This window comes from Hevea brasiliensis, chromosome 9 (genome assembly GCF_030052815.1).
Source record: "Hevea brasiliensis isolate MT/VB/25A 57/8 chromosome 9, ASM3005281v1, whole genome shotgun sequence".
Lineage (NCBI taxonomy): Eukaryota > Viridiplantae > Streptophyta > Magnoliopsida > Malpighiales > Euphorbiaceae > Hevea > Hevea brasiliensis.
The window spans coordinates 20079474-20150314 of record NC_079501.1 but is presented as its reverse complement, the minus strand read 5'-3'; the positions used below and the strand labels follow the sequence as shown (position 1 = coordinate 20150314).

Below are 70841 nucleotides of genomic sequence, written 5' to 3'. Positions count from 1 at the left end.
TGAGAAAATAAATTTCACTTTTTTATTTTTTCAATAAACATTACTTTAAAAAATATTTTAAAATAATATAAATTATTTTATAAACCAAATATATTAGTATAAAAATTAGGCTTTTTTAAAAAAATTAATAATTTACATTTTTAATCAATATTACCATTATTTTTATCAGTAACTAGGCTCTTCGTGTCTATTTGACATTGCATTTAAAAGACTGAAACTATTTTTCTAAATAAAAGTATCATTTTAAATACAGTTGAAAAAACAGTTTAGAAAAAATTATTTTATTATTTTTGTGTTGTTATGATTGAAACTTATCAAATTTAATTTTAAATTATTTTTTAATAATATCTAATTATTATATTTAAAAAAGTAATTTTCTCAACATCACTTCCAACAGTAATATCAAACAGACATTTCAATTGATTATTTTTTATTATCAAATTATGTTTTATCTAACATATTATAATAATAATAATAATAAATAATAAGCATTATATTATTAATATTAGTTGATCTTAAACTAAATAATATACACATAACTAATATGAAATATAATAAATAATTAAAATTTTATTTCAATTGAACAGACTAAATAAATTTAATAATTATTAATAAATAATAATTTTATTTTTATGACAATAATTTATATTGTTACACAATAAAATGTAATAAATTTTTTAGTACAAATAATTTTTATTTATTAATTATAAAAAAATAATATCTACAGCATCACGTGAATGAGTTCTAAGGGCTTGTGAATATCTATTATGTAGTTAAATAATTCAAATTTAGAGAATTTCAGTATCGATTATAAAATTAATTATACTCTAATTTCGAGTTCAGCATGAGCTTTGATTGGATCAAAGCAAAATATCCATTAAATTCATATTAAATCCATTTGGTCGGTGAATCTCTCTCTAGATTTTTAGAAAGAGATTTTTTATATTTTTTTACTTCTCTTCAGGCCTTTAGCTAGAGCATCTCTATCTACTTGAGACTTCCGCTGCTCGTACTCCTACTGGACATGTCTCTCTTCCCAGCCTAGTTTAGTGGGTATCACGCCATCACTATCACCCACCCAATTGTTGGGTCAATGTATATAATTTTTTATTTGGATTTTCCTGCAGATCTGACCTATTGGAGAAGAGTTTCTTGATGTGCTTAGATTTTGTCAAGGTGTCTGTGAGTTTTGTGTTGTTGGCTTTGACTTGCGTGACTCTATTACTACTAAGGAGACAGGGCTTCTTGAGGCCTTGATACCGATAAAATGGTAATTGTTGACCCCCTTCACCAACGAATACACAAAACTGAAACGCGGACTCTCTACCCTTTTTCTCCTATAGAGTTTCTATTGTTGAACCCATTTTTTATCATCGGGAGGTATTGTGTTGTTTTGGTGGTATGCCTCCTCCTCTGTTCTGAGCCTTGCATGGTTGTTGGTTAAGGCTTCTCGTGTTTTTACAATTCTGATGATCGCTTGTGCCGTTGGAGCTGAACGTCCAGTGGACGTAGCATTGCAGATCTGGCTACGTGCACGCAAGCAACGCTTAACTCCCCAGCGCTTAGCTTAGGGTTAGGACTTGCAGGCTTAGGCTTGAACTTCTTTTGTTTATTAAGCCTGTTACTCGGGCTTTGTATTGAGCCGCTTATGAACTTATTTTCTCATCAATGAATGATCTGGCTAAAAAAAAGCAAAGTACATCACTAGACAAGCTGACACCAGTAGCTCAATAACACTCGTATTATCAATTCTCAAGATAATATTATGCTTTCCGCATCGCGGAGATCATTTTTGACGCAACAGATCCAGCATCCATAAAAATATAACTCTATAATGCTGTTTGATCCTTGTGAGCAAAACTCTCTCTTACGAGAATTAGCTTAAGCTTTCTAAATAGATGGTTTTAGCCTGCACTAAAAGAAATTAAGAAATCAAGATACCAAGATAATGAATTTGAAATGTATCTTTTCATATGATCACACAATCCAATTAGAACGTAATGTGATAGAGCTTAAAAGAGAAAGTAAAAGTAGCACGTTAGAGCCCAGGCTATCCACCACCACCACCACCACTTCCTCCAAACATTTTGTAAAGTTGAATAAGTAGCTCCCCAGATGCCATTTATCAAAATATCTGGCAAAGGCATCACTTGTGTTGATTTAACAAGATATGAACTTGAAAGGGAAACTTGCTAGGCCATCAGTTGGTGAAATGGTCATTAGATTTATCATCCCTCTTTATCTGAAGATTGATCAGGAGAAGGTAGCAACTGTTCTTCATTTCCATCAGTTTCTGCAGGTTGATCATGTGCAGGAAGTTCCTCAGCAGCTTCAGTGTTCTCAGGATAAAAATTGATGGGGAACTTTGTGACCCTGGGTTTGTCAGACAAAATGTTTCTTTGAACCTTATCAATTAACACTTTTGATGGAGGTTCCTCTCTCAGTTGCTCATCTTCATAGTCATTGTTAACATAGTAACCAACTCTAACAAATTCCTGACCCAGATAGGAGCAGGTCAACAAAAGCACTGTCACGCCAATGATATCTTCTTCGCGAATCTTCAAAGGATCAGGTGGGTCTGCCTGGAAGGCATTCAACCAGAAGAATAAATCAGCATTCTTTGAAAACACAACATAAACAAGAGTCCAACAAAAGAATTAACACAAGGATTTAGCAAACAGTTGCCTGCAAAACAAATCGATAGTTTCCAACATTGATGGGCCCAACAAGAACACTCTCCAAAAGTTGATCATATGTCTCATCCTCAGCTGACCCCACATAGATTAGTTTCCATTCCAAATCTGCATTTGGAAGACATAATGAATATAGTTAATATATGCAATAGATTCAAACCCATAACACATGCTTGAGATATCAGACTGGTAAGTATGCTAATCCACACAATCTTATTGGTTTTAGATGCTCTTTATCTATCTTTTCTTAAGATTGAGTACACCAAAGTTTGCTCAAATGTGAGTCGTAACTCATAATATCCTACAGAAATTCAAGTCAACATCTTTCAAAACCTAAATTTGAGGTTCCCTAACCCGATTGCTTCCATTGCATGAGCAAGTATACACTTTGATTCTTCATTATCACGCTTGCTGCAGTTCAAGCTCTGTTTGTGGTGGAATTGACTTGGTGTCAGATTTAGCAAAGCTAGTCCGATGCCTAGATAAACGGAAGAAGGTTTATAGAAGGTTGATGACTGTAAAATTAGTTATATCTCCATAACAGGATCCTAAAGGCTATTAGTTTGGGATCAAAGTTAAATTGAGTCATGCATATTTGCTGTTGTTTGTTTAACTGACTATCACTTGATGGCAAGCCTCAAACTGAAATTTTTGATCCAAGAATGCACAGTAGAATGCAACGAGACTGTAATACAAAGTCAAAAAATTTCTGAAGTTGAAGATTAAGTCCGCCTAAAGTTAGCATATCGCAGCCCTACTAAGCCTCAACGCCAATCTAGTTGGGGTTTGATAAAATGATCGCAGAATATCTAAGAAAGAAATAAGCAATAATCACTCACAATCAAAAGCTTATTTTGACGAAAATATGATAATTTGCCGATGGAACTTGGCATCTAAAGCAAAGGAACAAGTGAACTACTGTTCTAATACTAACTTGAAAGTCAAATTGCCTTAAGTTCTGGTTGGCATGTCTGCTTATTTGGCCACAAGCTGCTAAGCGATAATACCTATAGTCAGGGAACTAACTTACACCTGCCAGGTCTCAGTGGCACTGAGGCGTTGGGTCTAGAACTGTTAGAAGGTCAGAACAGCAGCTAATTTCCTGTGGCAACTTAAACACAAGACAGAACACAAGAACAGGCTTCCTAACCAGACAACAAATCTATTACCGTTCAGAGATAGATTATAAGTAAGATGATGAACAAGGACCAGAAGGCAAACTCTACATCTTTTTTTTTAACTGAATTTTTAATCTCCATTAGAATAACATACAAAACTATAATTACTATTTTTTTTTTAAACAAAATCTTAATGGAATAAGACCAAAATCATTTACATGGCACAATTCAAAAACTATTCTCAAAACACAAGAAAAACAATTTGCTCGCTTGATTAATTGTAATGATTCATTGCCCTTGATCGGACCGGGCCTGAATTCAGACCAGACCAGACTCTTCTTTGTTTGAGCTGCTCCCACGCGCGCAGACCAGAAGATCTCATTTGTCCTGGGCTGAACAGACAAGTATGTAGAGATCTTCCCATCATAAAATTTAGTAGATTTTTTAACTAGTTTCTCTTCAAGATATTTTCAATTTTTCTCATCGAGTTATCCGCAAATGTAAATGAACCAATACCCGCTTTCCCATACACCAATGTTTCTCACCAACCAAACAGACCCAATAACCGCCAGCTTTGATTGAAAGAAAACAAACCCTAGTGAAATCCATTACAAATCGAATAACCTTTCTTTAAAAAAAACAAACTATAAATTCAAATAAATGGCAATATAGAGGGCCAAAGTACCATCTTTGAGAGGAGTCAAGCACTCGTAAGAGATCTCGAACTGAAAAGGGGACAAAAACGGCGCCGGATTATCCAGTACAGTAACGTTAGTGATATTGACAGCACTCATTGTGAAGAGAAATCAAATTGAAACCCTAGATTCGAGAAGCTTCATCTAAAGGCGAAACAGAATCCAGGAAAGAAAATAAACAAACAATTAAAAGGTATTCGAGGTAATTAAAAGTCCTAGATTGGCAAGGAATTTGGAGAAGAGCAAGGAAAAAACAGAGAAGGAATTGGGTTTTAAGGTAAATGGAAATGGAAATTGGAGGAGGAGACGGTTGAAGGGCTTGGAGAATTGCAAATGGCGGGAGATTGGTTTTGGGTATGAATAGAGTAGGGAGCGGGAATGGAATTTCAGAATTCAGACTAGGGCTGAGGTGGAAAATTTTTTGTGTTAGAACAAGGAAAATGGCTGCCAGTGCCAACACAAGTAGATACTCTACCCGCATTTGAGAATGGACACCACGGATTGAACTTGGAAGCTTCTTCTTTTTTCTTTTTTCTCTTTTTTACTAATAATTTTTAATTAACATTATTTAAAAAAAAATTATTGATAAGTGGATTCGAAGGTTTAAAGACCCAATCCAATACAGCAAGTCCAACATCACATAGATTGAAAAGGAATTACTGAGGCTTAAATTTAGCCCCAAAATACACAAAGGCATAAGCCCACAAACTCAAAATCCTATGCTCGTAGAAATAAACGCAAAGATTGACGACTGGCAGTCATGGGTAAAATAATTCTTAATAGATTATAATCATTATAAATATAATATGAATGATAAATATAAGATTTAATCATCATCTTAATAATAGATATTAAATAAATAAATTTTCACAAATCTAGAAAGCGTATCTGATGTGGAGTTTAATTGAGTCATGCTAATAATTAAAAGAGACCATTTAATTTAATAAACTAATTTCTTCCTCTTGACCCTTCTTGATTTACACAAAAGAATTTAGCGATGGAAAACTTTCTTAAGATGATCCTAATATCTCTAACTTTATGAAAGAGAATATGTGTAACCTTATGGTTGGAGAGAGGACAAGCTCATATATATATATATATATATATATATATATATATATATATATATATATATATATATATATATATATATCCAAGACTTAATATGGTACGTCCATCAAGTATTCTTATGCAATTAGAATTATGATTTACTTCAATTAAAATAATTCTTGTATAACGAGAATTTGTATTAATTAAAGTATTGGGTCACATTAAATGAATTGATTTTGGCCCATATAGTAATATTAATTACCGGACAAAATCTTACATTCTCCCACTTGGCACAATAATTAAGTGATATAAATTTTAATACATTAATATTAGGCGCGCATAAAATAAACAAATCATTTCTATAATGTACTTCATAATTACCTTCGTATAATAAATTACTAAATATGGGTTATAGTAGTTGTACATTGTTTAATCATATATTTCCTTCCATATACCACAATACTAGCAGCTTACCATCATAAGTACATAATGGATATATGTTTATCATATCATGGTCCACAATAATGTCTCAAAAGACTTTTTCTATTATCATTCACTCAAAATATTATGTGTACACAATCATGAGAAATAGAAAATACTTTAATATATATCAGAAACACATTAATGAGCTCAGAGTATCAAAACCAATGCATTATTAATTAATACAACCAAGACCCATTATAAGCACATGTTCTTTAAATGTCTTAGGTAGTAAGCCTTTAGTCAATGGATCTGCAATCATGAGATCAAAATTAATGTGCTCAATAGACACTCTTCGTTTCTGAACTTCATTCTTAACGGCAAAATACTTTAATTCCATATGTTTGAGACCCTTTGAATATTTGTCGTTCTTGGAGGAAAATACTGTTGCAGAATTATCACAATAAATTCTCAGTGGCTTGCTAATGGTGTCGATTACCCCAAGTCATGAGATAAAGTTCTACATCCATAATGCATAAATTATAACTTGAAAACATGTCATAAATTTTGCTTTCATAATGGATGAAATAATGACAAACTTCTTTTTTTTTTTTTTTTTTTTTGCATTTTTCTATAATACTGTTCCTTCAGCTAATAGGAGCAAATAGCCAAAATAGACTTTCATTGTCAACACATCTAGCAAAATCTGAATCTAAATATCCAACTACTTCTAAATGAGCATGAAAACTTTAGTTCATTGCAGGTACCATAAAACTTTCTTTGCAGCTTTCTAGTGATCAATTCCAGGATAAAGAATTGTATAGGTTTAAGCATACTTCAAATTGCCCACAACCGAAGCATAAGAAGTTGATTCAATTTCTTTACATTCCACATCATTCTTTGGACATTGATTGAGACTGAATTTGTCCCCTTTTTGTATAGAAATAATTTCTATTGAACATTTATGCATATTAAATCTCTCTAGAATTCTATCAATATAGGCTTTCTGAGACAATCCTAACAGTCCTTGTGATCTATTACGGAATATTTCTATTCTAATCACAAATGATGCCTCTCCCATATCTTTCATTTCAAAATTCATTGAGAGAAAATCTTTAGTCTCACGTAATATGCCCAAATCATTTGTAGCAAACAAGATATCATCTGTAACACCCCGTTTGCATAGCCTGGTAGATTTCACTGTTCCGGTGACCGGTGTCGGTCCGGATAATTAAGGGGATTAGAACCACACTTAAGACAATTAGAGAAGCCATAAACACAAATAATTAGTAATGTTCAATTAGTTAAGTATAAACAAGAAAAACAGAACATAAGAAGTTAAACAAGCCGAGAGTCACAACGATGGGTAACATTCTCGGGAACGACTGCGAAGTCATTTTAAACTCAAATTTCGAACCGTAAAAAGTGACGCTGCGGTCCTTAGGACCCTTATGAACACAGTGGAAAAGAGAAAATCACGAAAAAGAACTGTTAAGCCAGTCAAATAATTAGGTCAGGGAGCTAGAAGAAATATGAAATTATTTGCAAATCGGGATGAACCGGCGAGGGGCAATTTGGTCAATTGACCCCGAGAGCTGACTCCTGACCTAACGGTCAAATAAAATCGAAGAAAAGAAAATTTCGGAATCGAGAATTAAATTAAAGAACTAATAGAAAAATAAATAGAAAAAAAAAAAGAAAATGAAAAAGTTAAAAAGGTAATGACATCATGTGGTGACACATGCATGATGCCATAAGTATTTTAATTAAAAATTTATTTAATTAGAATTATGGTCTTCCTAAGACATAAAATAACAAAAAGAAAAGAACAAACAAATTGGTTTCTTCTCCATTCCCGTCACTTCTCACCCCTCTCTCAAAATCCACCATTGAAGCTTGATTTCAAGCTCCATAAACCCTAAAAATCTCCCATAAATTCCCCAATTTTGTTGATTAAACCTTGTTTGGGCAATTAGAAAAGAAGTTTGAGCAAGGAAATAAAAGAGAAAAAGGAAGGAATTGAGGAAGAGGAAACTCCAAGTTGAGGTAAACACATCAATTTGAAAGTTTGAGATTATTTGTTGTGTTTTTAGCTTGAATTACTTGTAAATAAACTTAAAAAAAAAAAATATGTGTGAGGGACTAAACTGAAATTCGGCCAGCATGTGTATAGGGGTATATTTGCATGGTTTGATAGATTTAAATACATATGTGAGCTTGTTTGAGATGAAGAAATATGTATGTATGCATGGAATCAATCAAATGCAACATTTTAGTGTGATTCGGGTTTTGAGGCCTAGGGTTTTGAGGCAAAATTTTGAAAAATGAGTAAACGGCATGTTTGACCTATTGTGAAGTGAAAAATGGTCAATAATAACCAAAGGAGATGTGTGGGAATTATTAGAATGGAAGTCAAATTCGTAGGTTGAATGGTCATGCTACTGGCAGCATGACCAAGCCAATTTTGAAAGACCAAAACGAAAATTTTACAAGTCCAATTGATATGCCACCAATTGGGGATGAAAATAGACATAAAATGACACAATTTTCATTCAGGAACTATGCCCAAAAACTGACCAAAACTTGGTGAACCAATTGACCAAAGTGAAATGAGAGTAGGCTGCCACTGCACAAACTGACCAAATGAACAGTAATTGTTCATTTGGTCATAACTCGAGCTAGGAAGGTCAAAATGACCTGAAATTTTACCAGTAATTAGATAAGATATAGATCTAAAACTTTCATGAAGAGCACCAACCCAAATTATGCCATTAACCTGATCAAATGATTGAGCAAAGTTGAGTTACTGAACCTGAAAAACTGCAGATTTCCAATTGAACAGTAAAGTTCCAATGGCTATAACTCTCTCTAGAAAACTCTGATTTAGGCGATTCTTGAACCGATGGAAACCTAAGACATAGTAGAACATTTAGTATGAAGGAAATTAGACCAAATTATAGACGTAACTTGATCAAATTATTGAATGAAATTGGATCAAAAATCTGCCAGAACCTAAATTGCAGCATGAACAGTGCACGTGAACAGTAATTGTATTTTGGCTATAACTTGAGCTACAAAACTCCAATTGGGGTGATCCAAAAATGAGAATACACTTAAGACAATAAGGAACATTTTCTATGAAGGAAGTTTTGCCAAATTCCAACAGTAAAAGGGCCAATGAAATAGTGCAACTTAGGACTCCAAAATCGAAAATTGGCAATTTTGCCTAAAAGACCTAAGTTTTGAGAAAATGACCAAAACCAATAAGTTTAGTGACCAAAATGTGGTATGTGGGTGAATTTGGAATTCCCATACCTATTAAGCCTTAGAAAGTCAACAATTTGACTTGAATAGTGCAGTAAGTAGTAACCCGAAACACAAAAATTTCGAGAACGTCGAATTTAACACGTTAGAACTAGGTGAATGTGAAGCTAAATTTATTTTAGATTTATGTTAAGCTCTAGTACTGAAACATTGTAAAATTGTGTGTTTCAGTTGAAAAGAATATCGGGAAGGAACCCGAGGAACCGAGTCGAGGCTAAGGGACGACTCGTTTGAGGTTTGTGCACAACGTGTAATTTTTGTAAATTATTTGCTGCATATTGTCTTGAATGATTTGAAAAAGTGAATTGAGATATTATTTATGATGCTTTAATCGAAATTGTTGAAAGTTATTGTGTATATTTGAAATGACAATGTTTAGCAAATTGTTAAGATAAGTTTTGAAACCACAGTGTCATGACCATATATTTGAACACCTCACTAGCACGACTAGTGGGGGTAATTAGTTTCGAAGATTCCTTCTCTGGAGAAGTGTTGAGGTGTGCCAGTAGAAGAGGATGTGAATGGATATCCATATATTTGAGCTAGCTAGCCTTGTGATATGATTTCTCTTTAGCCTCTGGCTATTGAGATTCTATTTGTTTCGAATGGCATGATTTAACTGTGGGTTTTATGAAATGTGTTTTGATACTTCGAAATGAACGTGGTTTGCATTAAAATCTCATAATTCATGTTTTGTGTTTAATGCTCATGTTTAGTCAAATTTTTGAATAAATGTGATTTTATGTTTGCATAAAGATTATTTTAGTATGTTGTGCACCACTGAGTCCTAGTACTCAGCGATAGCTTTTATTGCTGTCGCAGATATAGAGACTAGAGGAGCAGCAGATTGAGCTGCTAAAGATTGAGGATCATTCAGCCTAAAGTCTTCGGGTATAATTTATACCCTAATTATAAATATTTCTTTTGATGTATATATTGCACATAAATGTATGGACATGTAAAAATGGGTCTTGAGCAATTGTATAAAATTTGTATAAAGTTGTAATATATATTGTAGTTTGAAATTCTCTTAATGTAAATTTTGTAATGATCTATTTAAATTGTTTTGTTTCTAACGAAATATGAATGGAACTATTTTATTTAATTTGAATGAAATGGATTGTTAGTATTTTGATGATCATTGGATAGTAGATTTGAAATTGAAAGTTGATAAATGTGTTGAGAACTTGATTGAGATTGCATATGAAATTGAAGCAGTTATTGAGAAAATTTTTAGAAGTGCTTTTTACAGGTATTTGAAGAACTGTTTTCTCAAAATACAGAGGGAACTCTGTCAAAATTTTTATAAAATTTGCGAAAAAATAAAATGGGCTAAAATTTCTAACTAGCTTTCAACTTAATTACATGTTTTAAATACTTATTAGAAATGCTCACCACTTATCAAAAATAAGAAAATTGTTTTAAAATCCCTTATAGGGTACTTAATGAGTTATCGGTAGGTGAAGTTCGATAGTTCATTAGGTATTCTACGGGATCATGTTATGCCTTACAGAGGGGTAAGGTGTGACATCATCAACATACAGAATTAAGAAAATAATCATAGTCCCACTGATCTTAAGATATATATACATCGATTAATGACATTTTCTTTAAATCAAAAGACTTTATGGTATCATTAAACTTAATATACCACTAGTGGGAAGCTTACTTAAGTATGTCTATTGATTTCTTAAATTTACACACCATATGGCATTTTCCTTTAACTGAGAAACCTTTAGGTTGGTCCATATAAACTTCCTCTTCAAGTTCTTCATTTAGAAATGTTGTTTTCACATCTATTTGGTGCAACTCTAAGTCATAATAAGCCACTAATGCTATGATAATTCTTAATGAGTCTTTCTTTGAGACTAGTAAAAATGTTTCTTTATAGTCAATACCATCCTTCTGAGTATAAACCTTGGTAATAAGTCTTGCTTTATATCATTTGATTTTGTCATTCGAATCGCGCTTGGTCTTAAAGACCCATTTACACCCAACTCGTTTAGATCCTTTATGCAATTCGATAAAATCTCATACTTTGTTTTGTTCCATAAATTTTAACTCATCTTTCATGGCATCTAATTACTTATCAGACTCATTACTTTCTATAGCTTGTGATAAGGAAACTGGAACTTTATTAATTCCTATGTCAAAATCTGACTTTTGCAAGTAAACTATGTAATCATCAGCAATTGTTGATCTCTTTTCTCTTTGAGATATTCTTAATGGCATTTCTTGTGGTTCACCTTCATTAGCTCTTTGTGGGTTAGCTTCTTCAGGATGTGTTTCATCATTATGTTGTGTAGCATTGTTAGGTCCTTCAACAACTGCTGGAACAACATGTGGAGCAGGAGTGGATATTGGAACTTTAATAGGCACATGAAAATCAACTTTATTTTCTTGTATATCCACATCTTGTCTCTCAACACTCCCACTAACTTCAACATTCTCAAGGAATCTTGAATTACCAGTTTCCACAATTCTTGGACTGTGGTTTGGAACATAAAAACTTATATCCTTTAGATTTCTCTGGATAACTAATAATGTATCCACTTATCATTCGAGAATCTAATTTCTTTTCATGTGGATTATAAATTCTTGCTTCCACTCGATAACCCCAAACATGCAGGTGCCTTAAACTATGTTTCCTTTCAGTCCATAATTCACAAGGTGTTTTTGAGACTGCCTTACTAGGAATCCTATTTAACAAGTATACAGTGCATATATCCACAAAGATATAGGTAAAGAAAAGTTACTCATCAAACTCCTAACTATATTCATTAAAGTCTGATTTTACCTTTCTGTCACCTCATTTTATTAATGAGCACTTGGCATGGTATATTGTACACATATGACATAACTTTCTAAGAACTTTACAAATAGACTAGCACATTATCCCATTCCAATGTGTTTCCCATAGTATTCATTACCTCTATCTGACCTTACTATTTATACTTTTCTAACTAATTGTCTCTCAACCTCATTTATGTATACTTCAAGTGCATTTATTGATTGAGATTTTTCATTAAGCAAATAAAAATGTTCATAACATGAAAAATCATCAATAAAGGTAATAAAGTATTTTTCTCCACTAAAAGATGGAGTATCAAAAGGCCTACATATATCAGTGTGTATAATTTCAAGAAGCTTACTGCTTCTTGTGGCTTCTTTCTTATTGTGTTTGATTTGCTTTCGTTTAATGTAATCTACACACATTAAGATCAATAATATCTGAACTCGGTAGAATTTTATTCTTTACTGACCTTTCTAATCTTTCTTTGGATATGTGACCCAAATGCTTATGCTACAAGAAAACAAAATTCTCATTCAATCTACTATGATTAATTCCAATATTGCTATAAGTGACAAGCAAGGATTCTACAAAATTATCATCAAGTTTTAGTATATATAGATCATCAGTAAGAATTCCAAAAACAATAATGAAATTATCATTATTATTAAATAAATTGAAACATCCATACCCAAACTTAACATTGAGTTTTGTGATGGATTTAGTTTTGAAACAAAAATGACATTCCTAGAAATTGAAAGCACATAGAAAGTTTTTAATAGGTCTAATTGATAGCTATTATCTTAGACCAAACAGAAAGTCTCTATGCCTTCAATTGGAGACTTCATATGGTTCCCCATAAATAGAAAGTCTTAATTGGGTTTCGGTTTGGACCATAAGAAATTCTTTCATCACATTGGAGATATAAATAGTAGCATCAAAATCAAGCTACCAAGTATTATTAGGAACTTCAAATAAGTTTGATTTGAAACATACATAAGCATAAAGATTACCTTTTTTTTCAAATCAAGCTTTATCTTTCATGCAATCTTTCTGATAGTGCCATATTACCATTTATTCCTTTCCTTAGCTTAAGTAACATTTAAAGATCCTTTTTTTTTCTTCTTAAACTTGTAGGCTTTAACTTTAAGTCCTTTGTTACCTTCTTGACCCATAATGTTGACAGAATGAGTCCCTTGATTTTTCAGTCTTATTTCCTCCTAAACTAGCTTACTGGCCAATTCATTACAATTCCACTTATCCTTAATAGTGTTGTAATTAATTTGAAATAACCCATATTCAGGAGGTAATGAGTTCAAAATGAACTACACCAATAAGGAATCATCAACTGTCATTCTTAAAGTTTCTAATTTTGCTGCAATATCACTTATTCCAATAATGTGCTCTTGCATACTCTTCTACCCATCATACTTTATGGTTGTGAGTTATGCCATTAGAGCACCAGTGAGTGACTTAACTTCAGAATAGAATATATATTTCATGAGTTTAAGGTATTCTTTTATATTTTCACCCCGTGTAATTGTAGTCCTAATGTTGTTAGCAATAGTTATTCACAAAAAATATAAGGCTTACTTTGCTTCATGATTCTCATTGCTTATGGTATAACTTCTCTTTCTCACTACTTATATCCATAATAGCAGCGAATTAGCCAAGTTAAGGTTCAAGACACCAATTGGAACTTGACTTGCTCACACCATTCAATGAAGTTCAATTCAGTAAAACAATAAGAGATTAAGCTTGCAAATGAAGAGAAAAAGCTGCAATATGATATTTATATACTCAAAATAGATTCAGATAACTTTAACAATTAAAGTAGACTATAGTTTTCCTTTGGGTAGATACTATAATATACTATCCCAAATTAAATACCTTTAAACTTAATTGGATAATAATTAACTTATATCAAATATACATATTATCTTTGGACATCCAATGTATATTTGATAAAATATTATTGTCCTCATAATTCTCACTATCATAGAATAATTGATTTACCTTTGGGTAAAATCCTTAAGTTCTAATGACTAGTAAGTATCAATTAATTCACTTTTCATCATAGGCATCTATTAGTATGGATAATTGATAATTTTTTATATGCATGTAAATATCATTCATAGTTTGGCCATTTTGGTAACTAAAAAACTATTAATTTAATTTTATTTTAGTTTGGCCACTTTGGTAACTAGCAAACTAAAACAAATATCACAAGGCACACATATAAATTATGTATCTTAATAAACTTAATATTTGTTCATTTATTAGGTTTAATTACAAATCATAATTAGATTGGGTAGAAAATATAATTTTTTTTTGTTTCTTTTAATTTCTTTCTTTTGAGAAAATATGATCTCAAACTTAAATATCTTTATAATAGGATTTGTCATCGTGTTAATAATTCTCATGCCCAAAACTTAATTGGGTCAAATTTTAATAATAATAATATTATAATTATTTTAATCATTAACATTAATCATAAAACTTTTATGATCCACATTTTAATCCTACCCATATCTAATAACAAGTAAGAACTTTAACATTATGTTCATCATCATAAATTTGATGGAGAAATTTAATTGTTCAAAACCTATAGTTCTGATATCACATGTAAAATAATTCTTAATAGATCATAACAATCACAAATATAATGTGAATTATAAACATAAGATTCAACCATCACCCTAATAATGGATTTTGAACAAATAAATTCTCACAGATCTAGAAAGCGTACCTGATGTGGAGTTTGAGTCATGCTAATAATTGAGAGAGACCTTTTAATTTAAAAAATTCTCCCTCTTGACCCTTATCGATTTACACACAAGAATTTAATGATGGAAGATTTTCTTGAGATGACTCTAATATCTCTGACTTTATGAAAGAGAATGTGTGTAACCTTATGGGTAAAGAGAGAACCAACTCATATATATATATATATCCAAAACTTAATCTGATACATCTATCAAGTATACTTATACAATTAAAATTAGGATTTACTTCAATTAAAGTAATCCTTATATAATGAGGATTTATATTAATTAAAGTAAATATCAATTAATATTGAACCACATTAAAGAAATTAATTTTGATCCATATAATAATATTAATTACCAGACAAAATCTTACGTCATGGTTGTGGAACGACGCATAGCTTCAAAAGCTGTTAAACATCCATTAAGCTCAGTCTTCCTAACACATTAATAGTACCTCAAGAAAATACAACAAAAACAAAACTCACTCATTCTTTGTAATCTGCGGAGAAAGTCAGAAGGCAGAGTTCAAATAGCTTTCTTTGCCTTGGAGGGTCAGCGGACTAGAGGAATAGGCTAGCTATAGAACTACAGGGTACACTTCCTAACAGCAGCTAAATGCATGCACCCTCCCGCTGGGCAGGACCAAGCAACCAACCACGCCAACTTCAAGACTTCTTCAATCAATTGAAACACAAGTAGATGTTTTACAAGCCCTATCGTTATGAAACTTCAAGATCTGCAAACCAAAGATCAAAACAATAGGTTATTTACGACCCAACTCGGGTGGGGAGAGGACCCCACAATTGAACGGAGAAGATAGCCTTCCCCAGTCCAAAAGGATTAAGGAAACCGATAAGAGATAGGTCATTTTGTGAACCCAACAAAAAAACCAAAGCAAAAAAACAATTAAATTTTATTTTTTTTTAATTTAATAAAAAATTAAAGACCTTTAAATATTTATTATTTTTTATTTTACTTTTTTACAATAAATTAGATATGATATTCAAATAATTTTAAAAAATATTTTTTCTTCAAAATTAAGTTCAAATTACTCAATAGGGTTTAATCTAGTTTGTAAGAATATATGAGAATTCTCTTTTCTAATCAACTGAAGTTAAACTTTATTAGATTATATTTCATAATTATTTACCATGAATGTACAAGGCTAATGAGGGGGAATACATAATTAAAATCGCTTAGAGAGAAAAATTAATCTCATTATGTAAAAGTTGATCTAAAAATAACTCTGATCATATATAAAAAAAATTAAATTAAATTTCAATTAATAAAAAACGAAATTATCATCATTATTAATTGAATTCTTATTAATTTCAATTAATTCTATTATTGAATTGTATTTTTTTAATATTAAAAAATGTTTATAAAGTTTTTTATTTTTATATATTATGAAACAAGTAATTGACCAGTGGTGATACAATTTTTATTCTTGTTTATTTGGTACAAGCAAGACTAATTTACTTATGAGAAACACAAACTATTAAGCTAAATTAAAGCTCATTCATACAAAGGAAGGAACTTGTTATTACCATCCTGGTTTTCTCCCGTTCCCATGCCAAGCACCAATAGGGACTAAAATGAGGGTGAAAATTGAAGTAATTTGATTTGATATTCACGTCTTTGGGTGGAATGAAGGAGATCATGGTGGAAAGAGGGTAATTAACTTGATGGACTTTTGAACCAGTAAAGCGTAATAAGTTCTCAGTGTGAGGTCTGGATTCATTTGGTATCCATCTTGTGCCATATATATAATATGCATTCAAATGAGATGAGCTTAGAGAGTATGTGAAGTTCTTGAGAGTTGAGACCTAAGGGTGTCATTCTGGATATTTAAGAACTTGATAGTAAACATATGCCATTAAAAAGCAGAAACATTTTTTTGTTTAGGTTGATGAAATGGCTAACAACAAAGAGAGTTTTTGATGGGCTTTCATTGGAGGCCTTGTGAGAATGATGAAAACTCTGGAATGCATGGAAGATGTCTCAGGGTTGAACGACGGCCAATATCAGGAGGAGGTGGTGAAGTCATCTAAAGTGAAAGGTGTTGTTTTGAACTCTTCATTTCATGCAAGAACCTGGTTCACAAAATTTAACCATACTAAACGATGATGAAACAGAGAAAATCATACAAGAATATATTCATGAATAACAAGAATTATCTTAATAGCAAATGCCTCACCGTAAGGTTTTCTTGTCCATCACTAAAATTGACTATTCTGGGTGATTATGTAACAACAAAACTGATTGATGCTTAAATAATTTAATACCAGACGTTTTACCATAAAATTGACATCAATTAGGTTGCTTTTAATACCCAATGATGGTTCTAAATGGGTAGAGCTCTCATGACGATTGATTTATCACTGTATAAGATTCAAAGAAAGCATGGTTAGCATATGGGAGGTTTTTAAGCAAAACTGACTATACACCTTTGACCTTACCACTAAACTTTTGGTGTTTTCAAATATTTTGAACCTAAAATTGATGTAACTAATTTGACCCTTTGACAATTATAACTAGATAAAGTAACAAAACAATAAATTTAAAATTTTGTGATATTGTCTGAGTTGATCTAACCCCATTATACATAATTTGCAGTCGCCATGTCTAGAAATTAATTAAATGGTATTGTTCATAACTATACATGCGCTAGAAATATGCTTAACAATTTCTTATTCTATAATGGAATAATTATCATATATAATTAGGATTCAACCCTAGAATTGAACAAGCTGGATTGGATTGGAGCACTTATTATGACATTGTAACAAATTAATGAGAAAAGCATTAAAAAAAAAAAGAATTCTCTTTTGAATGATTTTGTCTAAACTTTGACAAGGGGATATAAATCATTAAAAAAAATTCAATTTTTTATTATTAATTTCAATTTTATAAATTAATAACCTGAATTATTTTTAGAAGAAATTATAACTTTAAGTTTGAGATGGTAGTAGCAATGTTGTTGTCACCTAGTTAGATTAATTCTAAATTACAATTTTTCATACTATTAATGTATTCCATTCTTCTTCTTCTTATTATTTTTTATTTCTAATTTTCTTTTATATGTCGTAAAGATCAAGTAGAGGAGATCTATTAGTTCCATGAACATGGAATTGACAAATATGTATATATATATTAAAGAAAAATGTTCCTGTTTGATTGTTTCTATATATATAAAAAATTAAAAAAAGAGAAAATAATCGTGTACATTTAATTTTGTAATTGGGCTCAATTTATAGATTTTGTTCCCAAAACATAATTTTTCTTTTGTCCTAAAACAAAACCAGGACCTTAAAATCCATAGAAGAACCCATTATCATCTTGAACGAACTGGCTCTTCATCTATGGTTGCCAACAATGGCTTCCTTGACCGTGACATGGACATCCTATGCCTAAACTCTGGTGTCGAAACTTCTTCTGTACCTTCCAAGCTCAGCCTGGGAACCGCCACCCCGTCCACGGCCGTATCTGAAGTAGTATCCGGCCGGAACCTTACTTTCCCTCCCGAAACCCGTTTCACTGCAGAGTTGGCTCCCATGAACAAAGCACCCAAGTCGCTTGCTGTAACCACAGAGTACTTTCTATACATGAGATACATGATGTACACATTTGCCTTTTGAAGATCATCGTCAGCATTGAGAGCACAAAATCTCCGACCAATTTTCAGGGACTTGGAGTTAACGATGAAGAAGTTTGGTGTCTCCATCATGAGCTCAGCAGCTTTGGTGGGTTGGTGGATTTGGCCAATTTCTCCGGATGGGAAGATCACTTTTGTTGATTTTGAGTTCTTGAGTAATAATGGGTTCGCTAGCTTGCAAGAGACGTAGTTTCCCATGATTAAAGAAGCTAGGAAGATCTGAGATTCAAGAATTCCAATAAGTAAATGTTATTGAACCCTCCTTTGCTATTATTCAGTGAGCAAGAAAACTCTGAATGGTAGATATGATTCTTGCAGAGAAAGCGCGAGATCGAATAAGAAGAAAATGGGGGGGAGATGGGTTGCGGTGCAGAGGGTTTGACAAGTATATATTTATAGGTGTATATGATTGAAAGATTCTCAGGGCTTCAACCCAGTTGTTTTGGAAACGCGTTTAGTAAGAAAAAAGAAATATTATTATTATTATTTTTTTTTATAATTATTGACCTTTTGTTTGGGAAGGATCATACGGGAAAAAAAATTAATAATGGAAAGTCTAGACAGAAGTATTTTTTATTTATTTCCTCTCTTTGTATTTTTTTTTTATTTCATTCCCTTTAAATTAGAGAGAAAGTGAGTTATGGATCATGTATCTTATTTCCCTTCTATATTTTATCTTTTTTCTTTCAATTTTCTTTGTTTGCAAATAGAGTTTGTTAATATTTTACATTACTTTGAGATAAGAGCAACTTTTTTTTATAAAATTTTAAGTATTTTTTTTCTTTTTAACTAATTTTTGGAGTAAGTTAAATCTTACTCATTATTTTTAAAATAGTATTAAAATCTTTTCAACTAATATTTAGATTTCTAAATAAATGTTTTATGCTCTATGTATTTAATTTTAGTATAAGAGGTGTATTAATATTCCACATTAATTGAAATAAAGGTAATATGCTCTCTATAAAGTTTTTGATATTCCTCTTTCTTAAACTAGCATTTAGGGTGAGTTCGATTGGACTCATTTTTTTAAGAATATTTTTTTACCATTTTTAATTTTCCTTAATTTTTTTATCTTTTCAAATATATAATAAACAGAAATTTTTTACTGGTAAGATCGGAATATAGCATGTATGTTTTTAATAAACAATCTCATCATACTAATATATATATATATATATATATATATATATATTATTTGAAATAAATGATGTTGGTTGATTTTTTTCTACTGGTTTAGATATGTAAAAGAAGATAGAATATATTAGATAATGAGTAGATTATAGAATTTACTATAGAGAAAATAATGTAGTTAACTATGAGATTTTAAGGTCTTATATAGGCATTTGATATACGTCTATTTAAATTGAAAGTATCGTCTTAGTAAAAGTATGATGAGGGTGAGATTCAAAAACCCTAATAAGGTGAAATGTTTGTATTGGATTGAGGTTTGAGCATTTTGTGATAATTAAATTACCAAATAATTATTTCTATAAAAAAAATAAATCATCAGTTGACTTGACTATATATAATACTATCAATAAAATAAAGAGAGAAAACTTTACAAGATATTATTAGCAAAAAAATTAAAAAAAAAAAAAGAAGAGTGAACAAAATAAGGGACGAAACCATTGTTTTTTATTAAGGAAAATTAATTTAGAATTTTGCTTTTCTACGCATATGTTTACACCTTCATATATATTACTCACTCTTAATTGCAAATATTCTTTAGAGTTATCAACTGATCTCAACAATATCGATAATTAATTAAATTAACAAGTAATTTTTTTTTATTAATAATGACATAATATTATTTTTAATTTTGTGGATATGAAATTATGAATTTAAAATATTTTTTAATCACGAATTTTTTTCATCAAATAGGAAATAAAACTGCTAAAGTGTACTGCTTAATCTTTTAAGAATATAGTAATAAGAATGAAACCATGTTCAAAACCATGTTCAATTAGATAATTAGGTAAAATGTAGGACTTTTGCTTAATTAGATAATTATTAATTAATAAATTAAGTGAGCAACAAGGAAGTTAAATGTCGGTGTTGTGTTGGTTAATAAACTCATTTTCCCACTCTAAAACGCAGCCTCATCAACGTGCCACGCACTGCGTCACCGTATCATTTTGATTAATTCATTTCCCCCACCCACCGCCTCCTTCCTTCTTCCACAATTCTTTGCCGCCTCCTCTCGCTTTCGCATACCCTTTCTATACTAACACTATGTTTAGATAAATGATGAGAAAGAAAAAAAAAATAAATGAAGGAAATTTTTTTTATTTTTCATTTTTTTTATTTAAATGAGTAAAAAATAAAGAAAAAAAAAAATTATCACTAAAAATAAAGGATAGATATAGAATTTGCAAATACAAGTCTAATTTTTTTTCCTTTTAATTTTTTATTTTCTTTTCAATTTAAAAAGAAAATAACTAGCATTTTTTTTATCCAAACAAATAAAAAATCTTTTTAAAAATTATTTTTCCCTAATTATTTTCCTTTTTCCCTTTCCCATATACCCAAACAAGGTCTAAAATTAACCGTTCAGTGTAAGATTTGAAAATCTTCAAATCAATAAGTGATTTTCTTACCCAGAGGATCAGTCCAATCATAAGAATAAAAGTTATTTTCCTTACTAATTAAGATTTAACTTTATTAAAAGAATATTTATTTTAAATATATCTGTCTAATATATTAAAATATGACTTTTAAATCGTTTATCTATAAATTATCATTACATAGTAATATTGAAAAATAAAATTTAAATTTAACACCTATTAAATGAGTATTGTTAATTAAGATATGGAATACATCCCATTCTTTCTTGACTAAACTCAATTGCCACATACTGAGATGATCACATTACACGTACAAGTACAATTGACACCTCTACTTCATCATTTTATACCATTATTATTGTTTAGCAGATTCCATTGAGCTTCTGGCACACATAAGAAAATCTTTCACACTACCTACCAGATGTGTTCAATTATTAATCATACTGCAGAGAAATTGTTGGTTTTCACTTTAATTAATTAATGATTATTTTTGTTTTATAATGCCATATCTAGCTAATAATATACCTATTAATTATCTGTAATCTATGATGAATAATGTAAAGTGTCATATACTCACTTTGACCATGTATATGTGTTTCTTTTGCTTTTCTTTCAAGTGAAATTTATTTTGATGCTCATTATTTTTGCTTTGATAGCAATCAGATGGTGATAATAATTAGACAAGCTGTAAAGACTGCAGGCATGTTGGCATGGAGTAAATGTACCATTACACTCCATATATTACAAAATTGCATGGTTGGCAATTAATATAATGACAAATACTAGGATAAGCTACAATTCATCACCACAATTAAAAATACCCTTTTGAGTGGGTTGTAGATAACTTTTGGTCTGGTTGTAGATAGTTGCAAGTTAACAGGCAAGGGATTTTTGGGGCAGCGTGGTTGGATTTATGCTATAGCCTATTGGTTTTCTCTGTTTCCTTGTGTTTGTATTGTGTTTTTTCTATAGATTCTACTATGGTTGAGTGTCCCTTCATCGATGGTCCAAGATCTTTGCTTTCACTCTTCTTCGGCCATAATGTTGTCTAGGAGATGATAGAGCCCCCATGGGTCATCTGTTGCTATGGCGTGAAGGTGAACAGGATGGTGAAAGTTTCTTGCGAGGTCGACACCAGCAGTAATGGCTGGTTTGAAAGGTGCGATTGGGATGCCAAAAAGAGCGCCTTCAATTCCCCCTTCGTTGACCGTAATGGCTTACATTTTCTCTAACCCAATGGTTCTTGGTTCCTTGACTCTCAGTTATCTTCCCCCAACAAATGATGTATGTCCTTGCGGCTATGGTGTTTAACTTGGGTTTAATTTTTAAACTTATTGTATGGGTCTATCTGACGGAATTTTTAATATATTTTATAGGACTTGAACCTTTGTTCTCAACCTATGTACTCACTTTGCCTTGTTTAAGCCTATTAATGAAACATTTATCTTAGAAAAAAAAATCTCATAATAATCCTTGGGTACAATAATATTAAACTTTTATAATATTTTAGTCATTAACTATCAAAATTTGATCCGGAGTCAGCTAATCTGTTCGGAAGCTGAAAGCGGATGGGGATTTCTGTAAATTCGTTCATAATGCAAGTGACAACTGTGCCTCCACAAAGAAGAGCTCAAAAATGAGACCAAAAGCCTAACCAAATGTCTTACCCATTTTTTGGTGGGGCTCACGGCCAGCCCATTCTGCAAAAAGTTCAGGCCGAATTATGTCAACCCCCTCCGGTCCAGGAATTTATAACAACATCGAAGACTATGAAGACCTCATAATTCTTGGCCATGAAAGCTGTTAATTTTCACAATTATATATCAGTATTACTTAATAAAATAGCCATTAGATGACTCAAGAATGGTATCAAATATATGCCATTGACACTAATCCTGTTATCCTGTTTAATTTTTCTCTCATGAAAAGCAAATCTTCAACGATAGCATACTACTTGATTTCTGTTTTTATCCACGCAATATAGATCTTTTTACCGCTTAAGCACATGGAATACTTAGAAACGCTGTTCCTGTTGTGCTTTTTTAATGCCAGAGCTTTGAAGCTCGTTCATCCAAGTTTTGATGATGATAAATGAGATCTCATTGCAATTTATGATCTTTTGGGATCTGCACTAGTCGACATGGTGAGTGAAGCTCGAACATTCCATACCACTTCTAATAATTAATCTGGGATTTAAATAAATGATAATTGTTCATCATACTGGAGGAAATGCTCAATCAAGAAAAGATGGACTCATTCAATTTGCCATTCTACTGCCCCAACAATGTGTTTTAGTTTAGCAACCCAAGTTTTTGACAGTAATTATGTGTCCGTTGGAATAAATTAGGCTATTTTTGATAATATAAGAAAGTTAAAGAAAATGATGGTTATAAATTTTGATCTTTTATTTGGTAAAGCAAATATGATATGTTCTACCGTTTAATAATTGCAGAATAGTGAATTGAGATCAATACTTGGCACGTAGATGTATTTGGAGTAAAAAAGTATGTGTCAAATTCCATTACACAATCTGGTTTAAGTGCCTCAAGACTCAAGTTATTGGATATTAATTTCAAGGATTAGCCTAGTTGTCAAGTAGATTTACTTTCCACTGTTGTTCACTAAAGTTTATATCTTGGAGTCATCTGTAACATGACTAGAGAAGTAGGCTTTTTTCCATTCACCCCACCCAATCAGTCTGTCAACACATAACTCATAAGCAAGAATTGACCAAAAAGGGAAGGTACAGATGATGAATTGCATGGGTTGCTTGTGCATCAACATGACTGATCATCCTTTATCTATGGATAAAAGATTTAGAATGTCATTTTCTAAGCTGCATCATTTTCTTTGTTGACTATTAAATTCATGTTCGAGGCATCAATATCAAGTCGCTGGCTACAGAACCTAATAAAGGGCACCCAAATTAACTGTGATCGCTTTTATTATCTAGTCTTGTTAGCCCACTTTCCCTAACACAACCCTTTCTATTGTTAATTTCGTTCAGTGGCTTAGCCATATTCCTGTCTGTAAAATTTGATGCTTTAGTCTAGGTCCAATTTTGAACATATCACATTTGATTGTATGCCCACGCAAGCAGAAACACTTCATTTATATGTTTCAACTGCTCGTTACAGTGCATTAATAGCAGTACCAGGGCATTATTGGTCACACATGTATAGAAAGAGACAGAAGCGATATTGCAGTTGCAAGATGACTAGATGCCTGTATATATGTGCCAACCTCCTCCACCACATTGAATCTTCAGTGCACTAAAGCTGTCTTTCAAAATAGAAAAATGGCTTCCGGTCTAGTACTTTTCTTCTTTTTTCTCAGTTCTCTTCTCTTCTTGTTTGTCTCTTCTTCCCATTTTTCTTCTTCAGGAAACAATGTTGCCATGAAACCAGCTCCTCCTTTTCATTCCCAGAAGAAAGCTGTAGCTAATCCCGAGAAAGTATCTGTGTCTTTGTATTATGAAACCCTATGTCCCTATTGCAGGAATTTCATTTTGGATCCTCTCGCAAAGGCCATCAAGACTGATCTCATGACCATTCTTGATCTGCAGCTGGTCCCCTGGGGCAATGCTATGATTCTACCCGATAGTACTGTCTCATGCCAGGTTCATTGCTTTCTTCAACCTAAATTGAAGAGTGCCTTTAAATCCTATTAATCATTTTTGTACTTGGTATTCGGCAGCATGGGGAAGATGAATGCTACCTTAATAGCATCCATGCCTGTGTCATCGACATCTGGCCTGATGTGGTAAGGCCAGCTTTCCCCTTTTCCTACTTCTTGAGTTGCTGATTTCTTTACAAAACCATTACAGAAACGGAATATTTTGAAAATAGAACTACTGTATTCAGCCACTATTTAATTATTTAGGGTGGATGTTCTGTCAAATTTCTATACAGATTATGCACTTCAACCTGATTCAGTGCATTGAAGAGCAGTCTTCTGCCATGGGTCTTGGAAATGGAGCAGAAGCATTGTATAATGTATGTGCAGAACAATTGGGGTTCCCCGCAAAACCCATTAAGGATTGCCATGAAAGCGCGCGTGGAAGAGAGGTTTGGCCAATCTATTTACACAGAACTCCACATTGAAATATAATTGAATTCATTGACATGAATGCTTCATCCCTGATATGCAGCTTTTACTGCAATACGGAAGTAGAACTGATAGTCTCAATCCGCCTCACAGATATGTACCATGGGTCGTGGTGAATGGAAATCCTCTCCTTGAGGTCACCCGGAATCCAATATGCACAAAATTTTGATTCTTTTTTGTCCTCTTATCATCCCAATATTATCTTCATTTTTTTTTCCTGGATGCAGAACTATGATAATTTTGTAGAGTATGTCTGCAAGTCATACAGAGGCAAATCTTTGCCCACAGCATGTGTTTCATATCCCACCAGCTCAGTTTCTAAGGAAAGGTCACTCCACTCAGTTTGCCCTGCAGGTTTAGCAAGGCCAGCGAAGCATCCGGCCAGGGTGCAGGAGAATATGGAGTCTTTGGCATGATTCTTGTGGTTGTTGTATATCATCTCTCTGTTCAACAGGACAAGCACCTTTATAATACAATAATTAACTGGGCCATCTATGTATAGCTTTCTGGTCCACTTAAACTACTTCTAGTGATGGTAGTTCACAGAGCCAGATGATGTAATTAAGGATCTGCAAGTGAAAATTCAGTTTCCGGGCATTTCAACGCGTATGCTTTATTATTTAAATTTTACTAACTGAAGAAAATAATTAATGGGTTGAAAAACTAATGGGATGATGTGGTTAGCCGCCAAATGACAGGATGCAATGCAAGCATCCGTTGTTTGGGTAAGGCGTTTCGCTGCCGTTTTTTAATTACATTTCAATATGCCCTCGGTTACGTGAAGTGTCCATTGTCGTTTGTAAGGCCAAACGGCAATCCGCTTTCACTTCTTGCAAAGGACACCAGAACCGGGGCGTTTTTCTTGTTGCAAAAGGGAGTTGAACACTAGGACCGACTAACGATCCAAACGGTGCGTTTTTTCTTTGCTTAGGCCTTTTGTGTCTTTTGCCGGTCAAAGTTAGCAATAATTCGATTTTCTTCCTCTTTGTCTTTTATTGTTGTAATTTTTTTTGGGGTCAATTTTTAATTTCAAACCTTATTGCAATGTTATCGAATTAAAATTGATTAATTATTACTCTAATTAATAAAAAAAGAATTTTTCATATTTTACAAATTAGATTAATTTTAATATTATTAGAAATTATGAATCAATTTAAATATTTAATCAGAAAAATTAAAATTCGATCACTAACATAAAAATTAGATGATGTTTAGAATACTGTTTAGCCAGCTTCGTAATTATCACTTTAAAGTAAATTACTAAATTCAAGTAAATGTTTTCCTACTATTTAATTTAAAAATTATTTTTAATTATAATATTTAATGATTTATTCATTCAAATAAATAAGTGATCAAGCATATGTTTCATTTTACAGTAGATCATAGTTCAAACCACGATGACTTTTATCCCCTTTAATTATTTTCAAAGTGTTAAAAAAAAAAAATTCTAAAGGTTCATATTCATATACCAAAAACTCTATCAAATACACTAGGAAAAGCCAATTTAGAAACGAACAGCAAGTGATCAGTGGCAAGAATGATAGTAGTACCTATCCCTTGTGAAGAGTTTTTCTATGTTTGACCAGCAGATCAGACATTCTTCTTCGATACCAGCAAGGAATCTGTCAGTTCCCGCACCCTATTCCTTATTCGTGTTTCTGTTTCCAGTGTTTTGCTCGCTGCACTGTATATGCTCAATGCCTTTATAAGTTGTTATGTAAACCCACTACAACCACCACCCCCGCCCTCCCAAGTCTCTACAAGACATCCATTAGAAATGGCTAGTGACCAGACCAGAAACTCCATTTATAGCTATATCCACAATTCTTTCTTGCAGGTATTTTCTGTCACTAAAGTCTATTTTCCGAGTAAATTTGCAGTGATTTAGCAATAAGTCATGATGATAGTACAAACTTAAATAATGATAGCTCTTCTTCCCTTTTTTTTTTTTTTCCCCTAACGCGCAGAAAATTGGGGTAGATAAGGCAAAGGGTATCATCTTCGAGACAATTTTGGAGAAACTTGACATCAAACAAATATTTTCATCCTCTCCAACCATATTCAGGATTGCGGACTTGGGTTGTGCTGCTGGGCCTAACACATTTCTTGCAGTTGAAAACATAGTAGAACTTGCAAAGCTCAAATGCCAATTTCATGGACTCGATCTAGACAGTCTTGAGTTTCAGGTGTTCTTCAATGATCTAGTTTTCAACGATTTCAATATGCTTTTCAAGAACCTTCCCAGTGACAAAGAATACTATGCTTCTGGTGTGCCTGGATCCTTTCATGGTCGCTTGTTTCCTCCGGCTTCTCTCCATTTTGCCTACTCCTCTTATGCACTTGCAAATCTCTCAAAGGTGCCGGATGAGCTCCAGGACACTGTTTCTCCAGCTTGGAACAAAGGGAAAGTTTATTTTACAAACTCTCCAAAGGAAGTTGCTGAGGCTTACACCATGCAGTTTGCCAAGGACCTGGAGTCCTTTCTGAAAGCCAGAGCCCTAGAGCTTGTTCCTGGAGGGCTTATGGCTTTTCTCTTCACAAGTGTTCCTCCAGATACTAAATGTGCTCTCACTGCAGTTCTTGATCTTTTGGGATCTACCCTCATGGATCTAGTCAACATGGTCAGTATGTCCTGGCTATTTATTAATGTTCTGCACATTATTAAATTTCATTTTCATTTTTGCGTTATATAAAAGCAATTTTCTTTGCTTTTCAATTTCTATTTACTATTTAACCATTTATTTATTTTTTATATTTTAATTAAAAAAAATTATTGGGTGTTATTGAGCTAATATTGGATATGTTTATAGTGTTGAAGGGAAAGGTGAGCGAAGAAAAAGTGGATTCCTTCAACTTACCACTGTACTTCCCAAATCCAATAGAATTCAAGGATTTGATTGCGAAAAACGGGAGTTTCACCATCGAAAGAATGCATGCCCTGGAACTTCCCTGTCCTGAAGTTGGAGAAGGTGTTATGCACATAAGAGCAATCTTGGAGGAGCCCATCAAGGAAAATTTTGGAGCCCAGATCATTGAAAGTTTATTCAACCAATTGCAGAACAAAATCGCTGAAAACTCTGTCGCTTTTGACTTAAGCTATAAGCGTGCATTTGTACCATGCGCTGTTCTGAAGCGCAAAATGTATCTGGAAAATGATTAGTTAAGTTCCAGGATCTAAATAAGATCAACTTTGATCCCAAATAACGTCTATTTGGGATCTTGCTTTGGCTTGCTTATTGATGTTGTTTTTGTGGAAGGATAGTAACACGTTGGTCTTTGATAGTGTAAGAAGTGAACCTAGAGTCTTATCGTCTATGGTGAGTAACAATTGGGAGGAGAACAAAGCTACTTTTGCATCCTCAAATGATATGTCTCTTTTTTTTTTTTTTTTTTAAGATAAAATGAAGTGGTAAAAACATTATAAGGCTTAAGGCCCAAATGTACCAACCTTGTTCTGTCGAAGTCAAGGCCTCAAGTTCCCCATAATCAGGAAACATCAACAACAACCATTCGAGGGTGGTGATGACAAGGCTCTCGGCTTCTCACTTACATCTAGCCTTGAGAGTCGAGCACCACAAGATGTTGGCCATAAGACTCCAAAGAGCATCTATACCATCCACAGAGTGAAGCACCAAGCACCCAAAACCCAAAAAAACAACTTCTATGAAGGACCCCTAAGGTACTCAACCAAGCTGCGCGAATTTGTAAAGTCTCTCACCAGTGAAAAAGTTGGATTTATACAAGCCAAAAGAAAAATTAGAGAAACATTTTTTACAACCTCACTTGAAGTTGAGGAGGGAAACTCGCACTTCGAATTAAGGATGAAGCTATCCTTTGTTTGAAAGGGGCAAAGCATGCCACAGAATTGACAACAAAGAAGACTAATCTCTAAAAAACAAAAAAAACAAAGAAGAAAAATTTCTCTCAACCGCTTGTTAAAGATATTCACTCTTCAGATATTAGGTTTGCAACTAGTGAGACTTTGGAATATATTATTTTGCACTTGATTGAGGTTTAATTCTGTTCATTTTAGTTATAATATTTCATGCTAATGTAATTTTATGGCTCATAATAAGGCACAATTAGCTCTCTCCTTGTGTCCATCTGCAGTGCTGAGAGGTGAGATCCCTCCTAGTAGAGTCCTTCCTTTTTTGGTTCAATAATAGATTATCCCTATGTTTAATCAATTCCACTTGATGGAGATTCCAAATATACACATTATTGATCATTATTATCTACACTACATTGGTATAAATGTATATAAGTTATTATTCTTGTGGGTTTTGGGACACTACCAAAGATTGGATTTGTTATTAGTTATAAATGGCTAGATACTTAAAATGTGGCATAACCTAATGTCAATTAGTATGCTTTGTTACTCTAGAGAGTCGGAAATTCTTAGGAATAAATGGACAATATTTCCAATTTTTTTTAGACCAATGAGTTATCTTGAATTTCTAATTGGCACTACAAACAATATTATCAATTGAAATTCATTTAATTCACCATTACATGAAAAACAAATGATGGGAAAGAAATCTTCATAAATACTAATAATAATTTATGAGTTTTAATTTATTGAAATTGTCTTCAAAATTATAAAGTGTTAAGAGTTTTAATTCAAGCTAATTGTATTAAAAATTTTCTTTCAAATTATAATATTTTAAATTTAAATTTTATTTAATATCAAATAAAAATTATAATTAAAAGTCAGGTTCTCAACATTCAAATATATTTCATAAAAAATGAATTATTTTTAATAATCAATTTTAAATATATTAAAGAACTCTATAAATATAAATATATACTTTATTTATTAATTTTTAAAATTATTCAAATTTAGAGATATACATATCATTAAATAGTATTATATGAATTCAAAAATTTTAAAATAATAAAAAATAAATTATTTTTTAAAAATAAAACTTAAGAATTTTTTTTATTTAATCTAAACCGAATATTTTTGTATTTTTGTTCACAAAATGATTTTTTAATTTTCTGTTTAAAATTAATTTCACAACGCATTTATAAGGTTTGACCATGTCCGGTGCTTCCCCACGGTGATTCCTCTGACATCACCCTCGGAGTCTCTCTTTCTCTATCTGAGTGCCGCGCAAATCTCCAAAGCCGTCTCCCTTGCCCCTCCTCAGATTAATCATACACTTTCATGGCGGGAATACGGTTGCAACCGGAAGAAGCCGACCTTACACAGCTGCAAACCCGAGCTACCACTGCTGATCTGGTTTCCGACGACGAGAGGTCTGTTGCTGCCGACTCCTGGTCCATTAAGAGCGACTATGGAAGCACTCTCGATGATGATCAACGCCACGCCGATGCAGCCGAGGCTCTTTCTTCTGCCAATTTCCGTGCTGCTTCTGATTACAAGTAACTTTAGCGTCTACCTCTTTTAGTTAGTACTTTTTCTTTCCTTTTTTTCCCCGTTTGGTTGCGCTGAAGATCTAGGAAAGCTATGGAATTAATTGGATATTTGTGTTTTACGTTTGGGAGTTGAGATTATTAGAAATGGAGCTGTAGATAATTGGATTGGTTGGGCTAGGATTAGGGATTTTACGTGTTGTTTCGTAGATTAGGATTGCATAAAAGTTTAGTTCCTAATGCTTAATTAACTAAATTGTTTGGTTGAATGTTTTATTCTTCTTGGATACTATGACAAGTTAAAACATAGTAGTTTTTATTTTTCCTGATTTGTTTTCCATTGTTTTATAAATTATTGTAAAATTTGAAAAACTGACTGACTATTTTTGTATTACTAAGACTAGGGATGACAACGGGTGGGGGTACCCCTAAACATCAACGACCTGAACTGGAACTCAATTAGTATTCTCAAAATTTAAATTCATCCTAAATACGATAAAAATTTATTTTCAATTATTCTAACTTATCCCAAACTCGATTATTATTAACACCAATAAATAACTGAACTTAGTTAATTTTATATATTTTAATTAATAATCTATATAAAACATTATTTTTATTAGTAATTTATATTTTGAAAATTTAATAATTTCATAAAATATTTCAATTTTATTTTATATAAAATAAAAAATATATAAAAATTTATATATATTATCATAAAAATATATATATTTTATATTTAATTAAATATTTATATAAATGTATTTGGTTAACGCATCACGTAAAATACAAACCTGACTCGAGCCTGTCATGGGCATTAAATTTTAAACTCAAACCCGTTTTAAACCTGATTGTATACTATTCAAACCCATCTTATTAGGGTTCAGTTGGATCGGTACTAGCAAAAATCCGATCCGTTGCCATCCCTAACTAAGACTCATGTTCTAATGATTATGGACCTTTTTGCATGAACTTTCAATGGGGTTCACCAGTTTGATGAAGTTCTTAAAAAATTTCTGGAGCTAGAAAAGGAGCTAACTAGCGATGGTTATGTGTTTGTTGTGCTCACCTTGAAAATTTCTTGTTGGGTTTGGGTGCTTGTGTGCTGTTCACCTTTGCGCAAATGTGGTTTATTTGTGCACACAGTTCTGACAAGGACGAAGCAGATGGTGAAGGGGTGGCATCAATGCTAGGTCTTCAGACTTATTGGGATGCTGCATATGCAGATGAGTTGGCAAACTTTCGTGAGCATGGCCATGCTGGTGAAATATGGTAACCATTTCCTTCATCCATGTACTTTTTCTGTTCAACAAGTAAATTTCTTTAGTTCACTGTATATGACAACGGAGCATGAGTACCATTTCTTAACAGAATGGAACCATAACTATTCCCTAGAATATGCATTATCTCTTTGGCATCAATTGGATTGCTCTATGTGCAGCTTTAGTTTTATGAGAGGACAAAGTAAACCCAAAGAATGACTTGACATGATCAAAGATTAAAAGCTTTGGCTTCATCTCTTTGAAGGATATTAAGATTATACTTAAACTGTAAATTTTACATGATATATATTGCTTATTGAAAGGAAATTTATAGTGGTCTGTAATAATAATTCATCTTAGGAAAGAAATAATAATTTGAATGCTAAATACTTATCAATGCTTTTTCTAGCTTACTAGTTGGAACATCTTGGGATTGGTAAGTCATTGTGCAATTTGTGACCGTTCTCCTATTTCCTTTGTTTACTGGATTATCAAGCTAATAGCCTTTGATCCATCACGCTCTTGGTGTATGCCATACTATCAATCGTTATGTTTTCATAATATGATTTTTATTATGTGATTCTTATTAGAGTTTTTTTTTTTTGGTCTTAAATTGCCTATATGAGTGGTTTTTATTTGTTTTATTTATGGGGATGTTATAAGTTAAACATGAGCACTTAATCAGATAAAGAGAGAAAAATTCAGTTCATTTGTACCTTTTCTTTAGCATTGATTTGAAGTAACTCTTACCGAAGGTGCCAGGCCGGTTGAATATTCTTTTGGGTTAACCTGACCCAAATGATAAGGGCATTTGGATGCTTCTGTATGGTTATCCTTGCCACCAAAAAATCATAAGTAACCAGAATAAAAGGACAATTTGCTTGAATTTTCCCAATATATTAGTTAGGCCCCACTTTCTTCAGATTAGAGGGCACTTGTCTTTTTGAAGATGCCATTTATAGGATATGAACCTATTTAAAGATTAGTTCTAGGGAGTATCAATTATAACTTCTATTTTTGAATTTGATATGAAAAGATAGTCAAGATATTCAAATTTCAAAGACAATGTCATATTTACTGTTATTATGGCGTGTGATTGCCATCCCAAACTCATATATTTGTTGTTTTTCATTGTTTTCCATAGGTTTGGGTCTGATGTAATGGATGTTGTTGTTTCTTGGACCAAGAGCTTGTGCATTGAGATTTCACAAGGTCACATTCCTAATCATGTTGATGATGTCAAGTCTGAACCTGGTGAACAGGGAGATAAATATTTGTCTAGCTGGAGTGTACTTGACATTGGAACTGGCAACGGTTTGCTCCTTCAAGAACTTGCAAAACAGGGGTACACTTTGAGATTTTGGCTGTAGTTCTGGTATTATATATTAATTGTTAAATCAATCAAAATATTTTAGATTAGTTCATAAAGATGCAATATTTAAATTGCACTCATGTTGATCAATTTTTCCCTCTATATGAGAACAGTATCATATGCAATTTGTAATTTGGAGATTAAAATAGGACAGTCCTGAAAGTCATCCTAGCATTCTGAACATTACAAATGCTAGATATCATTGCTTAGTAAATGAATAATGGATTAATCTCTCTTTTAAGTTTCTGCCTGTAAACTGTTAAGTTTGATGCAAAGTTTTTAGCTGTTACAGAACTGTTATTCAATTTTGGCTAAATTTTTTTTTTAATTTGTTAATATTTGTTTTAATATTTTTATATTGATTGTTACATTCAAGAAGATATGTAGTCTTGATGATTTTGGCTACAGGTTCTCTGATTTAACTGGAGTTGATTATAGTGAAGGGGCAATTGACCTTGCCAGGAGCCTTGCTGATCGTGATGGTTTTTCCAACATCAACTTTCTGGTATGATACAGCTTTGAGATTATTATTATGAAATAATGGCCTATTCTTTTATGTATACATGTATATACACAATTATATTTATTAGGTGGCATTTGTAAACTATACATTATTATTTTGTTTCATCTGTTTTAAAGTTTTTAAGAATTTCTTTGATCATAAATACAGATTGAATAAATGTGTTAAACATCCTATTTCTGGATCTGAATTGAGTTTTAAAAAAAATCTGCTGACGTCAAGTGTTGAATTGAATTTTAAAAAAATTATCATTTAGTAAATTGGATTTGGATTTACCTTACTCTAGTCAGAATCAGATCAGTTGACAGCTCTCTGGATGAATCATGATATAAATCTATAACTGGATTTAAATTAGGCTTGGTGTTTTTTTTTGGTACTCATAGTAAATAGGAGATAGTTCCAAACAACTATTTTAAAAGGGTGATTTCCTATTTCCTTCATTATTTTTGTTTATGACAATGGTCTGGGGAGTATGATATGCAATAATGAGGAAGTGGCATAATTCAAAATAAAGAAATCAATGATCTTTTAGTGGCCACCATGTTGTAATTAATATTCACAAGTAGAATAACAATAGGTAGTCCAAGCAAAAGGTGCATTTAAGGTGATAGCTCTCTCCATCACCTTAACACTATGTTTGGATGGGAGGAAAGAAAATAATGGGAGGAAAATAAAAGAAGATAATGATTAGGGAGAAAAATAACCTTTTCATTTTATGTTTGGATTAGAAGGGAAAATATTGAGAGGAAAGTTACTTTTTTGAATAATAAAATTACAATGTTACTTTTTTGAATAATAAAATTACAATGTTACTTTTTTGAACAATAAAATTACAATTCTACTCCTAAATATTCAAAAAGAACCTAAAAAATATAGGTATATTTTTGTAATTTTAAACATTTTCCTCCCACTTTCCCCTGAATTTGGAGAGAAAATGGGAGTGAAATCTAACACATATTTTCCTTTCCAAATTTTCTCTTTCTCTATTTTCCTCTTTAACTTAAGTCAAGTGGAAAAAAAAAAGGTTATTTTCCTTGCAAATTTTCCTTCCTCCCTTATTTTCATTAAATCCAAACACAATGTAAAGCACAAAGTGCGCATGTGCACACACCAAAAAAAAAAAAAAAAAAGAGCTCACCTAATTGAAGCAATTTGAAAATTTTCTTAATAAAATAATGTGCCAAAAGAAATTAGTGAAATAACTAATAAAATGAACATGCAATTATCCAGAAAATGGTGTATGAAAAATTCTAGTACTTGATGCCATATTGTAACATTAAACATAAAATTATGTTAACAATACACACCAAAAGAGAACTGAATAAAATGCTAATCTGAGAAACTACTAAGAAATACCTTGAAAAAAACTGAATATTCTAGACTAGCTTATAAATCATCATCAGAATTCCCAATTCAAGTCCTTAACATTTTTATCTTGACCACCAGATTGATAGCCTTTACTTTCTTTTCGATCTATTTCATCTGAATTATCATATCTTCAAATGGAGGCCATGAAATTGAAGCTTTGGAATTTGCACGAGACTTTTACTGCTTGATTGATTTGGCTTAGTTTCTTGGTGATGCAGTCAAGGAAGATTAAATTTAGGAATTATGTTAATTTAATTTTTCACTATAAAATTAGGAAGTTTAGAGTTCTATTATTTAGTAATTCTATTATTATTATTATTATTATTATTATTATTTAGGAATATTAGGTTTACTATTTTCCTAGTTTGAGTTTGTTCAGTATTTATAAATTGTTTTGGTTTAGTATTCCTAATTAGTTACTAATAGGATTAGTTGATACATTACAAATACCTATGTCTAGATATTTTATTAGGGAGAGATTATTATGATATTATTGTTGACAATTAATAAAATTTGAGAATGTTCTGTTCTTTATTTGAGAATTTGTTTCTCATTCTTTTCTACCCTTTATGTTCTTGTTCTACATGAATTTGATATCAGAGCCAAAAGTCCAACCTGTGTTTAAGCGTCCTTCAAAACTTCCTTCCATTAGTTTACTACTAAAAAAAAACTTGTTTCCCTCTGGTTTCCAAGCCATCACAAAACCACTGTCCCACTGTTGCATATTTGGCACTGCTCCTGGCTACTGTTACCTGTAAACCACTTCACCCCATTATTCCCTTTTGTTTCCCTGGTTCTACATCAATTGTGTTCTTACTTGATTCTCCAACACCATCTGCCTTTTTCCTAGAGCAAGTTGGAAATCCTAGCAACTGCTAACCCAAGGAAATAAGAAAAAAGCTCCATCAGTCTCATGTTTTTTTTTTTTTTTTTGCATGTCAATAATTATAACTGCAAAAACCTACAATATATAATAAATGGATTTTAATAAGCTGTGTGCCTCGAGGCGGCTGCCTAAGGGGGGAAAGCAAGCACCTTGTTAAAGGCACTTGCCTGACATGAAGGGTCCTGAGCACTGGATCCATATCTCACTGCACTTGTGCTCCTTAGTGAGCACTTTCTGAGGTTCTGATTACATAGTTTAAACTTGAATGAATACTTTGTGAGTTAATGCACAATTTACATGTTCACTTGAGTGAGGTGTGTATTTTTTATATAATGCTATCAGGTTCTAAATTGTGAACAACATTAATAAGGATGATCCAACTAATTTTGAACAATTATTAGACGTTGGGCATGGCTGTTTTGTATTATGTTAGTTATTAGTTATTACAGGTGTTATTGATGTCAGTTTAATTCTTTAATTATGGATTTATGGGCTTGCTATTTGTTGCTTGTAAGTCTGAAATTTTCATCAAGAACACTAGGAGATCTTGAGAGTTCATACTTAGTTACATTGTGCTTTGTATCACCAAATGTTAGTGCAAGACTTTGCATGTTACTGGACTCTTAGTCATGACACATAACAGTTATCTACACTCCTAGTCATTACCTATAACTTTCATGCAATAAATAACCCTAGGAGTGTAGATAACAGTTATACTGCATTATGTGAAGCACAGTGAGCTAATGAAGTTTGTGCATCTTAGCATAGCTATTATATCATGTGGTTTAATTTTATGAGTATGTCTACTTTCAAATCCAGTGTGTCCTTTTGGTTCTCCTTGCGATAATATCTACTTCCAAAGCTAGTGGAATTTTTATTTTTGAAGTCCATTATTTTTTCCCCAAACAGTCATAGAACTGAAAACATTTACTCTGTTCTGACAATTTTCTTAATACCTGCTATTCGGTTTGCAGAATATGAATCTTCTGGTTATTGAAATACTTTGATTGTTTGTGAATTTTGAATATGGTCATACTTGTCTTATCACAAATTTGTTTCAATCAATGACTTTCTGCATTTTTTTTGTTTGAAGTTTTATTTTGCTGCTTCCATTTTGTCTTTAGGTTGTTGATATTCTTGAAACAAAGGTAGAAAGACAGTTCCAGCTTGTGATGGATAAAGGAACTTTAGATGCCATTGGATTGCATCCTGATGGTCCTATCAAAAGGTAACTAATAGCATTACCTACTATTCCTGGCCTTTGTACCCAAATCTTATATATTTTATTGCTACTATGAGCCTGTTATATTTTTTTCTTTTGGTAAGTTTCCATCTCAACCATTCTCTTGTACCATAGTGGAAAATTAAGCTGATCTCCCCCCTCAATTTTAGGATCATGTACTGGGATTCTGTTTCAAAGTTGGTTGCATCTGGTGGAATATTGGTAAGCTTTAATTATTTTATAGTGACTCCCTATTTCTTGAACTCCAACTAATATAATAAAATTCAATTTCTTTTTTTTTTTTGGTCGACAATGTTAGGTGACCACCTCGTGTAACAGTACAAAGGATGAACTGGTGCATGAAGTGGAAAGTTTCAACCAGAGGACTAATCTGTCCCAGGGATTAGAGACTCGGAAGGACCAAGTATCTGGAGATCATCCTGTATTCCGATATCTCAATCATGTTCAAACATATCCCGCATTCATGTTTGGCGGATCTGTGGGATCACGTGTTGCTACTGTGGCATTCCTTCGGAGCTAAGCGTTAATTTGGTGTTGGCTTGTCAGGTTTTGTTATCATGTTTTGAAGGTGTTAAATGTATCTGCATGATAGAAATCATCCCTTTCAAGAAAACTTGCTATGTGCTTGAAAATTATTGAATCCTGGATTTGACACATTAGTGATAGTTCATCCACATTAATCCCTTATTATCTGCATGATAGAAGTCATCCCTTATTTCATTCACTTTAATCCCTCGACAAAATGTCCATAGGGATTCTAAGGATCTTCTCAACATCCGACTCGACAAAGCATGCTCAAAAATCAAGCTCCACCGTTTCCTGAAATCAAATCCTTGACAAGAAGACCTTCGCAACAATCCACCATCGGAGATTCAATAAAATAAAAAAATCTAGATCATTATTAATCCGTGGAGTGGACCGCACCTCTATAGAATTGCCCTTCGCCACTCTCCATCAAATGCACCTTCATAATAGATCCTTGGCATGAAGAACACTTCCAAATAAAGCTAGGGTTATGACCTACTTAAGCTACGAGAAAGTCTCCAGTTCGAAGGTATTTGGCTTGGAAAACTCGATCTAGGAGAGAATGAGGTTTAGACAATATCCTCCAACCTTGCTTATCAAGCATGGAGGTTGCGAAATCCCATATCACCGTCCGCCTTAAGCATGCACAGTCTGTCCCAACTGATCCTGTTAATCCCTTTAGCACGATTCTTAGTAGAAGTAAGAATGAAAACAATGTGAAGGACATTGTTTCCTTCATAGAAGATAAATAAACGAGATATTTTAAGAATTTTTATAAGATATAAAGAATAAATAGTCTATTTAAAAGAGTGCTAAAAACTTTTTGACAAAATGTCAGTACCATATCACTTCAAAATAAAAATAAAATTAAAATAAAGACAAATAATATATTTTCTTAAGTTAAATAAGGTTTTACATATTTACAAATAAATTAGTTCGGGAATTTTCCTTAAAATTATAAGAACGTACAGATTTTTCACAATGCAGATTAAAAATGCCGTGCGTTGCATGCATCTTGCAAAATCCTACAAAACGATTAATTAGCACCACCGATTCAACGGTTTGAAAATTGCCCATCTACTTACGTCACTTCTCTTGGAATTTATTGGCACATACTTCTTTTTTTTTTTCATTTTTTATATTTACGATTAAATATATTCTTTATAAGTAGCTTTCCCTCATTAGACTACAAATCCCTTTCAATTATTTTAAAATTGAATAATTATAATAAATTATTTTATAACAGTATTTAAAAGAATATTTTTTTTCAAAAACTATATTTGAAATGCAATGATGCTCTAAGTCTAACGGAAGGAAGCAATTTCTCCATGGATTGAATCCATAATTTTATCCTGTGTTGACGAAATGTATAAGAAGACAACGAAGAGGACAAATTTTATTTATTTAGGGTCTGTTTGGATTAACTTTTGAATACAACTGATAAATGTTAATCGATAACATATCATAATGATAATGATAATCGATAAATGATGATAATGTTTTATATTAAGTGTTTGGTAAAATTATAATTAGTTGTTGCTGTTAATATGTGAAATGACTAATAAGGGTATATATTATATAATTTATTTTATTATTTAAATAAATATAAAATTATAAATTTATTATATTATATTATTTATTTTATTATTAAATTAAATATATAATTATTAAATTAATATATTATATTATTTAAATAAATATATAATTATTAATCTTTTATATTATATCATTTATTTTAGTATTGAAATAAGAAAATAATTATTTTTTTAAGATAATTAAATAATTTTAAAAATATAAATAAAATAATAAAATAATTATTATTGTTAATAGAAAAATTTATAATTAATTTTAAGTTTTTTGATATAAATAAATATTTTATATTTTATGTTATTAATAAAAAATATTTTAACAAAGTTGAAATACGTTAATTAAAATTATAAATAAAAAAATAAAAATATTAATAATATTAATTTTCAAGTTAAATAAAAAAGGATAATATGGTCAAAATAAAAAATAAAATCATATCAGCTATCAGCTGATGAGAATCAGCTCTAAAAATAGAGCTGATACAAACTGCAGCTGATGGGTATTATATCAATTGCCCATCAGCTATCAGCTCTATTTTTTTAAAATTGCCCATCAGCTATCAGCTCTATTTTTTTAAGCTTGTCAAACATCACAATTTACCTGTTTGGGTGTCTATCAGCTATCAGCTGCACCCAACAGGTAAACCAAACACCCCCTTAATCGGACGTCAGATGTTACTGATGATTTGATTAAAGGCTAATATTAGGTCAAATAAGCCCACAGCATGCGACAATATGCACATCCATCCCTGGATTTTGAATTAAAATTAACTGGAACAGATAGAGGATTAAAAAAAAAAAATCTGTAATTGATAAAGCTTTGTCTGTTATACGTTGAGTTTTAATTTTTGGTGCAAATGCATTTGTTCTTCTTTGAATAGGTCAGGAATTTGGAAAGGCCTTAGCGCGTGTTGTAGCTAGTTTAAAACATTGACTACCTAAGATATTCTATATCGCTAGCTAGCTAATGCTGGCGTCAACAACAACTAATTAATTGACGGCTAATTAATTAAGTAGAGATTATGCTAATTAATTAATTGCTAATGGTATTGATCTTTTGCAAAGAAATTGATGTAATTAGTCACTTAAGATTCTTGAGTGTTTGTATATGCAAATATATTGTATTACATTTATCATATTTAAAATAATAAAATTAAAATTTTCTTTTATTTAATTTATATATAATTAAAGATTTTAACTAGTATAATGTAATAAGTTCTTATTTAACAAATCATATGAATAAGTTTAATAAAAATTTGAACTTAATATATAATTAAAAAGTTAAATATTATAACTGATTATTAAGAAATAAATTACATATGTCATAATATTCAATAAAATAAATAAAAATAATTATATGAATTACATATAACTGTAAGCTTAATCATAAGATAATTACACTATAAATAATGTAAATAGAAATTAAAAAGTATAATTAAAAATATATGAATATATAGAAAATATATAATTTTATTAATAATATCATTATAATTATTAATTTAATTATTCTTCCTATCCTCGCTTTACCTAATATTGAGAGTGGACGAGATTAAGAAAAATTGATAGGGTACGAGGCAAATCGAGATGGGTCAATAACAATTGTCATCCCCATTAAACGAACTAAACTCAAACTTTAAAATTATAGCTCAAGTCAAGTTTGAGCTCAATATAAATTTCACGGGTCAAGGTTGAACTCTTCTAAATTTAGCATGGCTTGACTCATTTACCCCTCCAAAATAAAGTTAGCAAACACAAGATAATACAATATTTATGTAGTTCACTCTTTTATCATAGGCTATACTCATGAGTAGGCGTGACAATTCGGATTGATAGGTCGTGTTCGTGTCGTGTAAACATGCTACACGAATACAATTAAGGTCAATACGAACACGATACGATTAACAAATTGTGTAAAAAATTTAAATACGAACACAACCCTTCTATTATACGGTTTACACAACATGACACGATTAATATTAAATAGTATTAGGTATATTCAACACGACACGACCTATTTAACATGAAATAACCTATTTAACACAGTTTGACACAACTTGATCAATTTAACATGCTATATAAGTGGGTTCATAGATCACAGTGGGTCAAATGGGTTAATGGGTCACAGGTCAACACGTGACACGAATATTAAATCGTGTCATAAACGTATCAAGTTGGGTTAGCGGATTAACCTATGACACGACACGATTATAACCGTGTCATAAATGGGTTGATACGAATTCGACATGAACACGAATAAGTCTAACCCAAACCCTATATTTTCATACCGTGTTCGTGTCGTGTTTGCGAATCGTGTCCAAAATTGTCATCCCTATCCATGGGCAGCCCAACTTCCTCTATTAATCAAACAATGCAAATTAATACATTAATAAGTTCAAAGCCTCACTCTGACCATTAACTCCATTATATCCAAGAGATATCATTTTATTAACTACTTATAGTAAATAAAATGTAGATATAATTAATAAAAAACCATAAAAATGTAGATATAATTTTGTAGATATAATTAATAAAAATACTATTTTAAATTTTAAAAAAAACCATAAAAATGTATTCACTACATAAATAATAACTTTTTTAATAATAGACAAGGGTTTCTTTCTCTTAAAACTCTATGCCTTTTATTCATATATGTGCTAAAATCAAATAATCTTTCATATGACGTTTTCTATTATAATGTCAATATGAATTTCATGCAAATAGAAATATATCTAAAATATGAATTTTATTTTAAATGAAAATATGATTCTATATCCACATAAAAATTATTTCTCCTATTAAAATTAAAAAAAAAAAAAATTCTTCAAATGCTAGAGGACTTTTGAGTGACTCTAACACTAATGAAACATTCTTTTTTAGCCAAAAGAAAAAAATTAATAGAATGGTAAATCCCCGCCCGTGTTAATTTGGTGCCATTTGGGAAACTTCTCAACCTTTTCTCTCGCTTGTGGATTTGGTAAACCAACTGCTGGAAAGCTTATTTATTTGGCTTTCCACAGCCTTAACACCCTTTATTTATTATGATGTATAACTCTTTTGCCTGAAAGTTACAACATTTCCCTTTTTTTTTTTACCCAAAAGAAGAGAGAGGAAACCTACGCAATTAGAGTTATCCATTCAATTTATTTGGTTCGAAATTGAATAATCCAAATATTAAAAATATAAAAATAAAACTCAATTGAAAATATGTATATAACTGTATCAAACTTACTAATTCAGTTTTGACCCCTTTATTCAGTATTAAATTGAATAAGGTATCAAACAAGAAAGATAAAAAGAGAAGAATGGTGAGGAAGAAAAATGCGTTCTACCTTCTGCAACAGATAAAAAGAGTTAAAAGAGGAAGAAAAAGAGATTTAGGGATTTTTTAGATTCCCTTTGCAATTACAAACAAAATAATATCATATTGCATTACATCATATATAAATAAATGGATTCAATTATTTCATTCTATTATTGAATTAACCGTGTGAAATTAAATTAAAAATTGAAATATTAAAAATATATAATTAAAATCAAAATAAAAAATAGGTGAAATTGATTCAATTCAATTTTTCCATCAAAATTCAACTTTGCTCAACCTATACTCTATACAACTACTTGGACAAGTGAATCCACAAACATCATGGAGCAGCCTCTGAGATATATCCGGAGAAAGAACAGGCAACTGATCTTTAAAATTGGAGTAAAACGTAAAATAATAATAATCATCATCATTGATTCAAATGAATTATGAGAGAAACAATAACAAGGATCAAAGTACCAGTAACACAGCTGAAACCAATAGTTCTACAAACCAATCCTACAAGATCAAAAACCTGGGATAAACCCCCTTGTTTCTTGAGCTTGTAATTATACCCAGGTGAATAATTCCATCCAAATTCACATCTGCAACACCTCTCAAGTCTTTCCTTCATCTTAATTTCCTGTATCCTCTCTCTCAGAACCCTCAAATTCGCTTCACTCCAACTCCCTAAACAAGCAAAAAAAAATTAAAAAAAAATCATGTATTTTAGCTATATATCATCAAAGGTGACCATATATATACAACAAGCATATAAGTGGCTGTAGGGTTTTACACCTTCATCTCTAAAGCTCTGAGCTCGAACTTGAAAAGCTTGACGAGTACTACTTATCAGCTTGAGAGACGAAGGTTTGATCGGAGTTGAGCAAGAAGCTGGAGAAGAAGCCATTATGGTTATGAATCGTCTGTAACAAAGCCAACCCACGAGATGGAATTGATTATAGTGAGGTAGGTTTCTCTCGTTATTAGCAAGTTTTGATGATTATAATGTATGTATATGTGCTTGAAATCAACTTAATTTCTGATGCCCTGCCTTTAATATTACAGGCAATAGGTTGTGTGTAGTTAAAGACAATACAGAGGCTATCCCATTTAAAAAAAAAAAAAAAAAAAAAAGTGAGCTAAGCGATGAAACGTCCAAATAAAGAAATAAATAAATAAATTTTCCTCTAGGCGGCAAGGAAGTTTCTGTGGACTAATCATTCTTTTCTGAAAATAAATTTTTATGATAATATCATTAATTATATTCTTAATTTGTTGGTGTTGATTTCAATTTTATCACTTTCCGCATACGGCTTGATATCGCTGTCGCTTTTTTTTATACGCATCAACAAAAAATATATATTAGTGTTTTTTAATCAATTGGTGCTACAGTATTCATTATTTATATTAATATTTTAAGAAAATAATACGCTGTTAAAAGAAAAATGTGATAAATATGATAATGCCACATCAAATGTAAAGATTAAATTATAAAAATTTGGATAAATAATATTATCATGTGATAAAATGCTGACATATAATTTCCCATCCATTTTGGGAGTTTGAATACGTGCCAATATGGCAGTCTCTGGCAAATGTCGAAATTGACACGTGTGCATGATCTGTGCAGTCCCAAACTATCTACGGTGTTGTTATTGTTAGAAATACATTAATAAGCTTCAGTCGAATAGTCACTTCCTTTAAAGAAATTATGGTTTAACTATATCGTTGTTTGGTAATATTATAGATTCTTCCAAAATAATAAAACTAAGATAAAATTATAGATATGTGTAGGGTGTTTATAAGTATACGTTAAGATTTTTTTTTTATTTAGTGATTGTCTTGATATAAGTGTTGGTGTAGTAATTTTTATATTTTTATGTGTACATATATTTTACTTTACTGTCAAAAAATATCAAAAGGTCTTGTTGTCGTTTGTAGGTGAGTTTGGTTGAAATTCCATATGGAGTGTGGCTAGGATAGAGTTTTCGGGCTCTCACATTAATTGTGAACGCGTGTGCGTGTGTATAGGTTTATAGGCATGTGCTAAATCTCTTCACAATCAGTAATTACCTAGATATGAGTATTGGTATGGTAACTCCTATACTCTCGTGTATCCATGTGTTTCACTTTACTATAAAAAAAAAATTATAGATATTAATTTTAAAATATTTTTAAGAATAAATTAAAATATTTAGTAAAAATATAAAATTAATTAATAAAAATTATTAGATCTATTCAATATATATATATATATATATATATATATATATTTTTAAATATAAATTTTATTTATTTATAATTAAATAAAAAATATTATATAATATTTAAAAAATATTATATTTTAATATTATAGATGTACCTAATAATTATCTTATTGATCACCGAGGGAATTTTTGGGTTATATGAATGAAGCAGCATATGGTTATTATTACGCTGTTACCCATAGTTTAGGATATCATGAAAGTTTCAACCTCCAGCCAGTACTGGATTTTTAAAACTACTTATTAAATTTTTTTTTTTTGGAAAAACATACTAATTAATAATTAATAAAAAAAAATTAAATATAATCAGAATAATTTTTATTTTATGATTTAACTATTTGCAGATTAAATAGGATATCCTTTAGTGTCGTGGACCCCATTTTTAGTGCAGTTGTTGTAACATCAATGCACATACATGAGTAGAGCCGTTGATTCAACTTGAATTGATTTTAAATATATTAAAATTAATTAATTAATTAATGTTATCTTCAATTATTATTAGCAGGACAGTATAATCTAAATAGTTGATTAGTTTACATCAGTATTTGGCTGTTTTAATATTAAATAATTAGCAACCATCATCAATTTTCACGTATAAAAAAATGTTCAAAATTAAAATTTAAACAGAAGGGGTCAAATAAATAGTGTAAGTGTCAAGCCTTAAGAAAGCACACAATTGTTTTCAATTATTTAATATAATAAAATATCAATTAAACAATAACGTGGGGGAGGTAATTGCGTAAGGACAATTTTTAGTAACCATTTTTAATTTGATTTGATGAAATTTTGCAATTGTTAATATATGTATACAGAAAAGCTAAACATGATATGATACAATGCATTACATATGAAGAAACAGACAAATTAATCCAGGCTGTTGATTGTAATAAATTTGTATAGTTGCAAGAAATCCGTGTGTTGATCATGTTCAAGTTCAGACAAATCCTGCATGTATTGGAGGGTCCGACCTACTCATACAACACAAGTTCATGTACTATTTTTCAGTAGCAACCGATAAGTACTTTTGGATTTTCAATCCCATCAAATTTTTATTAAAATAATTTGAATTTTAAAAATAATTAAATTTTATCTATTTAGATGTTTATTATTTAAATATATTTATATAAATAATTAATTAGATATAAAATATTTTTATAATTGTATATATATTTAAAATAAATAAATTTTAATTATTTTATAAAATTATTAAATTATTAAAATATAAATTATTAATTAAAATATATGAAGTGGCACTTATTTAGGTAATAACAATCAGAATGAGTTTAGGTAATAACATTCAGAATTTTAATATAATAATTTTTGTAAGTAAATTATCTCTTTTTATTTTTCAAGAAACCTCAATATATATAAACACACAAATATAATTATTATTGTAAGGGGATCAAATCGAGTGTCCAAATTCATTTAACTGTGAATCCTTTTTATATTTTCTCTTATTTTTTATGAAATGAAAATTGACAAAACAACAAATAAAAAGCGAAGCAGTTTTTCAACATGTCCGAAATTTCCGCAAAAGAAAATGCAAGAAAAATTTGAGGGGAAGGGAAGAAATGAATTGGTGTTAATGTTTATTAAAGTAAGGTAAATTATAAAATATATTCGGTACATAAAAAATAGTGCATCGAGTACATAAAATATATTACAAATATATGAAAAATTACAATTTTTTTTTGTCATCAAGCAAAATATTATTAAAATTCACTTAATTAGTTAAAAAAATTAGAGATTAAATTATGTTTAGTTTGAAGTTATTATGAAATTTGTAAATGAAAATCATAGTTAATTTTATTTATAAATGAATTTCTTTATTTAATGTAATATAAATTAATAAAATAAATTTTATATTTTATATAAATATAAAATTTAATTTAATTTACTTTTTTTTTAAATACCCTTTTATATCTATTACCATCATCATTCTACCAAAGCCACCACGTTCACCAACATTTTTCCTCCACCGCCATCTGGACGGCTCCACCACAACAGCCACCTCCACCTCTATCTCCACCATTTCCCCTTATATTCAAGAACAATGCAAATGCAGTTTTGTGTAGAGATGGCAACGGCAGGGTATTCATAAAAATCACTTTATTTGAATCCGAACTGATTAATATTCTCAAAATTTGAATCAGTTATAAATTCGATTAATATTTATTCTTAATTACCCAAATCAATCCAAATATGATTATTATTTTAAAAAAAAATCAGTTTAATTTTAAATATCTTAATGAATAATTTTCATAAAAAATTATTTTTATTAATAATTTATATTTTAAAATTTTGATAATTAATAGAACATTTAAATTCTATTTTATATAAAATAAAATATGTAAAAATTTATAATTATTATTATAAAAAATATATATTTAATATTTAATTAAGTATTTATATAAATCAACACATATAAAACCTGAATCAATCATGGGTATTATTTTTTAAACTCAAACCCTGTTGACCCCGTGTAGCTCAAAATGAGCATTGATTTTGATGATAACAAAACTAAAAGAGAATCTATCTAACCTAACCTTTAAGTGATGTGTAGATTCTTTGTCTTATGCATAAAGAACCTTTGAAGTTGCATCTAAGAAGAAAAGATACTCAAAGGCATTCCAAGACAAATCCAAAATGAGAAAAAGACTATGGAAGCCAAGACTCAAAGAAAAGGTATGAAGAGTATAGTGTTAGAGTCTTAGGCCTTTTTGTGAAAAAGAATAGATGAGAATTTAGTCATATGGAGCTCAAAAATGAAAATTTATTTTCTGATTACTTTTTCTCATCATGACCTTGAACACAACCATTGAAACATTTTTCAAAGGTCTAAATCATTTTACATTGCAAGTTGAGACATGCAGCTGTTGACTTAGTTTCCTAACTGGTTTGCTAAAATTTTCGGTTTGCTAATATGTTTGCTAAAAACATTAGTTTGCTAACCAGTATGATCGCTTCCTAAAATTTTATTAGTTTGCTAACTGTCCAGAGCTGCTCAACTTCGCACAAAAGGACAAAATAACGGCCATTTTGTCTTGGGCAGTGTGTATAACGTTCCAAAAGGGTTTCAAACGGTCTAAAATAATTTGGGACTATATATACACCTTCTCTACTTCATTTACAATTTAATGAAAGCCTACATTTGAACTCCAACATTGATTTTTCATTTATTGCTTTCATTCAAGAGCATTTAAAGATTTTGAGCTACCATTGGCAAATCAACTCATCTCTTCTTTATAGTTTGATTTGTATTGAGTAAGAGTGAGTGTTGAAATATTGAATTGCATTCAAGAGAGGTTGTACAAGCACCTATTGAAGCTTGGAAGTGTAAGTGCTTGTGATAGCACTTGTGGAGGTTTCAAGCTACCTTGGTGTAAAAGCTTGGTGTTGAGAAATTGTAAAGGGCTTTTGGTCTCTTGCCTTCAAAAGAGCAAATAGTGGAGAAAAGACTCAAAGAGGGTTCTTTGAGAGAGTGGATGTAGGCTAGCTAAGCAACCACTATAAAATCCTTGTGTTTGATTTCTCTAACCTTTACCTCTTTACTTTTATGCAATTTAAATTTCTTTTCTCATATACATGATAGTGAATGTTGGTTAAATAGATTGAGTTGATAAATTTGTGGACATATTGAGAGACTTGAGAAAATTAGTTGATAAATGCTTTATTAGAGATTGCCATATACATTGATTGAGAATTGAATTGCAACATAGAAACACATTGTTGAAGCACATATTACTTTCTCGTTATATAGAAGAATCACATAGTTGAACAAAGCCACAATTTTTCATTAGGCTATAAGCAAGGGCCGAAAAATTGTTAAAGTCCAATTCACCCCCCTCTTGGACTATTTTGGGACAACAAATTGGTATCAGAGCCTGACTCTCTTGCTTAGGGTATTACAACCTTAGAGTGATCCATAATGGCTAGTTCATCTAGTAATACTGCCGGTATACCTGCACCTTTAGTTGAAGGCTACTCAATCACTAGACCGCCACTTTTCAATGGCACTAATTATTCATTTTGGAAAGTAAGAATGAGAAATTTCATACAATCTGTGGATATTGATGCATGGAGAATTATTAAAAATGGTCCACATGTTCCTCAAAAGAATGGTACTGGAACTACAAAAGTTCCAAAACATGAAGATGAATATGATGACAATGATTGGAAGAAAATCTCTATAAATGCTAAAGCTATTAATATTTTGCATTGTTCACTTGACCTTAATGAATACAATCGTGTTTCAGGATGTCAATCTGCTAAGGAAATTTGGGATAAGCTTGAAGTGACTTATGAAGGAACTGATGTTGTTAAAGAGTCCAAAGCAAACCTTCTTATTCGAGATTATGAGCTGTTTGAAATGAGGCCAGGAGAATCAATTGCGGATATGAGTACAAGGTTTACTGATCTTGTGAATCTTCTCAAAGCGCTTGGTAAAAGATTTGAGGAAGCAGAACTTGTGAAGAAAATTCTTAGATCACTTCCAAAATCTTGGGAAGCAAAGACTACAGTTATCCAAGATACCAAGGATTTTAAGACTTTCACCTATGATGAACTCATTGGCTCTCTTATTGCACATGAGATGGTATACAAAAAGGGTGAAGTTGAAAATGAGCAAAAGAAGAAGAAAAGCATTGCTCTCAAGTCAAACAAGGATGAAGATAAGAAGAAAGGTGTTGCATTTAAAGTTGACTCAAGTGACAACTCAAGTATTTCAAGTGATGATGAAGATGAAATGGCTGTGCTTGCAAGAAAATTTAAAAGAGCTTTCAAGAAGGGTGGAAGCAAATACAAGAAATTCTTGAAGAAGTATACTCCCAAGGATAAACATTTCAAAGATTCAAAAGAAGAAATTGTATGTTATGAGTGTCACAAACCTGGACATATCAAGCCCAAATGTCCACTACTCAAGAAGAAGAAAGAAAAAGAAGATAGGAGCAAGAAAGCAATGAAAGTAGTATGGAGCAACAGTGAAGAATCTTCAAATGATGAATCAAGTGACAAAGAGGCTGCTCTTCTTTGTTTGATGGCATGTGAGGAGAAAGTTGAGAGCTCACAAAAAGATGAAGAAAGCGACAATGAGGTAAATTCTTATGAATCCCCTAATGTAGAAGAACTTGAACTTGCATTTGCTAGAGTATATGATGAGTATAGAAATTACAAGAGAAAGTGCACTAAAATGAATTTAGAGATTGAATCATTGAGATCACAAAACACTGCCATGTCCAATGTGTATAAAGAAAATGAATTTTACAAAGGACAAATTGCTTTGTTTAAAGAATTAGACTTAGAGTTGAAAATATCAAAAGAAACATGTGAGATGCTCATTGAGAAAAATAAAGTTCTTGAAACTAAGGTAGAGTCTTTGACAAATGATTTAGCAAAATTCACAAAAGGAAAAGAAACTCTAGATGTACTTCTTGGAAACCAAAGAATTCCGAGTGAAAAATATGGAATTGGTTTTGATGGTTTCATGAACTATGACAAATATAAGAATCATTTCATTAAAGCATCTACATCTTCCTTGCCTAATGTTACATGTTATTACTGCAATAAAAGAGGTCATATGATTAGCTCTTGTGCATTTAGGAAAGGTCATCTTAAGACAAAGAAGGTATGGGTACCAAAGGGAACCTTACCTAAGGTCACTAACCCCCAAGGACCCAAAGTTGCTTGGGTACCTAAAGCTAAATGATTAAATTTCAGGTTTGTTGCAAAGGAATGAAGGAAAGTGATAAATGGTATATAGATAGTGGTTGTTCAAAGCACATGACTGTGAAAAGACAAGTTTTCAAAAATTGCAATGAAAGATGGAGGATATGTAAAATTTGGAGACAAAGGGAAAGGAAAAATAATTGGAAATGGCACAATTGGCACCAAACCTTGTATTGAAGATGCATCGCTTGTTGAAGGTTTGAAATACAACTTGCTAAGTGTAAGCCAACTGTGTGATAAAGGCTTTGAGGTAAAATTTACTTCGTCTCTATGTACAATCAATAGTTTAGATAATGACACATTGTTCATTGCCAATAGATCAAATAATGTTTACTTGCTTGACATGAATAATTTTGAAACTAATCATGGTACATGTCTAGTATCTCTTGATAACTCTAGTTATTTATGGCATAGAAGACTGGGTCATGCAAGCATGCATACACTCTCAAAACTGTCTAAGAAAGAACTTGTTAATGGTCTTCCTAAGATTAAGTATGAAAATGAATTTCAATGTAGAGCATGTGCACTAGGAAAGCATACTAGAGCATCTTTTAAGTCTAAGAATATTGTGTCTACCACTAGGCCATTAGAATTGCTTCATCTTGATTTATTCGGACCCGTAACTCCTACTAGTCTTGGTGGAAAGTCATATGCTTTGGTTATTGTTGATGACTATTCAAGATATACATGGACATTTTTCCTTGCTCACAAAGATGAAACTTTTGAAAAATTCACCTCTTTTGGTAAAATGGTTCAAAATGAAAAAGGCTTTTGCATCTCATCTATAAGAAGTGACCATGGAACTGAATTTGAAAATCATTTGTTTGAGAAATATTGTGATAAATATGGAATCAATCATAATTTTTCAGCTCCTAGAACACCACAACAAAATGGGGTAGTAGAAAGGAAAAATAGGACTTTGCAAGAAATGACTAGAACTATGTTGAGTGAAAATAATTTGCCAAAGTACTTTTGGGCTGAAGCTGTTAATACATCTTGTTATGTGTTGAATAGAGTTTTGATTAGATCAATTTTGAAAAAGACCCCCTATGAGCTATGGAAAGGAAGGAAACCAAATATCTCTTATTTTAAAGCATTTGGTTGTAAGTGCTATGTGTTAAATAACAAGAAGGATAACCTAAAGAAATTTGATGCTAAATCCGATGAAGGAATCTTTCTTGGGTATTCAACAAAGAGTAAAGCCTATAGAGTGTTCAATAGAAGAACTTTGGTTATTGAGGAAACTATTCATGTTTTGTTTGATGAGACTAACCCTTCTATTAGAAGAAAAAATGCTTGTGATGAAAATGAGCAGGTTTTTGGAAAAGAGAATATAATATCAAGTGAAGAATTGGAACAAGTTGATGACAAAGATGAGGAAACTCAAGGAGAAACTACAATAGATGTCCATGATGCCAATGAAGATCAAACTAATGAAGAAATGCCAAATTTGGAAGATTTACAAGTAAATGAGCCCCAACATGAAGATTTACCTAAAGATTGGAGATTCCATAGAAACCATCCTCAAGAAGACATTATTGATGATCCATCTCAGAGGATGATGACTAGAGCACAATTGAGAAGATATTTTGGTAATGTTGCTTTTGTTTCACAAATTGAACCTAAATGTTTTGAAGATGCTCAAAATAATGAAAGTTGGATTCTTGCTATGCAAGAAGAACTAAATCAATTTGAGAGAAATAAAGTTTGGAATTTAGTACCTAGACCAAAAGTTCATTCAATTATTGGTACTAAATGGGTTTTTAGAAACAAAATGGATGAAAAAGGCAATGTTGTTAGAAACAAAGCTAGACTAGTGGCTCAAGGCTACAACCAAGAGGAAGGGATTGATTTTGATGAAACCTTTGCTCCGGTTGCTAGAATTGAAGCTATTAGGATGTTGTGTGCTTTTGCATGTTTCAAGGATTTTATGCTTTATCAAATGGATGTCAAGAGTGCATTTTTAAATGGTTATATTGATGAGGAAGTGTATGTTGCACAACCTCCAGGCTTTGAAAATCATGAGCATCCAAATCATGTTTATAAACTTACTAAAGCCTTATATGGTTTAAAGCAAGCTCCTAGAGCATGGTATGAAAGGCTTAGTAAATTTCTTTTACAAAATGATTTTCAAAGAGGCAAAGTGGATACAACACTTTTTGTTAAGAAGCATCATAATGATATGCTCATTGTGCAAATTTATGTTGATGATATAATTTTTGGTGCTACTAACGAATCTCTTTGCAAGAAATTTTCTAAGATTATGCAGAATGAATTTGAAATGAGCATGATGGGTGAGCTCACATTCTTCCTTGGACTTCAAATTAAACAAATGAAAGATGGCATCTTCATAAATCAATCAAAGTACATCAAGGATATGCTAAAGAAATTTAAGATGGAAAATTTGAAGAGCATGGGCACTCCTATGAGTTCAACAATTAAAATGGACAGTGATGAAAAAGGTAAAGAAGTAGATACCAAGCTTTATAGAGGTATGATTGGCTCTCTTTTGTATCTTACTGCATCTAGGCCTGATATACACTTTAGTGTTTGCTTGTGTGCAAGATTTCAATCATGTCCAAAAGAATCTCATCTAAGTGCAGTTAAAAGAATTTTTAGATATCTCATAGGGTCACAATCAATTGGTTTATGGTATCCAAAGTGCGAATCATTCAATCTTGTTGGCTATAGTGACTCTGATTTTGCTGGAAGTAGACTGGACAGAAAAAGTACCTCAGGTACTTGTCAATTTCTTGGTCATGCACTAGTTTCTTGGCACAGTAAGAAACAAACTTCAGTAGCTTTATCTACAGCTGAGGCAGAATATATAGCTGCTGGTAGTTGTGTTGCTCAAATTTTATGGATGAAACAACAATTGGAAGATTTTGGTTTAAAATATAATGTTGTTCCAATTAAGTGTGACAACACAAGTGCCATAAACTTGGTCAAAAATCCAGTCCAACATTCAAGAACTAAACATATTGAGATTAGACATCATTTTATTAGAGATCATGTTCAAAATGGAAATATCAAAATAGAGTTTGTTGCCTCTGAAAATCAACTTGCTGACATCTTTACAAAGCCTCTTAATGAAGAAACCTTTTGTAGAATTAGAAGGGAAATTGGTATGTGTGAATCACTGGCTTGAAATCTAAGTCATTTGCATTTTATTGAAAGTGTAACTGATTTGCTGAGATATTAGTTTGCTGAAAAATCTTTAAAGAATATTAGCTAACCTGTTTGTGTACTCGTGAAATTAGTTTACTAAGTTGTATACTAATATTGCGTGGCTAAAATTAGTTTGCTATATTAAGCACTGTTCAAATTTCAAACCAAAAAGGTGATTGTTCTTGAAGTTTTCTACGTGTTCACCGATGCATTTATCTTTCCACATTTGATATCATACTATCAGTAATGTGTCAGACATGTAGAAATTTTTTTTTGTGTATATAGGTATAGGTAGACTTGTTTGAAATGCAAAATAAAATAAAAAAAAAGGGGGGAAAGAAAAGGGAAAAACTGGTTCAGTTGAAAGTACAGTGACACTGAAAAGCGCGGGACTCAAGAGGACTTAAATCCTCTGCCACACGAAACCTCACATTTTCTCTCTCTCTCTCTGTTTCGATTTCCGACATCCCCAAACACCATACCCGATACTTCCTTCAGGCGAAACAAACCCTAACTCACCCAAAAAATCTCGAGTTTCCTTTCCTCTTTCACACTTACCTCACCGAACTCCCATTATCCGATTTCATTTTGTCTCAATGGCTCGCACCAAACGAAAACAAAAATCCCCTGCTGTTGCCGCTGCTTCATCTTCCTCGTCAGCCTCCGACGATGTCCCTGTTGCGGCATTGCGGAAGAAACTGAAAGGAAAGCAAAATATGCCGAAATCTAAATCGGTTAGTGAGTCTTCTCACTCGTCCAAAGGTGTCGAAACACCTAAATCCACACCAGAAAAGAAAAAGGCGATCTGCAAGGGACGGATGCTCAAAAGAAAATGGGTATCGCAAAGCTTTCGGGTTCAGTGGATAAAGCACTGTTGGATTGCAAATTCATCAAATGGGAGAACTTTAATCAGGTAAACTTTCACTTTAAAGAGCTTTTTGAATTTCAAGGTTGGTTGGGTGTCTGTGAATGCGCAAATGAATATTACCCTAGGCTTGTACAAGAATTTTATAGAACCTTGCGCACTGTTGATGATGAGGATCGATTTGAAGTCATTTTGAATACAAATACATATAGTGTCTCTGTTGAATTGATAGCCACGGCTTTAAAATTGCCCAATGATGGAAATAGAATTTCCACGCATAAGGATGTTGCTAGAGTAGCAGGTTTTAATCTGGTTGAGTTTGAAAATGAGGTATTTCCTGCTAGCACTACCAAAAATGAGAAATCCACCAGTACCAAAGCCCTCCAGCATATCAAAATTATTCACAGTATGGTAAACTATGTGTTCTGTCCGAAATCTGGCAGTTATGGCTATCTGAGTCACTTGGACATGTGTATTATGTGGCACATTGTGAGTAAAGTTAGGTTAAATTTAGCCTACTTAATTTTCAAAAACATGTGCAAGGCCTATGGAATTGGTAAACTGCCCTATGCACACTTGTTGACTGCTGTGTTTAAAGAGCTAGAGGTGAATGTCACTAAGGAAAGCTCTAGGGCTGACTTGATAGTGCTTAGAGAAATCCATTGGACAATCGATGGGAGAAAGACCAGATTTGAAAAGGGTAATTCTTTCACTGCTAAAGTTGATTCTGGTTCTGGTAATGAAGTTTTGAATGAAATTCAAGGGCTAAGAGCTGCTGTTAATGACCATTTTAGCTCAACAACTCAATCTCTTGATATTCTCAGAAAATTTGTAGATGTTGTTGACTATAAAGTGAGTCACCTACTCACTCAAAATGAGGAGTTAAAGAAGTTGATAATGGACCTTCAGCAGGCCAAGGAAATTGCAGCTCCAACTAAAGTTGAGGTTGGCACTCAGGTTTCTACTGATAAGGGAGAAAGCAACAAAGTTGAAGAGTCTCCTGCTGATATAGCATGTGAAAGTGGTAAACTTGCTGAAGCAGAACTTGAACCTGTAGTGGATGCCCCTGATGCGCAAGCTAGTGACCATGATGCACCTAAGATTGATCCTACAGCTGATGTACCCACTGCACTTGATGATCCCAAGGTTGTAGAAGCTGCAAGTGAGTTACCCAAGGAAAGTGAAAAGGTTCCAGAATCTGAACCCATTGAGCCTGCTGCTCCACTAGTTGAACCTCCTCCTGCTCCACTAGTTGAACCTCCTCCTGCTCCACTAGTTGAGCCTGCTGCTGCTCCTACACAGCACCAGGAACCTTCCCTTAAAGACCACCAAGCCAGTGCTCAAACTCAGCTATCTGCAGTTGCTGCCCCTGCAGCAAAGAAAGGTACGAAAAGGTACAAGTCAACCGTATCAAATCCGTACCAGACCCTCGCTGCTGCTCTTCAACCCCCTTCTGAAGATGATGAGGCCGAGAAAAATGATGAAGTGGCTGACCAAGCACCTCCGGCTCCTGTTATTAAACTGCCTAGGAAGAAAATGGTGCCTTCAAAATCCACTCGCAGGAGTAACAGACTTAAATAGCATCTCATCTGAATTTTTAGTTTACTGATTGCATTTTTAGCTTACTAGTCTGTGTGCTACTTTTGGTTTTTAGTTTGCTACTGTCTACCTTACTGCATTTCCATTTTGGCTAACATGATTCTTTTTGGGTATTTTCTCCTGTTTCCTTTTTGATTGATGACAAAAAGGGGGAGAATGGTTGGAGATGTGAATATGTGTTGATGAACATGAGACTATGGAAATGTGTTGATATACTTGTGAAGTGTGATGATATGTGAATATGTGTTGATGTTTGTGAGATATATATATGTGATGATACTTGTGTTGCTGGATATATGCTTATACTTGTGATTGATACTTGTGAAGTGTGAATATGTTTGATAGCATAATTTCAGGGGGAGCTTATGTACAGAAAATGGATTTCTTGGATATTGTGTGCATATATTTAGGGGGAGCTTTTTCGGTATACTATACTTGGACTTACATACTCACATAAATTTTCACACACTTTTATTTTTTACTGTTGATTCAGTTGAGTTTTGTCATCATCAAAAAGGGGGAGATTGTTGACCCCGTGTAGCTCAAAATGAGCATTGATTTTGATGATAACAAAACTCAAAGAGAATCTATCTAACCTAACCTTTAAGTGATGTGTAGATTCTTTGTCTTATGCATAAAGAACCTTTGAAGTTGCATCTAAGAAGAAAAGATACTCAAAGGCATTCCAAGACAAATCCAAAATGAGAAAAAGACTATGGAAGCCAAGACTCAAAGAAAATGTATGAAGAGTATAGTGTTAGAGTCTTAGGCCTTTTTGTGAAAAAGAATAGATGAGAATTTAGTCATATGAAGCTCAAAAATGAAAATTTATTTTCTGATTACTTTTTCTCATCATGACCTTGAACACAACCATTGAAACATTTTTCAAAGGTCTAAATCATTTTACATTGCAAGTTGAGACATGCAGCTGTTGACTTAGTTTCCTAACTGGTTTGCTAAAATTTTCGGTTTGCTAATATGTTTGCTAAAAACATTAGTTTGCTAACCAGTTTGCTGACTGCTCCTAAAATTTTATTAGTTTGCTAAGCCCGTAGTCGCTCAACCGCACAAAAGGACAAAATAACTGCCATTTTGTCTTGGGCAGTGTGTATAACGTTCCAAAAGGGTTTCAAACGGTCTAAAATAATTTGGGACTATATATACACCTTCTCTACTTCATTTACAATTTAATGAAAGCCTACATTTGAACTCCAACATTGATTTTTCATTTATTGCTTTCATTCAAGAGCATTTAAAGATTTTGAGCTACCATTGGCAAATCAACTCATCTCTTCTTTATAGTTTGATTTGTATTGAGTAAGAGTGAGTGTTGAAATATTGAATTGCATTCAAGAGAGGTTGTACAAGCACCTATTGAAGCTTGGAAGTGTAAGTGCTTGTGATAGCACTTGTGGAGGTTTCAAGCTACCTTGGTGTAAAAGCTTGGTGTTGAGAAATTGTAAAGGGCTTTTGGTCTCTTGCCTTCAAAAGAGCAAATAGTGGAGAAAAGACTCAAAGAGGGTTCTTTGAGAGAGTGGATGTAGGCTAGCTAAGCCGAACCACTATAAAATCCTTGTGTTTGATTTCTCTAACCTTTACCTCTTTACTTTTATGCAATTTAAATTTCTTTTCTCATATACATGATAGTGAATGTTGGTTAAATAGATTGAGTTGATAAATTTGTGGACATATTGAGAGACTTGAGAAAATTAGTTGATAAATGCTTTATTAGAGATTGCCATATACATTGATTGAGAATTGAATTGCAACATAGAAACACATTGTTGAAGCACATATTACTTTCTCGTTATATAGAAGAATCACATAGTTGAACAAAGCCACAATTTTTCATTAGGCTATAAGCAAGGGCCGAAAAATTGTTAAAGTCCAATTCACCCCCCTCTTGGACTATTTTGGGACAACAAACCCGTCTTAAATTCAATTATATACAATCCAAATTTATCTTATTATGGTTCAATCGGATCAAGTGTCCGCAAAAACTCAATCCATTACCATGTGTTGTGTGAGCAAAAACATAATCAAATGGCATGCATAAATTGATTACACATTTTCTCAAGCACTTTGCATCAATTGGAAGTAATAGGCTTTTAAAGACATCTAAAATTTCAACACAACCAACGCAAAACACACCTTAATAAAGTCCAGCTATCAGACCCACTAGACAATCCCAGCACCAGAATCGATGAAAGGCAAAAAAATAAAAATGATAGAGAAGCTGACTAGAAATGATGGCTGGGGAAAAAAAAAATGGAAATGATGAAAGAGAGCATGCCCGAGGGAAATGAACACAGATAGGGGAAAAAATGAAAAATTAAATCTTTTAGTAAGAGTATGATTTTTTCCAAATAAATTTTAATATTTTACACATTTCACGGTTAAAAGTCATTTATGATAGAATTTGAATTAGTTATGAATTCAAATTTTAATTTATACCAGATATGATATAAAATTCATTTGTACCAAGCAAGTTTGAAGTTCTCATCGTTAGAATTTACTTTCTATGCACATTAGGTCCAGGTGATTTTAAAACCTAATAGTTAATGGAGTCCACTTTGTTCATATGCTTACACAGCAAATACCAACCCGTAGCAAATTATGCGAAAGACAATGAATTTCGCAGCATTAGCAATAATGAGGTAAATGGAAAATGGTGTCTATCGTTCCTTTAGCACTTAATTGCAAGCGCAGAGGCGATAGCCATGAATAACCATGGTGGAGATCTTGATCTAGCCTAGCGATTTCTCATGACTGATGAAGTTGTTTGAATCATGTAATGCGAACTACCATTACACAAATCGTACACTCAACTCATGAAATGTGTCATTTTGTTCTTTTCGGCAAACTACAAACTTTATTTCTCTGAAACAACAGAAAATTACCCATTGCCTAATTAGGTGAATAACAATCAGAATTCCTTGCTAGATCAAAAGGCCAATAGTAATTGCTCATTCATTTGCAGGTGCATCCTCTGATGGCGAGCTTCCTGTATCTGCATAAAGACAAGGATGAGAAAGTTTTCTTCTATTTCTGAGAAAACATCACAAAAATTTGATCATATGCACATTACAAGCAGACAGCTTTTGAATTGAGCAACAATGACTCAACATACCTTCACCATCTGATGGGGCATAAGGAGACTTTCGGTATCGTGTCTGCTGTTGTGTAGGCTGACACAAAACATGCCAACAACATGAAGGAAAATAAGCACCCAGAAAGAAAGTAGAATATAGGTCGCATATATGGAAGAGACTAAGCAATGCACTGCAGCAACAAAACAATATTGCATCAACACTACTTCATGGAAAGGAAGGAGAGAGAATGCTTGATCAGGTTCCCTTACAAGTTCCAACTGTCTCTTGTTTTGAGGCCAGTAAAAGAAATACTATTTAGAACTAAAGACCTCAAACTAGTAAACTAAATGGTTACTGCAGTCTACCGCCGGTATTAAAAAAAATAATAATTTAAGGCAAGAAAAAGCCTTGCTCATCCAAATTTGAATCAGCTTAAAAAATAGTAACTATAAAAAATTTAAGATCCAGTAGAACTTGCTGTCTTTCAAATGCACATCTTTCAGGTTCATCACACTGCTTTCCCAGTTCAACCAGGGATTAAGCAAAAACGTGAATGGATACAACAGCAAGCTTAGCTGAAATCATCAACTCAGGTTAAATTCAACAGGACTAAATCTACATCTAGTATTGAAGCGAATCACTCCATTCATCTAACATTCAATAAAAATGTTGGAATATCATTTGTAGGAAGAAGTCCCACATCGGTAGTGTACAAGAAAATCAAAGGGCATATAAGAGTTGGCAAACCAAACCAAAATGGCTTAGGCCATTTGGTGATGGGAGCCCAATCTCAAGCTCAGTTCAACTTATCCCCTGCCAATTTGATATTCACACTCCTGAGTTTAAAATTCAACAAAAAACAATGCTACTAAAAGAATAGGAGAATTTCTTCCAACATCCTCATCCATTTGTGGATCCCAGTAGAAGATAACCTTGTATATACCAAGTTATCACTATATTTGCTATTTTTGGTCAACGCCAGGTTAAACGTAACGTTAAAAAATGATAAAAGAAGAGGTAAATTTGATTTAAGCTCACTAGTTCTTAATTTTTGGCTTCAGAATATAATGGCTAGAAAGCATTTACACATATTAGAACAAGCTATGTAGAGCCTTACTCATTAAAAATTTAAACGTAACGTTAAAAAATGATAAAAGAAGAGGTAAATTTGATTTAAGCTCACTAGTTCTTAATTTTTGGCTTCAGAATATAATGGCTAGAAAGCATTTACACATATTAGAACAAGCTATGTATAGCCTTATTAAAAATTTGGATCAAAGCAGGCAAATAGTCTCTATATAGACATTAATTCCCTCATGCTCTACATATCTTTTCATATAACTGACCTAGTTCTCATGAATCCTCTTTTATCAAAGCAGCCTCCAAAATATCAAAAACACAAATGAAAAAACCAACTTTGTTAACTTTTGAAGTAGTTCAAGCTGCTACAACTTCATATTTACTACAGTTGATTCTATCCAAGAAAACCCTGTTCCGGCTTTAAAAATCTCTTTTCCACTAATATGCAGTTAGCTGGTCACTTTTGAATGCATATCCAGAAATAATCCCCATAATGATAATAATAATAAATTTTTAAAAAAAAAAAAACTCATTTTATTATCACTACTACCTTACTAGATATGAACTCATTGGGAGATCAGAAATGCCGAAAACAGCTGTACAATCCAATATGAGGGCATCATATAATATTGCACCAAAAAGAATTTACAAAATACAAATGTCTAAATATAGTTCCAAAAGATGGATCTATAGAATATTAGAGCACCAAGCTGCCCACATAACCAAGGTGACAAGAGTCCTTAAAATACCAGACCTATTTTTATCAATAATAATCTACTTCCTTAAGAGCCCATTATTTCCCAGTCTTAATTCTCTCAATATCCACCCAACCCCATGCAGAAAAAGGGGGAGGCCCTTAATCTACCATGGTATCCACTTTTTGTAATAAAGAAAATTTCATCTCAAATATACATGCAAAAAACAGAACTAGACATCTTAACATACCATACCTGATGTCATTGAAGAATTCTCCCCTTCCCAAGGAACACAAACTCCTCCCCGCTCTAGCTATGCTACATAACCCTGCCCTTTTATCTGCTTCTAGTGAAGACAGTAAGCATAGTTACAAAAATAATCATAGACTGATGAATTAGAAAGTGGACTAATTCAAATTTCAAAGCACCTTTGCTCACTGCCTGTTGTGATCCAAGCAAAAACTCTGCTATGTGTTCAGTTATTTTGATATACATTGCCAAATGCCAAGCACAATGATCGATGTGTTGCCTAGGGACTTTTAAGTTTAGAAGCAATAATCAGGTTTAGTGGAGGATGGAGCAGTTTCCCACCTTGTCCATTATAAAGTTTGTAGAATAAGAGCAGTCAGACAAACATGGCACTTGAAGAATTTAAAAAACAGAGGCATAATTACATTAATTTCTTGGTTTCATCTTCTTTCGAGCCTGAATTCACTTGATCTTTTCCATGGTTTTGGGACGTTTGAAATTTTGTTATTTCTTTTCTGATTTTCTTTAAAGTGACAGATAGTTGTCTCCTATAATTCTCATAAAGATTAGTCCGTCATCTTCTTTTATACAATTGTAAATAATAAACACACTTATGTAAAAAGACTTTCAGCATATGCTACTAACCAGAACTCTACTAAAATAAGAATAGAATCATTCATACAACCTACCAAATAGTCAGAACAATATCCACTATGTATGATCAATGGACAATAAAAAGAATGGCTAGAGTAAGCAAAATGAAATTCAGAAATCCATGGGAAAAAGCAAAGAAACGAAGGAACAAAAAATGGGATTTTAAATTGATACCTGTAATTTTGGCCGTAAAGCTTCAAGAGGACCTTTAGGTTTCTCAACACCTTGCTGTCATTTTTGGGAAAAGAAAAAAAAAATGCATATATACATGCGGAATGATATTAGGTAACCATGTAATGAGAAGTCCCCCAAACTTGTCCATCTAAAGTAAATAACAGATCAGTGCCAATACCTTTCCAAGTGCCCAATCGGCAGAATCAAAGTAAGCTCGTTCATGGTCCTGACATCAAAATCAAAGCTTAAGATAGAAACCAGCAAAGATGCCAAGATTCAAATATACAAGTTATAGCGAATTCTAATAAGGAATAACCTTAGAAATAAGTGGTGGTTTCTTGGGCATGATTCCTCCATATTTTTTCTTGACAACTTCTTCCTAAACAAAACACATACAAATACAAATTGCTGTAATAGTAAGAACCCTTGAATAGATAAGAAAGCTACCTAAGCATTTAATTCTAGCCTAGGTATTCAATAAACAAGTTTAAATAAATCAGAACCTCCTCTTGAGATGATTGCACGGAACTTTTATCCTCGGGGACATTTTCATCCACTTGCTCTTGCTCTTTGACACCCTCCATCCCTGACATTATGTAATGTCCTTCAACAACATTTCCAGCCAAAACAATTAATTTAAAATCGTTACCGTATTAGCACAAAATAATAATGGAAGTGATTAATTCGCCATTTTTACATGCAATTAATCACCGAATTCTCTTTAATTAAACCTTCCAGAGCTAAGATTCTGCTGGATCTAAATCAACTAAACACCACAATTCCTCCATCCAAATACTATATATAAACAAAATTAAGTAAAAGAAAAATTAAAAAAATAATAATAAAACAGATCAATAGAACGAAACAGATTCACAGCAGGCTAGCTCCCCACCTCAGATCAAAGTTCCCAAAGAAAGAAACCGAAATTTGAAGAGAGAGAGAGAGAGAGATGTATTTTTGAGTTTTGACTAATTGAGGGGATTTTTTTTTTTAGATATAAAATCTAATGCTGCGGTGACTGAATGCCGTGAATTTTATCTATAGATGGTCCTTTCTTGCGTTTGCGGTACTTTCCTTCTGTAATAAAAAATAAAAAAATTATAGTGTTTAAACTAATAATAATAAATTGTTTTAAAAAAAACTAATAAATAATAATAATGTAAAATTTTATATATAATTTGGTGGTAACTTTTTTTTTTAGTTTTAATAATTTAATTTAATTTTTGAAGAAAAGAAAATTAATTTTTCTATTTTGAAATTGATTGTTTCACTAAAAATTAACTCAGGCAAAGTAACACGTGAATTTAATTTTTCTTTTAGTGTTTAAAAATTCATTTTTTTTATTTTTATAAATTAGAGATTAATTATTATTATTATTTTCCTTTTTAATATAAGATTAAAAAAAAGAATAATTATTTTATTAAAAGTAAATGTTAAATTTTCATATATATACTTATTAGATGTTTTAATTTTAGTATTTTTACATTATTAATTAAAATAAAATTTTAAAATAACATTCTTTGTTTTCATATAATTACTTAAAATTAAAAATTGAAATAAAAGCAAAAAAATTATTTTTAAATTTCATATAATTAATTAAAAATCAAAATCAGAATAAAAAATAATTATAATATATTATTTTAATTACAATAATTAAAATATAAAAGTATTATTTTGTATTTTCATGTTAATAATTAAAATTAAAAAAATTATGACTATTTAATTTTTAATTATTTAAATTAAAAAAGGAAAATATAGTTTCTATATTTTTTTATAATTAAATAAAATTGAAAATTTATAAGTAATTATTATGATTAATTAAAATATAAAAATATTTTTTATTTTCTTATAATTAATTAAATTCAAAAAGCAAAAGTATTAAAATATTTTAAAAAATTAATTTTAAAATGATTTTTATTTAAATATTATATTATTATTATTTATTCATTATAATCATATGTAAATTATTGATAATTAGGCTTACAAATAATACAACTCAACTCAACTACGGCTTTATCTCAAAAATTTAAAGTCGGCTAGACTTAAAAATAATAATATATGAAAACTTATGTGTATAAATTATAAGATATTATTATTAATTATTAAAATTTTGATACTGCATAAAACTTTTCCAATTGATATTTAAAAATTTATATAATAAAAACAAAATAAATATTAAATAAAATTTAACCATAGTCGCACACAAAGCAATTTACCACTAAATCAAGGCTACAAACATTATCACTAAGGCATGGCTATTTTCTCATAAGGCCAAAATCATTATTGTTTGTCTATTAGTCATTGTTGCTTCTGTTCACGGCATCATTGCCAAGGTAGAGCCTCTCATTTTGCTTCATGCCAATTTTTGTATGGGACACATACATAAAATTAAGAAAGCTAAACAGTCTCAAGCATTAACTACAAATTGATATTTCATTTCATTTTCTGGAAACAAATATTATATTCTTCATTTTCATTTCTCATAAGCTGCAGTTCTCATATACTGTCTAACATCTAACTTGCATGCAGTTCTCATATACTGTCTAACATCTAACTCGCATAGTTATCAATTTCATACTTCATGATAATATGATGATTTTTTCTGTAGCATTAATTCCTGCTGATTTTCGCCATACTAAAAGCAAGTTTGCACACTTGCTATGGTGGAAGAACTGAAATTTGATTCCCTCATCTGTACATTTTGTTGCCCTTTAGGTGAGGTGGTTGTGGCAATCATTGAACGGGAATAAAGTGTGACTGAGGCTGCAGCCGTGGCAACTCATTTTCTTCATCTGATGCAGCAAGTGAGAAACGAGGATGCTAGCATATTGAAGAACAGAAAACATTAATGTTAATATTTAGTATCGTTAACAAAAGATATACAGCACAGTTTTCTTGAATGTTTATAACACATGGAATCAAATTCAAGATTTGCACAGTTAAAAGAAGTTTGGTGGCCGATATGCATGTGATTACATGAGGCACTTTGAACTACTATAGTGTCATCGCTGAACAGGTATATAGTGCACTAGAAATGCCAACTGCCTCAAAAAAGATTGGACATCCAAGACCTGGCAAACATTTTCAGGACTTGAATTTCCGCAGAATAACCTAACAAAAGCTAAAGTTTGGGATTTTCTATTATGTAAGAAGACAGCTCAGACAAAATTTCCCAAAAATTCAGAAAACATAACCATCACTGACCTGCTGTCGACGTCGATGCTGGATAGCAGTGAATGCCTTAACCATGACATAAATGGGCAAAAGAATCCCGATGGTCCTCAATATTAGTAACTACAATATAAAGAATATTACTCTGCAGCACATCGTAAACAGAAATTTAAACCTTTTATGAAAAGAAAAGACAAAGTAGGGGCCTCACCATGAACATTGTTGTCGAGTAATCTCCAGCTCCACTATTAATGATAGGAAGAGTATGGCGCAAGGCCAGAAGAACCATAAACTGCATATTAATATGAAAATATATGACTTTGTAGTAGGAATGCCAGGATATAATCAATAAACAAACATAGTGGTCACATACAACTCTGACAATGATAATGTCATGACTAGATGCTTTAGCCCTTCTATTGACTATTTGGGGACATACTAGTATCTATTGTCTTGCCTGCTCACGTATGCTTGCAAGCTACATGCTGCCAAAGAAAAAAGACTTTTTTATTGGTTGCATATTTGAAACAGTCCCGCTTGATTTAGAAAAATCAGTGATCATGGCATTAGCTTTAGGGATGATTTTGTGCAAACTAATATAGCCAAAGGATCTACCTTTAATTACATCTTATTGGTTTAAAAACTCATATGCTATGAGATGAAGTAATGTGTGATCATGTCATTTAGCTTTAGGGATGATTTTGTGCAAACTAATATAGCCAAAGGATCTACCTTTGATTACATCTTATTGGTTTAAAAACTCATATGCTATGAGATGAAGTAATATGTGAGCGTGTGTTGCACAGAGAATGAAATAGAGAAAGAGTTGTACAATAATAGCAACAACACGACAGCACATCAGGCTTCTAGTAGAGGGAGCTGAATAATCATCAAAGTCAGAGTCTATAAATTCATGGTCTGTGTTAACCATTGCTATAAATCCAGGATTATTTAAGTCCCTTCTGCTTATCTCCCAGTTTCCCCTGAAAATAGATATACTATTATTTTCTCAAATTAAAAAAAAAAAAAAGGAAAAAACAATTGGAGATCAATACATTAGTGAAATATATGAAAATCTAGGTTGGAGAGCATATATAGTTAAATATAAATACCTGAAGTTCATAGGAATGCCACCATAATGAAACAAAGGAGGTGGTGCTGTATACCCGGGCTTAAATTGCTGCAAATTTGCAAATTTTGAAGTCCACAGGACTTATTTCAATTGATAGAAAGAATATATTTATATATATATATATAGAGAGAGAGAGAGAGAGAGAGAGAGAGAGAGAGAGAGACCTGGTGACAGATCTCACAGATAGTATCACCCTTCTCATTGCACCACCTCTGAACACACTTCCGGTGAGCATACTGCAACACATAAAAGCAATAGAAACTAGTGACCTCATTGTGCTATCTGAAATCAGCACCAAGACTTTAATTTTCCAAAAAAGGACAATAGTTTTAATTTTCATGTGCAGCATAATTGCACCTATGCTTCTAATGAATGCAATGCATTTTTCCAGTGCCAAACAGTTTACTCCATTTTATCTAAGACTTTCTAGTGGTGAAGAATAGCCACCTTTTCCACTTTGGAATTAGGACAAAAAAAAATACAATAATGTAGAATCGCCAATAACATAAAAAATACAATAATGTAATGCCATTATGCAACAAAAACTATTAGATCATGACTACCACAGTCACTTTATTACCTAACTTCACTTCTACCACTTCTACCTCCAGTCCCAATCCCTACCACAAATAGTCCTGCTAGTAGTCTCCCCCACCCACCCTTTTCTTAAAATTGCATTACTCTTCAATCTATTAACGAGATTGCATTGCAGCTGCTAAGATTTAGGCATTTGGGAATTTCGCAAAAGGATCAGAAGTATTAAAGAAATAACATTTACAAAAACACAAACCAAGACAATTATTTTGATTCTTAATGACAAACCATGCCATTTCAAAAAAATAATCAACTCTGCAGATTAAACTACAACTGACCTTCAAGCTGCCACAGCAAGAGCATGGTGCCTCCATATTTGTGTCTTCATCCTCGTCATGGCAAATCCTACACTCTACCAATTTTCTTGAAGATGTCCTAAAATCTAAATCCATCCTTTGTGATGAAAGGTCAGAGGTATTATCTTGGCTTCCAGAGGGAGTTGCTTGCTGCCAGCGGTTTTTGCTCTCAATAGCAGCTTCAATGGTAGATTCAGTTAGCAACCGATTTACCAGTAACACAAAATGATCCCCCATCCTTCAAGTTGCGTAAAAAAAAATGGTTTAGAAAAGTTTGAAAACAGAACAGAAAATAAGATCCAAGCCAACCATAAGGAGGAAATAGGGATAGCTTTGAGAAAGGAAACATAATGGATAGCTCTGAGAAAGGAGCTATGGTCACTAGTCAAAATTGTAAAACTCAGCTGCATCAGCACCAAAATAAACACTTGATAGCCAAAGAGAAATTACACGCATAAAGTCAAACAACAAGAAGATAAGGAGGAAATAGGGGCACCTTAATCTGCAAATGGAAAGATATGATAGATTTGCCTTCAAAGAAGAAATCTCAGAAAGCAATATCACAAAAGAATAGAAGCAACAAAAGATATAACAATGCATATTAAGATTAAACTCAGATTATGAACCAAAATATACTTAAGCGTACACAGAAGTTAGACAGAGGAATAAGAGAAACCCATAAACAAAGATACATAAAAAATGAAGACCCAGGAAGAAAAAGTGATCATAATGACCCAAATCAGATACCCAACTGTCATAGTTTTGAAAACGCAGAGAGAGAGAGAGAGAGAGAGCTCAGAAAAGCTATCACCTTGACAATGAATACAGTCATGACAGGAAAAAAAATTGTCAATATTTGAAGATTAAAGATTTAATATGAGAGAAGAAGAGAGGCTTACAAGAACGGTAATGGGAATTTCAGGAAGAGAACAAAGCAACAACCTTTCCCTTTCTTCCTTGTGTTTGTTTCTGGAGAAGAAGCAAGAGATTGAGTGTTGTTGTTGACGTCACAAACCCATTTTATTTGCCAATCTCTCAAAAACTAAACATTTTTATCAAATAAAATTTTCTCTTTTCTTGAGTTGATGTATGGCGAAGTGGGAAAATGGCGAGAGAAAGGCGAGAGATTCTAACGGCAAAAACCCACGATTCTATATTCCTTCCTGTCTTTAATTCGGCTTGTTTTTTTTGAGGCTTCTTATTTTATTTCTCTCAATTTCCTTCTTTTTTTTTTTTTTTCTTTTCTAATGGATTTAATTGAAATTGTGATCAGAGAGTCGGATGCATGGATATTTGGTTTTTTAGACGCTATACTCATTCATAATAAATGTTTAGACCACCCAATTTATTATAAATTTAAAATATAAAATAAATAAATTATTATTAATTTATTTCATAATAATTACTTATAAACTAAGTATTATTTTATTAAAAACAAAATAATCATGGAATTTTCAACTGAAAATTTTGGTCGACGATGTCTCTTTCTCTTAAGAAGAATTATATGCGTTTTGATTGAATATGATAATTTTTCTCTGAAGTTGATAATTAAAAATTTTAAATTTAATAATATAATTATAATTTTAAATAAATAATATTAAATTATAATTATATTATTAAAATTAATTAATAAAATTTTAAGTAAATCTAATCCAAAAATACCTTTATTTATTGCTATTGCTAATGAAGTGGATAGGGATCATAAAGAGCTAAAGAATTTTTGTTTTTTCAAAAAGATTTTATACGGTGGGTCCATAATCTGTTGAGGGTATGGTTTCCCATCCATCAACTTTCTATATCAAAATTTTTGATGCTGATCTGTGGCTCATATTCCTTTGCCTTAATTTTGAGGGCTATATTCAGTGGCTCATATTCTATTGCCTTAATTTTGTGGGCCATATTCAAATCCACCAACGATGACAATTATGGGATTGTTTTCATAATAAAAACTCTAAGTTTCATTACAAAATTTTCTATATTTTTATTTTAATGTTAAAGAAAGTACAATATTTTTAAAATAAAATTTTAGTAAATGTAATAACACATAATTAAAAAAAAAATCTCTCCTTTTCCATCTTTCTTAATCATTTATTTTTTTATTCTTTTTCTTTTTTTTTTAACTTTTCTTTAGATAGCTACAGTGAATTTCTCACTAATAATTGCTTGCACATTTTTTTTATTTTCTTTTTTTTTAATAAACTCTCATAAGTTTATCTTTTAAAATTTATATACATTAAGGGTCTGCTCTCCTTATTTATGGGGTCTTATATTTTCTTTCCTTAGTGTGATTTTATTTTATTTTTATTAAATAGAAAATATTTTTTTTATATTTTTTAATATTTTGATACTCAAGAAAATAAATTAATATAAAAAAATTTTCTAATTAAAGAGAAAATTAAGTTATAATGTAACTCAACTCAACTAAATTTTTATCCTAAAAATTTGAGATCTGCACAGAAAAAATTAAATTATTTTTAAAAAAATATTTTTAAAATTTTAATAATTTTATTAAAATATAAATAATACTTATATATACATAATATAAACATATAAAAAATAAAAAATATTTTTATAAAAAAATACAACTATATTACATATGGAAAATATTGCTATGCAAACATTTAATTTTTTTTACTGTCTTAGCCCATTTATTTAATTTATTTTTTATTAAATTCTTTTTAGTGTTTTTATAAGTACATTTTTTATATTAATTTATTATATTTAAAATAAAATAATTTTAAACTAATTGATTACTAATCAACCATTGGACCTTTCTGGCTATGAAGCACAGAAACGGCACTGAGTCACGTTTCCCGATGTCGTAAGCGTTTAAGCGAGAAAGCGAATCGACACTACCGTAAACGCTTCACGCCATTTTCGAAAATATTGAAAATCGGAAACACGTTTCCGTTGCCGGAAACGCGTTTCTTTAAAGGAAATTAAAAAAAAATGGATAGGTTAAAATTGATTACTTCACAACATTCACCAACAGAAAAGGAAGAAAAAGAAATGGAGTATCTTCAACGACAATCAGCAGCGTCGCAAATCGCAGTTCACAGCGCGGGTAAGAATCGCAACACCTTTCTCTTCTTTTCTCTCTGATCTGCCATATTCACTCTTTGATATGCTCTCTCCATCCTTATCAACAGAAGAAGAAGAAGCAGCAACAGCCGAAGGGAGAACGTCGACAGATAAGTGGCATTTCCTATTTTCTTTTTCTTCCCGATTGTGGATGAGAATAATTAGATTTATATTTGGGTTTTATTAATTTATTATTATTTAACTTATTATTTTCCTTATTATTAATTTATTATTTTCCTTTTCTAATTTCTTTGTGAAATAATTTTATTAAGCAACTTTTATTAATTAATTATAATTTTATTCCATTAATTAATCATAAATTTATCATATTTAATATCAAATTTTTTTCTCTAAATGTATATTCCATAATTAGATT

General features: G+C 31.7%; 9 protein-coding genes across 14 annotated transcripts; 4 read left to right on the top strand and 5 right to left on the bottom strand.

The window, feature by feature from the left end:
* Positions 1-1938: 1938 nt before the first annotated feature.
* Positions 1939-5042, bottom strand: LOC110661176 (histone chaperone ASF1B). The gene is made up of 3 exons (XM_021819730.2): positions 4497-5042; positions 2686-2801; positions 1939-2582 (listed from the first exon to the last, which is right to left on the bottom strand). Exons 1-3 carry the CDS (start codon positions 4603-4605, stop codon positions 2229-2231), a joined length of 579 nt encoding a protein of 192 aa, XP_021675422.1. The 5' UTR covers positions 4606-5042; the 3' UTR covers positions 1939-2228.
* A 13020-nt stretch (positions 5043-18062) lies between these two features.
* LOC131183383 (uncharacterized) lies at positions 18063-18876 on the bottom strand. Its single transcript, XM_058154159.1, has one exon. The coding sequence runs from the start codon at positions 18710-18712 to the stop codon at positions 18194-18196; it is 519 nt and encodes a 172-aa protein (XP_058010142.1). The 5' UTR covers positions 18713-18876; the 3' UTR covers positions 18063-18193.
* A 5405-nt stretch (positions 18877-24281) lies between these two features.
* Positions 24282-25782, top strand: LOC110661175 (gamma-interferon-responsive lysosomal thiol protein). The gene is made up of 5 exons (XM_021819729.2): positions 24282-24697; positions 24775-24840; positions 24990-25145; positions 25229-25321; positions 25413-25782. The coding sequence occupies exons 1-5, from the start codon at positions 24377-24379 to the stop codon at positions 25599-25601; spliced, it is 825 nt and encodes a 274-aa protein (XP_021675421.1). The 5' UTR covers positions 24282-24376; the 3' UTR covers positions 25602-25782.
* A 794-nt stretch (positions 25783-26576) lies between these two features.
* On the top strand, positions 26577-28497 carry LOC110661151 (loganic acid O-methyltransferase). The gene is made up of 3 exons (XM_021819713.2): positions 26577-27022; positions 27153-27806; positions 28004-28497. The coding sequence occupies exons 1-3, from the start codon at positions 26876-26878 to the stop codon at positions 28343-28345; spliced, it is 1143 nt and encodes a 380-aa protein (XP_021675405.2). The 5' UTR covers positions 26577-26875; the 3' UTR covers positions 28346-28497.
* Positions 28498-30200: 1703 nt separating this feature from the next.
* LOC110661174 (uncharacterized) lies at positions 30201-37899 on the top strand. Of its 2 annotated transcripts, none has more exons than XM_058153332.1 (7): positions 30201-30570; positions 31708-31833; positions 32968-33168; positions 33604-33700; positions 37094-37197; positions 37362-37418; positions 37516-37899. In XM_058153332.1, the coding sequence occupies exons 1-7, from the start codon at positions 30353-30355 to the stop codon at positions 37730-37732; spliced, it is 1020 nt and encodes a 339-aa protein (XP_058009315.1). In that variant the 5' UTR covers positions 30201-30352; the 3' UTR covers positions 37733-37899. The 2 variants fall into 2 exon arrangements, with proteins under 2 accessions (XP_058009315.1, XP_021675420.2); XM_021819728.2 differs by having other exon boundaries at positions 30203-30570; positions 37362-37413; positions 37511-37899.
* Positions 37900-43034: 5135 nt separating this feature from the next.
* Positions 43035-43714, bottom strand: LOC110661166 (uncharacterized). Its single transcript, XM_021819720.2, has 2 exons — positions 43423-43714; positions 43035-43314 (listed from the first exon to the last, which is right to left on the bottom strand). The coding sequence occupies exons 1-2, from the start codon at positions 43532-43534 to the stop codon at positions 43055-43057; spliced, it is 372 nt and encodes a 123-aa protein (XP_021675412.2). The 5' UTR covers positions 43535-43714; the 3' UTR covers positions 43035-43054.
* Positions 43715-55182: 11468 nt separating this feature from the next.
* Positions 55183-56229, top strand: LOC131182830 (uncharacterized). Its single transcript, XM_058152164.1, has one exon. The coding sequence runs from the start codon at positions 55183-55185 to the stop codon at positions 56227-56229; it is 1047 nt and encodes a 348-aa protein (XP_058008147.1).
* A 2796-nt stretch (positions 56230-59025) lies between these two features.
* Positions 59026-63187, bottom strand: LOC110672595 (uncharacterized). Of its 2 annotated transcripts, none has more exons than XM_021835405.2 (7): positions 63084-63187; positions 62695-62795; positions 62508-62570; positions 62370-62417; positions 62192-62245; positions 59378-59435; positions 59026-59257 (listed from the first exon to the last, which is right to left on the bottom strand). In XM_021835405.2, the coding sequence occupies exons 2-7, from the start codon at positions 62782-62784 to the stop codon at positions 59214-59216; spliced, it is 357 nt and encodes a 118-aa protein (XP_021691097.2). In that variant the 5' UTR covers positions 62785-62795; positions 63084-63187; the 3' UTR covers positions 59026-59213. The 2 variants fall into 2 exon arrangements, with proteins under 2 accessions (XP_021691097.2, XP_021691098.2); XM_021835406.2 differs by having other exon boundaries at positions 62695-62777; positions 63084-63185.
* A 1418-nt stretch (positions 63188-64605) lies between these two features.
* On the bottom strand, positions 64606-68563 carry LOC110672591 (uncharacterized). Of its 4 annotated transcripts, none has more exons than XM_058153329.1 (8): positions 68284-68563; positions 67367-67622; positions 66659-66730; positions 66475-66542; positions 66195-66360; positions 65574-65654; positions 65396-65485; positions 64606-65011 (listed from the first exon to the last, which is right to left on the bottom strand). In XM_058153329.1, exons 2-8 carry the CDS (start codon positions 67619-67621, stop codon positions 64925-64927), a joined length of 819 nt encoding a protein of 272 aa, XP_058009312.1. In that variant the 5' UTR covers position 67622; positions 68284-68563; the 3' UTR covers positions 64606-64924. The 4 variants fall into 4 exon arrangements, with proteins under 4 accessions (XP_058009312.1, XP_058009313.1, XP_058009310.1 ...); XM_058153330.1 differs by having other exon boundaries at positions 68196-68286; XM_058153327.1 differs by lacking the exon at positions 68284-68563 and adding an exon at positions 67881-68155.
* Between the last annotated feature and the right edge of the window lie 2278 nt (positions 68564-70841).

Coding starts and splice junctions, on each gene's coding strand:
- LOC110661176 (XM_021819730.2), bottom strand. CDS start 4,605: ATGAGTGCTGTCAATATCACTAACGTTACTGTACTGGATAATCCGGCG. Junction 2,802..4,496: donor CTTGACTCCTCTCAAAGATG/GTACTTTGGCCC, acceptor TTCCAAATGCAG/ATTTGGAATGGAAACTAATC. Junction 2,583..2,685: donor ACTATCGATTTGTTTTGCAG/GCAACTGTTTGC, acceptor AATGCCTTCCAG/GCAGACCCACCTGATCCTTT.
- LOC131183383 (XM_058154159.1), bottom strand. CDS start 18,712: ATGGGAAACTACGTCTCTTGCAAGCTAGCGAACCCATTATTACTCAAG.
- LOC110661175 (XM_021819729.2), top strand. CDS start 24,377: ATGGCTTCCGGTCTAGTACTTTTCTTCTTTTTTCTCAGTTCTCTTCTC. Junction 24,698..24,774: donor ATAGTACTGTCTCATGCCAG/GTTCATTGCTTT, acceptor GGTATTCGGCAG/CATGGGGAAGATGAATGCTA. Junction 25,146..25,228: donor AAAGCGCGCGTGGAAGAGAG/GTTTGGCCAATC, acceptor CCTGATATGCAG/CTTTTACTGCAATACGGAAG.
- LOC110661151 (XM_021819713.2), top strand. CDS start 26,876: ATGCTCAATGCCTTTATAAGTTGTTATGTAAACCCACTACAACCACCA. Junction 27,023..27,152: donor TCCACAATTCTTTCTTGCAG/GTATTTTCTGTC, acceptor CCTAACGCGCAG/AAAATTGGGGTAGATAAGGC. Junction 27,807..28,003: donor TCATGGATCTAGTCAACATG/GTCAGTATGTCC, acceptor ATAGTGTTGAAG/GGAAAGGTGAGCGAAGAAAA.
- LOC110661174 (XM_058153332.1), top strand. CDS start 30,353: ATGGCGGGAATACGGTTGCAACCGGAAGAAGCCGACCTTACACAGCTG. Junction 31,834..32,967: donor GGCCATGCTGGTGAAATATG/GTAACCATTTCC, acceptor TGTTTTCCATAG/GTTTGGGTCTGATGTAATGG. Junction 33,701..37,093: donor TTTCCAACATCAACTTTCTG/GTATGATACAGC, acceptor TTTTGTCTTTAG/GTTGTTGATATTCTTGAAAC.
- LOC110661166 (XM_021819720.2), bottom strand. CDS start 43,534: ATGGCTTCTTCTCCAGCTTCTTGCTCAACTCCGATCAAACCTTCGTCT. Junction 43,315..43,422: donor TCAGAGCTTTAGAGATGAAG/GTGTAAAACCCT, acceptor TTGCTTGTTTAG/GGAGTTGGAGTGAAGCGAAT.
- LOC131182830 (XM_058152164.1), top strand. CDS start 55,183: ATGTGCAAGGCCTATGGAATTGGTAAACTGCCCTATGCACACTTGTTG.
- LOC110672595 (XM_021835405.2), bottom strand. CDS start 62,784: ATGTCAGGGATGGAGGGTGTCAAAGAGCAAGAGCAAGTGGATGAAAAT. Junction 62,418..62,507: donor AACCACCACTTATTTCTAAG/GTTATTCCTTAT, acceptor TTTTGATGTCAG/GACCATGAACGAGCTTACTT. Junction 59,258..59,377: donor TGCCCCATCAGATGGTGAAG/GTATGTTGAGTC, acceptor GTCTTTATGCAG/ATACAGGAAGCTCGCCATCA.
- LOC110672591 (XM_058153327.1), bottom strand. CDS start 67,984: ATGCATTGTTATATCTTTTGTTGCTTCTATTCTTTTGTGATATTGCTT. Junction 66,731..67,366: donor CTTGCTGTGGCAGCTTGAAG/GTCAGTTGTAGT, acceptor TATGTGTTGCAG/TATGCTCACCGGAAGTGTGT. Junction 65,655..66,194: donor GTCGTGTTGTTGCTATTATT/GTACAACTCTTT, acceptor ATTAATATGCAG/TTTATGGTTCTTCTGGCCTT.